At 36.9% G+C, this 71,058-nt stretch overlaps 6 protein-coding genes, 1 long non-coding RNA gene and 1 other non-coding gene across 11 annotated transcripts; 5 read left to right on the plus strand and 3 right to left on the minus strand.

Annotated features, from left to right (window-relative positions):
• The first annotated feature begins 48 nt into the window (after window positions 1-48).
• Window positions 49-3,654, plus strand: LOC126632382 (cytochrome b561, DM13 and DOMON domain-containing protein At5g54830-like). Its single transcript, XM_050302766.1, has one exon. The coding sequence runs from the start codon at window positions 451-453 to the stop codon at window positions 3,178-3,180; it is 2,730 nt and encodes a 909-aa protein (XP_050158723.1). The 5' UTR covers window positions 49-450; the 3' UTR covers window positions 3,181-3,654.
• A 699-nt stretch (window positions 3,655-4,353) lies between these two features.
• TRNAF-GAA (transfer RNA phenylalanine (anticodon GAA)) lies at window positions 4,354-4,426 on the plus strand. Its single transcript has one exon. It is a non-coding gene; the product is annotated as a tRNA-Phe (tRNA).
• Window positions 4,427-5,890: 1,464 nt separating this feature from the next.
• On the plus strand, window positions 5,891-21,865 carry LOC126631850 (CHD3-type chromatin-remodeling factor PICKLE-like). 4 transcript variants are annotated; one of them, XM_050302032.1, is made up of 32 exons: window positions 5,891-5,918; window positions 6,069-6,123; window positions 7,917-8,066; window positions 8,844-8,981; window positions 9,086-9,240; window positions 9,518-9,679; window positions 9,938-10,182; window positions 10,281-10,376; window positions 10,466-10,602; window positions 10,682-10,894; window positions 10,973-11,080; window positions 11,438-11,488; window positions 11,580-11,679; window positions 12,217-12,359; window positions 12,439-12,542; window positions 12,805-12,943; window positions 13,045-13,214; window positions 13,315-13,381; window positions 13,459-13,581; window positions 14,861-14,970; window positions 15,064-15,145; window positions 16,316-16,513; window positions 17,229-17,385; window positions 17,486-17,591; window positions 17,861-17,971; window positions 18,627-18,688; window positions 18,782-18,858; window positions 19,658-19,788; window positions 20,359-20,734; window positions 20,970-21,096; window positions 21,204-21,277; window positions 21,375-21,865. In XM_050302032.1, exons 3-32 carry the CDS (start codon window positions 7,920-7,922, stop codon window positions 21,747-21,749), a joined length of 4,284 nt encoding a protein of 1,427 aa, XP_050157989.1. In that variant the 5' UTR covers window positions 5,891-5,918; window positions 6,069-6,123; window positions 7,917-7,919; the 3' UTR covers window positions 21,750-21,865. The 4 variants fall into 4 exon arrangements, with proteins under 4 accessions (XP_050157989.1, XP_050157988.1, XP_050157990.1 ...); XM_050302031.1 differs by lacking the exon at window positions 5,891-5,918 and having other exon boundaries at window positions 5,973-6,123; XM_050302033.1 differs by lacking the exons at window positions 5,891-5,918; window positions 6,069-6,123 and having other exon boundaries at window positions 7,897-8,066; window positions 21,487-21,634.
• Window positions 21,866-29,207: 7,342 nt separating this feature from the next.
• Window positions 29,208-32,485, plus strand: LOC126631856 (brassinosteroid-related acyltransferase 1-like). The gene is given in 4 exon segments (XM_050302044.1): window positions 29,208-29,769; window positions 30,258-30,767; window positions 31,726-32,199; window positions 32,201-32,485. Coding segments are annotated over 4 exon segments (1,485 nt in total). The 5' UTR covers window positions 29,208-29,292; the 3' UTR covers window positions 32,225-32,485.
• Window positions 32,486-33,245: 760 nt separating this feature from the next.
• LOC126631855 (two-component response regulator ARR12-like) lies at window positions 33,246-37,167 on the minus strand. The gene is made up of 7 exons (XM_050302042.1): window positions 36,672-37,167; window positions 36,001-36,153; window positions 35,466-35,864; window positions 35,153-35,229; window positions 34,389-35,072; window positions 33,866-34,288; window positions 33,246-33,511 (listed from the first exon to the last, which is right to left on the minus strand). The coding sequence occupies exons 1-7, from the start codon at window positions 36,799-36,801 to the stop codon at window positions 33,500-33,502; spliced, it is 1,878 nt and encodes a 625-aa protein (XP_050157999.1). The 5' UTR covers window positions 36,802-37,167; the 3' UTR covers window positions 33,246-33,499.
• Window positions 37,168-45,813: 8,646 nt separating this feature from the next.
• LOC126631859 (class V chitinase CHIT5a-like) lies at window positions 45,814-47,356 on the minus strand. Its single transcript, XM_050302048.1, has 2 exons — window positions 46,136-47,356; window positions 45,814-46,038 (listed from the first exon to the last, which is right to left on the minus strand). Exons 1-2 carry the CDS (start codon window positions 47,247-47,249, stop codon window positions 46,016-46,018), a joined length of 1,137 nt encoding a protein of 378 aa, XP_050158005.1. The 5' UTR covers window positions 47,250-47,356; the 3' UTR covers window positions 45,814-46,015.
• A 5,157-nt stretch (window positions 47,357-52,513) lies between these two features.
• LOC126631864 (zinc finger protein 1-like) lies at window positions 52,514-53,679 on the plus strand. Its single transcript, XM_050302054.1, has one exon. The coding sequence runs from the start codon at window positions 52,641-52,643 to the stop codon at window positions 53,484-53,486; it is 846 nt and encodes a 281-aa protein (XP_050158011.1). The 5' UTR covers window positions 52,514-52,640; the 3' UTR covers window positions 53,487-53,679.
• A 2,022-nt stretch (window positions 53,680-55,701) lies between these two features.
• Window positions 55,702-56,348, minus strand: LOC126631873 (uncharacterized). The gene is made up of 2 exons (XR_007626482.1): window positions 56,201-56,348; window positions 55,702-56,046 (listed from the first exon to the last, which is right to left on the minus strand). It is a non-coding gene; the product is annotated as an uncharacterized LOC126631873 (long non-coding RNA).
• Between the last annotated feature and the right edge of the window lie 14,710 nt (window positions 56,349-71,058).

Raw genomic sequence — 71,058 nt, forward strand, 5'->3', positions numbered from 1 at the left:
GAATCCAAAAACAAAAATAATAAGAAACTAAAAAATTGCTCCTTGAAAATTGAAATCGAACTTAAAAAATCCCAATAAAAAAAGATTGAAATCAAAATTGTTCTTCCCCAAAATCCAAAAATTCCAATCGAACCCCGGACTGAGAGAACGTGGCGAACCGCTTTTTCAAAAAGTTGGAAGCGCGTCGATCTCGGTCACCTCTTCCTTCTCCGTCACCCCATCTTCCTCTCTCCTCTCTCTCTCCCTCTCTCTCTCTCCTCCCAAAGCACACAGCAGAGCTTATCGACGGCGAGCATCACCTCCGTGCACCACCAGGTGATTTTATCATTTCCTCTCCCCTCTCTCTAATTTCAATTTTGAGAATACGCATTACATAATACAACCAGTGATTCGGATCCAAAACCCACGAACCCATCAAAGATCCGATCAGATCCGGATCTCGCACCCCTCATGCCTCGCAAACCCAATTTCCTAAGGTTTCTCTCCGTCCTCCTCCTCCTCCTCATACTCTGCCATGCCGATCCGGTCAGTTCCGATTGCCCCAAAACCAGCCCCCTTGTCAACTCCGAATCCGAATTCAAAATGCTCCAGCACCAGCTCCGCGGATCGATTCGGATAATCGATGATTGCTCCTTCAAGGTCTCCGATTTCGACATGCTCCCTGGCTCCGACGTCCACTGGTGGGCCGCCGCCGGCCCCGATTTTACTAATTTGACCGCCGGCTTCGTCGTCTCCGATCAGAAGCTCAACGAGACGTACAAAAGCGACAGCTTTATCGTGCGCTTGAAGGACAATGTCACCTGGGATCAGATCCAAGTCCTCGCCGTGTGGGACCTCCCCACCGCCTCCGACTTCGGGCACGTAATTCTCGGGGATTTCAAAAACGGGTCGTCTGGTTCGGCTCCTTCCCCGTCGCCGTCGAGTGGAACCGATTCAGGGAACGGAACGGGTCGGGTTCGGGTTCATACCGAGCCGACTATGCTGGAAAATTGCAAGGTTTTGTCGAAGAATTATAGGGTTCGATGGACGTTGAGTGCTGAGGAGAATCTGATCGATGTCGGATTGGAGGCCGCCACCGGGACCATGAATTACATGGCTTTCGGGTGGGCCAACCCGAATTCGACTTCCGAGCTCATGCTCGGAGCTGATGTCGCCGTCGCGGGGTTCAAAGAGGATGGCATGGCGTTTGTGAACGATTTTTACATCACAAAGTACAGTGAGTGCACCTTGTACAAGGACGGCGAGGTGAAGGGGGTTTGCCCCGATACCAGATACGAAGGGTCCGGCCCGAATGGTGGCGAGGTGAACAATACCAAATTGGTTTACGGGCAGAGGAGGGATGCCGTGTCGTTTATTAGGTACCAGAGGCCGTTGGTTTCCAATGACAAGAAGTACGATTTGGCGGTGAATTATACGGAGAAGATGAAGGTCATTTGGGCATTAGGGCCGATTAGGCCACCAGATCTTCTTCAGCCGTATTATCTTCCCCAGAACCATGGTGGACCGAAGAGTGTGGTTTTCGGTCATTTGGTGCTCAATGTTTCTGAAAATGTGAATGACTGTTTGGGTCCTTTAGATGCAGATGAAAAGGAGGATCAGCATCTGATTATCGCCGATGCCAAGGCCCCGCTCGTAGTTACTTCTGACCCAGCATTACATTATCCAGACCCGCCAAACCCTTCGAAGGTTTTGTACATTAACAAGAAAGAGGCTCCGATGTTGAGAGTGGAAAGAGGGGTGCCCGTCAAGTTTTCAATACAAGCAGGGCATGATGTCGCGATGTACATCACTTCCGACCCGCTTGGTGGGAATGCTACACTAAGGAATTCTACCGAGACTATTTATGCAGGAGGGCCTGAAGCTCAAGGAGTTCAAGCCAAACCTATGGAATTGGTTTGGGCACCAGATAGGAATACCCCGGACCAAGTATACTATCAATCTCTTTACGAGCGGAAAATGGGTTGGAAAGTGCAGGTGGTTGACGGAGGTCTGCCTGATATGTATAATAACAGTGTCGTTTTGGATGATCAGCAAGTTACCTTGTTTTGGACATTGTCAGAACACTCAATATCTATTGCAGTTCGTGGTGAGAAGAAGAGCGGTTTTTTGGCAATAGGGTTTGGCAGAGGAATGGTGAACAGCTATTCCTATGTGGGTTGGATTGATAATATTGGTAAAGGGCGGGTAAACACTTACTGGATTGATGGAAGGGATGCTTCGAGTATACATCCAACAACTGAGAATTTGACTTATGTGAGGTGCAAGTCAGAAAATGGCATCATTACATTCGAGTTCAGTCGTCCTTTGAAACCGTCGTGTGGTAAGAGTGATAAACCGGAGTGTAAAAACATAATTGATCCCACTACTCCGCTTAAAGTTGTTTGGGCAATGGGTACTGCATGGACAGATGAGAATCTAAGTGAACAAAACATGCATTTTGTTACGAGCAGTAGGCCTATTAGGGTGCTGCTTATGCGTGGTTCTGCAGAGGCAGAGCAGGATTTACAGCCGGTATTAGCTGTACATGGATTTATGATGTTTCTCGCTTGGGGTATCTTGCTTCCTGGTGGAATACTGTCGGCTAGATACTTAAAACATGTTAAGGGTGATGGTTGGTTCAAGCTTCATGTTTACTTGCAGTACTCAGGTTTGGCAATCATCCTACTTGCTGTTCTCTTTGCTGTTGCTGAGCTTAGGGGTTTCTTTGTCAGCTCATTACATGTTAAGTTTGGGATGGCTGCGTTGTTTTTGGTCTGTATACAACCTGTGAATGCATACGTAAGGCCCAAAAGACCGGCTCATGGAGAGGAGGTTTCCTCTAAAAGGATTCTCTGGGAGTACTTTCATGTGATCGGTGGGAGATGCGCCTTTGTTTTAGGAATTGCCGCACTTTTCAGTGGAATGAAGCATTTAGGAGATAGATATGACGCTGAAAATGTTCACGGGCTTACTTGGGCTTTGATAATTTGGTTCTTGATGGGTGCATTGATCGTTTTGTATCTGGAATACCGTGAAAAACAACAAAGGAGGGATAGGAGTTTTGGAAGAAGCAATTGGGTGCTGGGGAACCTTGAGGAAGATGACTCTGTTGATCTGTTGAGCCCGAACGGAATACACTCAGAGAAAGAATCGCAAACGTCAGGAAGAATGGAAGTTCAATTAGAGCCTCTGAACAGATAGATAGGTAGATAGTGTTGTTCTTTGATAAGAATTACTCCTTTTCACCAATTTTGAGAGTGTTCTCACATCATATGGGGAATCGAAGGCCTGTTTTCGTGCTGATCACCTTATTCGGCTGCAAGCATTCATCCCGAAGAAGGATATTCACCCCATGGCATGCGGTTTGTATACTTGATACATCTTTTACTTAGTAGAAGGTTATATATCATACCTATCATTTTATTATGTTGCCTTCTTATCAAACAAGAGCAGAGTCGGGTTGCGGCGGACATTAGCTTAGAACTTCTAGTGTAGATTTGTGATAGTATATTTCATGCTTTTGAAAGAACAAAGAAGAGTTGCTTTAGGAAAAATGGAAGCGATATATATTTTTTTTTCTTGTAAAGTATGGTTCGACTAACGTTTTTCACTTTTAAGTCTATAATTCCAACATACATCAGATGTTTTTCATCTTATGTTGTTTCCTTTGTCTTACGTTTGAGTTTGTTTCTTTTGCCGGACATGATTCTGCTACATTTGAAATTTTTCTGTTGTGCATTTTTAGTGTATGATTCGATCTGCTTAACTTGATTCTACTTTGGTTGAAAAGGGGTGGAATTTTTTGGACCGAAACCGAAATACCGTAACCTAACTGATTCCACCCCTTGTTGAAATGTGTCTTTTAATAGATTTTCGAGACGAGTAATGCTAGACAGGCTAACTTTTTAAATCAAATTTGTAAATCATTTGATGTTTGGACGAGTGACTTAGCTTTGCCTTGAGAGTTGTTAAGGTGCAGACCGAGCGAATCTAATCCAAATTTTGCATTGGGTCGGAGTCGACCCTGGTCCAAAGGGTGATTCCGTCCTTACGAGTTACGTTACATAGAATCGAACAATGGAATTATCGAAACCCCTCTCCTCTATCACCACTTAGACTAACTTAAGTGCTTAAATTTACCCACGATTTTCACTTTTTTTTTTTTTTGGTCAAAGGATAAATTTTGTTAAATTAGATGTAAGATTAGTTACGATGGAGTTCGAACCCTGCTTCGTTATGCAAGGGCTCAACTTCTTTTCACCATTGTAGTAAAGGGCACTTGCAAATATTTTGACTATTTATGTTTTTGCTTTCTCATTGTCGTCTCCTCTGTAAATATAAATATAAAATTTTGTAACCCAATCAATATCACTTGCGGGGATAGCTCAGTTGGGAGAGCGTCAGACTGAAGATCTGAAGGTCAGGTGTTCGATCCACCTTCACCGCATGCTTCGTTTTTTATTTATTCCACTTTATATTCACGTGGGCTTGGGCTTTTGCTTGCTTATTTTAGCCAGACATCTTCGTATGGGCTTCTACGTTGGGACCTGGGCTTTTCACCTTTTTAGATTTTAATTTCTTAATTATTTTTCTTAGTTAATTTCGAATTTTAATTTTTTCTATTTATGTTAAATAAAAAAATGTTTAATATTATAAAATTCCAAAACGGATTTATGGGAATATGCCGTAATCCCGATTGTCATTTGTTGCTCAACCACCAGGATCTTTTCAAGATCATTTTGACCAAGATTTTAGGAATTTGTGAATCGTGTCTGTTCATCGTATATTGTGTAGTCAGTTTTTATCAAATATTATTTTTAAATAAAAATTCGAAATTTTTTTATGATTACACGATATACAATGAACATACACAATTTACGAATTTCCGAAATTCACACAAAAAAAAAATCCGATGAGAATACCGACTTGTTGCTCAACATGTAACGCCTCTGCATCGGATGGGCAATTTGTAGATAAGCATAAACCATTTTAGGATATTTGTGATATGGTCCCTGAAGTTTTAAGTATTTTGCATATGTCCAAAATGCTTCATCTTTTGTTGCTAAGATATAGTACTTTATTTTTTCTGTCATTTTTGTAATTGTTTTATTTGGGCTGTGAGTGAAATTTCCATGACGAAGTTCTTTCTTGGGTATGAAGTCTAATGTTCTATTACACACACATCTACATAGATTTCTTAAATTTTGTTGACAACGATGCATTGCATTTCACAATTTAAAAGTAATGATTTAACTTCCCAGTTGAATAAGCAAACTTGAAAACGATATAGTTTATGTATAATGCTACTTAGATATTTTGGAATCATTGGTAATGATTTTTTCATCTCATTTGGTCATCCTTGACGTGAGGTTTTTTTTTTATCAAGATGGATCAATAGTGTTTTGTCAATGTCACTAGCATCACGTTTGACACAAAGTGCGTTTTGTCGTATATACTCTAAACTGTTTCACACATGATTTAGATAAATTCATGTGTCATGTAGATATAGTAAAAGTGATATAAACTGCATAACACTTCGTTTAAATATAATAGACAAGAATCATCTTATGATTTGTTTATCATTACTATTATGTAATATTCAACACTTAACAAAATATTTTTTACACAATTTATGGACTAAAAATTTTAGGTTTTAACTCAAGAGTTAGAGATGGTCTTAAAGGTGTTGAAAACACATGCACTATGACTACAAAGAAATTAAATTATACGCCCCCGAGTTTCAACCAAATTATTTTATAGTCCCCAAACTCAAATAAATTTCAAAACCTCGAACTTATTATGTAACGTGAAAAGACCTTAAGATCCTTCACCAACCTTAAAATTTACATGCAAGCCAAGATTAGAGCTATATAAAAAGCCTCCCCAAAGTAAACAAAGTTCCAATTTCCATGCTGAAAATCCTCTACAGTGTCTGAGGGGTAAGAAAATCATTTGACATCTTTCTCTCTCTCTCTCTCCCCTTCTCTCTCTCTCCTCACTTCCTTTATTTTTTATTTTCCATTTATTTTCTTAATTATTCTGTTTCGTTTTTCTCTAACCCGCTCCAAACCCGGCCGTTTTGGGTTCAGGGGGCTTTCAGGCACGCTTTGGAAATAATTTGTCCCCCAGATCCACCGAGCTCCGGTAACTCCTTCTCTTCCATTAACGCATTTTAATTACGCTAATATGTTATTAATTAAACGCTCACATATGACTTCACTTAGTCAATGCAAGGAGATGGTTTGTGAATTTTGCTGAATTTTGATGTCCAAGAAACCCTTCTAATGGTTTTGTGAATTTTGAGCTTTTTGGGGCTCTTTTGCTGTTTTTGGAAACAGGGTTTTGTGTTTTTTTGACTGTGTATTCCTCAATCGAACACATAGCAGTTAACTAAGTTTTAAGTTTTAACCAAGAAATGGTGGGAAATTTCTGGTTTTTCTGTTCAAGAAACCTTTCTGATGGGTTGTGAATTTCAGTCTTTTAGGGTTGTTTTGCTGTTTTTGTAGATGGGTTTTGTGTTTTTTCTTTGTATGTTTAGCTTAAACATATAACTTCACCGAGTGACCAAGAATTGGTGGGAAAATTGTAATTTGCTTGCATAAGAAACCCTTGAGATGGGATGTCAATTTCAGTCTGTGAGGGTTGTTTTGCTGTTTTAACCAATGGGTTTTGCGTTTTGTGTTTTTACATGTCGAAAACACATTACTCCACCGAGTGACAGAAAATTGGTGGGAAAATTTTAATTATTCCTTGCACTAGGAACCCTTCAAATGGGTTTTGAATTTTGGTCTTTTATGGTTCCTTTTCTGTTTATACGATTGGGTTTTAAATTTTTCTGTCCAAGAAACCCTTCATGTTGCTTGTGAATTTGGTCTTGGACGGTTGTTTTGCTGTTTTGACAAACGGGGGGTGATTTTTCATTATTATTGCTTTCTTGATGAGAATTCTCATGTGCGCATTTTCAGTGCGGGGTTGGTTACTTGAAGTTTCAGCTGTTAAGTTTTATTTCTTGCATGAGTTTGTTTTGAATTGTGTGATTATTGATAATGCAAGATGTTTTTTTTATATTTTTTATGTTGCTTCGTATAAGAAAAGTGACAGTCTTTATAAATGAGGAATTCTTACGAGTTTGTTCCTAGCATATATGGATTGCTTGAACATTCTAATCAAGATTATGATGCTTTATGCATGTGGATGTTGCTTGTGTGCGTGTGTAATTGTGTAGTTGTTTGTATTATTGTACTTGTATGTATCTTCGTACAATCCATCTACGTATGCACGTATACAGTTATACTTTTTCTTTCATCAGTTATGGCTTCACATTAAATAATGGGATTATTGTTCCAAAGAACCGCTTTTGTACGTAGATAGGCGGGTTTGGGTAATTTCTTTATTGTAGGATTACAAGGATTTTTCTTCGCTTACCATTTAGGTCTTGTATTTAATTGGTTTTCTGTATAACGTTTCAGCTGTTCTGTTCATGGAATTGTTATATTGCCATTTTGGTTAAAAGATAATAGCATCTTGCTAAATTTAGTTGATCATTTTAGCAATACTAGGTAATTATTTCCGCTAATTCAGCTTGTGCTTGCATAATCATATTTGCAGTGCATATGATGTACAGTGTCATTTTAAAAGTTTCAGGCATATGAATCTCGCAAAAAAAAGAAAAAAAGAAAAAAGAAAAATAGAAGAGAAAATGAAACAAGTAGAGATTTCAAGAGTTGAAAATGTTGTTAGGTAGATGGGTTTGACTGTGTTCTAAAGAAAATTTTCTAATTAATTTTAAACAGAAGACTACTGTGGTTAATGTATAGATATCACAGTTAGACCATTTCAGGTAGAATTGCTTAATTAGCGGATAAGAGCTTCTTCCCAAGTTTCTCATGGATGATCCAGTTGCTGATTCAGTTTACCGCCCCCTTCCTTCCTTGCAGAGTATGAGTAGCCTGGTGGAGAGGCTTCGCGTTAGGTCAGACCGAAGACCGGTGTACAACATTGATGAGTCCGATGATGAGGCTGATTTTGTGTCTGGAAAACGTGGGACAGCTCCGGAAAAGTTTGAAAAGATTATTAGGAGTGACGCGGTTTGTTTCAACTAATTTTTATTATTATTTCTCTTGTTTTCGTGGGTTTCTCGCTCTCTTCTTTTTATCAGTCATCACCATGCATGATACTGAATAGCGAATTGTAACAAATAATTGGAGTAATTATGCATCAAGAACCACATGGATATTTCAGCATAAATTTTCTGAAAATACCATCTACCAATGAATTAACGAAGGACTTTCTGTGAAAATAAAAGAACTGAAGTTTTTGGTAGTAGTAATTTGTCCAGTGGTTACTGGATTTTTAATGCTCTAGAAAACAGATAATCAATATTTGGATAAGGTCTTAAAGTTTTTGCACTCCACTAATAGCATTCTTGATACTCGGCAAGAAAAAAGATGCAGAAGAAACTTTTCATCCTAAATGAACTCTGTATTGGTTCTTTGCTGTTCTTGAAAGAAAAATTCTCTCCATTACTGCACAACTTGGACTGGGAAGATCAAAATTCTTATAGTATGCGTCAAATATAGTTTGTTCAAAACATTGCAGTCCTTGCTTGATGAATTTTGAACTTAACATCATAGGACAATGCTGGAAGTAATACTTCCTTGGGAGATTTGAAATGAAATTTTACTTTCTGATACGTTATTATAGTTTTCTGTCTCAAATTCAGGGAATTATTGTTATGTGTTTTTCCTTTTGGCGATTGTTAGCACTCCTTCAAAACTGCCGTGTTCCCATGCTTCCTTCCTGTTTAAAATTTTTATAAAAAATCCTTGGCTTACATTTTTCTATTTTTCTTTTGGGACAAATAGAAAGAGAATTCATGTCAAGCCTGTGGCGGAAGTGGGAATCTTCTGGACTGTGAAACATGTAGTTATGCTTACCATTCTAAGTGTTTACTTCCACCATTGAGATCACCTCCCCCTGGCAACTGGAGATGCCCTGAATGTGTAGGATTTCTTTTCTAAATTCAGTTTTGTAAATAAACTAGTTACAGGATTGTAGGATTTGGTGATAGGCTGGGAATTTTTTTTTTTCTTTTTCTTTTTTGCAGGTAAGCCCGTTAAATGATATTGATAAGATTTTGGACTGTGAAATGCGCCCTACTGTAGCTGGTGATAGTGATGCCTCAACGCTGGGCTCAAAGCAAATTTTTGTAAAACAATATCTTGTAAAGTGGAAGGGACTATCTTATCTGCATTGCACATGGTAATGGTTTCTGCTTATTATGTTTATCTGTACCGGCTAACTCTGTTTGTTCGAACTCCTTTAAGCATAACCGGTTACAGTAAAGTTTGACTCTGGAAACCTGCCCTAATACTTTCTAGCTGTACTTATTTAGCACATTGTATCACCTTTTTAGCAGTAAACTCGATTTACTTAACTTTTCTCCGATCTTTTGTCAATTTAAGAGTTTCAGTTTACCCTACTACATTGGTACATCTTCATCATCCCTGTTCATCCTACTACATATATTTTTGTTCAGGGTTCCAGAGAAGGAGTTTGTGAAAGCTTTTAAGGCCCATCCACGTTTGAAGACAAAAGTAAATAATTTCCATCGTCAAATGGAATCAAGTAATAACTCTGAGGATGATTTTGTTGCCATTCGACCTGAATGGACTACTGTTGATCGAATTCTGGCTTGCAGGTTTACCCATTTTAAACCTCTTTTGTAATTATTTAATATCATATAATTTGTGTTTTGGTTTTGTTTTCTTGAAGTATGGTTTGTAATTTTTAGTCTATTTGAAATTTGAATTTATATAAGAAGGTTTTAAGAGAGAACCTCAAGCGTACTTGTTAAATATAAGATGAATCACTGTTTAAACAGAAGACTGCAGGCTTCATTTAATATATGTCATTAAGTTTCTACTGAGTCTGAGGTAATACTTGTTGGATGCTTCAGGGAAGACGATGAGAAAGAATATTTAGTAAAGTGGAAAGAACTTCCCTATGATGAGTGCTATTGGGAATCCGAATCGGACATAGCTGCATTTCAGCCGGAAATAGGGAGATTCAACAGAATTCAGTCTAGGTCTCATAAAGTTTTGTCTAGTAAGCAGAAGAGCAGTCTTAGAGATGCCATGGACTCAAAATATAAGCAGAAAGAGTTTCAACAGTATGAAGGCAGTCCCGACTTTCTTTCTGGAGGTACATTAATCTGTCTGCTATGCTTTTTCTGCATTCTTGCTTGTATGTCTCTTCCTGGGTTATTTAGTTTGATCATGTACTTTTTTGTTCAATTAAAGGCACTCTGCATCCGTATCAGCTTGAAGGGTTGAACTTCTTACGTTTCTCCTGGTCCAAACAAACTCATGTTATACTTGCAGATGAGATGGGACTTGGTCAGTCTTTGTCTATCCTTGAAATTTTATTTCCTTTTCTTCTAGATAGCTGGACTTTACCAACAGTTTGAATTTTTATGTGGTTGTAGGTAAAACTATACAGAGTATTGCTTTTTTAGCATCTCTTTTTGAAGAGAAAGTCTCTCCACATCTAGTTGTGGCTCCACTTTCAACATTAAGAAATTGGGAACGGGAATTTGCAACATGGGCACCTCAAATGAATGTGGTATGCAAATTAAATATCTGTCTTGTTTATAATCATTTGTAAGTAAGTGTGGTTCTGATTAGAAATTCACTTGGTTCAGGTTATGTATGTTGGCTCTTCCCAAGCGCGTGCTGTCATACGGGAATATGAATTTTACTTCCCCAAAAATCACAAGAAGATAAAGAAAAAGAAATCTGGTCAAATTGTTAGCGAAAGCAAGCAAGATAGGATCAAATTTGATGTTCTCTTGACATCGTATGAGATGATCAACTTAGACTCAACGTCACTAAAACCAATAAAGTGGGAGTGCATGGTAACATTCAGTGGCTCACTGTACACATTATTGGTCCTCAACGTCTGATATCTGCCTAATGCTGACCTCCATATGCAGATTGTTGATGAAGGTCATCGTCTAAAAAATAAGGATTCAAAATTATTCTCATCATTACAGCAGTATTGGACTAATCATCGTGTGCTTCTGACCGGCACTCCCCTCCAGGTTTGTTATGAGATTGTTTTGTGTTACATATATGTTTTGCTTAGTTTTCCCTGTTTTAAAACTTTCTAAAGATGATTCTCTTTATTTTTCATTTTCTTTTCTTGAAAAATTGGCCCATTTTAGTTATGTTTTACAGTTCCTTCTCTGTGAAATCTGATTCATTTTTTTGTCGTTTTATATTGTTCTTGTTCCTTATGGATCCCCAGGTATCACCAATAATAAGTCAAATTTTCCTTTTTGTCAGTTTTATGGTGTTCTTGTTCCTTATGGGTCTTTGGGTATCACAAATAATGGTCAGGTTGTCTTTTTTGTCTGTTATCAACTTATAATTTTGCTGACATGTGATCAAAATTTCAGAACAATCTGGACGAGCTCTTTATGCTTATGCATTTCCTTGATGCTGGGAAGGTTAGTATACTATCAACTTTAAGGTATTGAAGTTTAGCTAGTTGAAAACAAAATTGTCTTATTATTTGACTGGAGGGTAAAATACTTGCAGTTCGGAAGTCTGGAAGAGTTTCAGGAAGAGTTTAAGGATATAAATCAAGAGGAACAAGTTTCACGGCTTCATAGAATGTTGGCTCCCCATCTCCTAAGAAGTATAAATCTTAAATCCTTTCAAGTTTGGGTTTACTAATACCATTTAAATATCTCTTAAAGACGTATTACATTATGCTTGCTATTTGATTCTTGTTTTTGTTTGTTTATTTGTTTTACCCAGAGGTTTAATTCATTAAGAGCATGTCTAATGTGTTGGGCAAGTGCTGGAGGCTAGAGGCAAAATCTAGCCCCTCAAAACGATGATATTGCCTACCAATATTTTTTGGTTCTAGTGGTGAAGGCCTAGAGGCTAGGATTTTAAATGTTAAATGTGTCCCATGCTACCCAAGGCTTGGGCTGGGGCTAGTTTGGCCTCACAAGGTGCCTAGGCTTCTACTTGACTAGGCGAATTTTGTTGGGCTAAAAGTTGTTTTTTCAATTTTGAGGCAAAATTATCAATTTGCCTAGTCCATAAGGCTCCCTTTAGATATGCTTTAAGGATAATTTGGATTTTACAATGAGATGTTTTTTTAGTTTGTATTGGCCATTATAATTGAAAAGTTAGGTAAAATGTGTGCAAATGGTAATTGGTGCAGGAGTGAAAAAGGATGTGATGAAGGAACTACCTCCTAAAAAGGAACTGATATTACGCGTTGATTTAAGCAGCAAACAGAAAGAGTATTACAAAGCAATTCTGACCCGTAACTATCAGATACTAACTCGTCGAGGTGGTGCACAGGTAAGACTGCGTTCCCAGTGAACTTAATTATTATTTTTTCATTCTACTCCAGTCTGACAATATTTTGGTTTTATACCAGATATCTCTTATCAATGTGGTTATGGAATTGCGCAAGCTTTGTTGTCATCCGTTTATGTTAGAGGGAGTTGAACCAGACATAGAAGATCCAAATGAAGCTTTCAAGTAATACTATTTCTTTCTTATTTGTCGATATGATCCTTTAGTGCTGTCTATTTGATGTACTGGTTTCTTGTATAGAGTTGGTGGCTCATTTGGGTGCTTAAGTTCATAAGGCCATGATAGATTATTTTAGCCTTGCGCTTGTGTTGAAGAGAGTCTGCATTTTCTTGAACTATACTATTTAAAGTAAGCTATAGACCTTCTGAGGTGTTGTTCTTTGAGTTCCTGAGATAGCTGATTCCACTTTTCTTTTACTATTTGACAGACAGCTATTGGAAACTTCTGGGAAATTGCAATTGTTAGACAAAATGATGGTGAAACTTAAGGAGCAAGGGCATAGAGTTCTCATATATTCACAGTTTCAGCACATGCTTGATTTGCTAGAAGACTATTGTACTTTCAAAGTATTAATTCGTCGCTATTTTGTTGTTTGTTGACATTCTTTGATGTTGGAGTTTGCAGAATGAAACATTTGATATTGTAAAATTGTCAATTTTTTGATCAGAAATGGCAGTACGAACGGATAGATGGAAAAGTTGGTGGAGCTGAGAGACAAATAAGAATAGATCGATTTAATGCCAAAAATTCTTCTAGATTTTGTTTTCTGCTATCTACTCGAGCTGGGGGCTTAGGAATAAACCTTGCAACTGCAGATACAGTGATCATATATGATAGGTAATTTTACCGCTTACATTGATTCATAGTTACCTTTATGCAATAATTAAATAGGTAGTGTCATGGAACTTTCTTCAACAAATTTGCTTTTGGTCTGCAGTGATTGGAATCCTCATGCTGATCTACAAGCTATGGCAAGAGCTCATCGACTTGGGCAAACTAACAAGGTTGAAATTACTTCTTCATTGATATCTGGTTGTTTGGTTACTGTGTCTTAAACTGCATAGTGGTTTCGGGGTTGCAGGTAATGATTTATAGGCTAGTAACCCGAGGAAGCATTGAAGAACGGATGATGGAAATGACAAAGAAGAAAATGGTATTGGAGCATTTGGTTGTTGGAAGGTTAAAGAAACAAGATATCAACCAGGTATGCAAATGTCTTTGGACGTGTGGGTCGTTTTTAGTCTAGTGGCAAACTAAATTTAGTTTTCATGATTAGTTTATACTTTTTTTTTTGCATGTGAAAGAAAACAAAATGTGTAGTTGGTTGATTACGAATATTTTGGAAGGTAAAATGATTGGTTTTCAGTTGGAAAGGAAGAGCCGGATTCCAATTTGAAGTTATAGGTCAATAGTTTTTTTTTTTGAGAAGAAACAAAACATTTTATAGAAGAAATGAGAAATACACTGGAGTGGATAAGAAATCCACCATTAACAAGAAACAAGAAAAAAACTCTCACTAGGATTTGGCTACAGCAACAATAGCTAGACCTAACTCACTTTACTGCTGCTAACAAGTCCCACAGTAATTGAGAAATAGAGTAATTATTAAAAATATTTGAGACTGAAGCCCAAAGGGCTGCCCAATATTTTACTCTTCCCCAAAGTACTTCTACCCCCTATAGGTCAATAGTTTTGAGATGTATTATATATGTGAAATTAGGATTTTTTAAGCTAAAAAAGCTCAAGTATATCTGTAGGGAACAACTTTGAATCTAGAAAACTCTTCTCTTGGGGTTGAATGAGGAACAGTTTGAATTATAAGTTGCAAACAGAGTGAAATGGGTTTCGTAACCATGGATGATTGCATCTCTATGCATGCTATTTGTAATTTTGTATCCTGGATAATTCTAGTGGAAGAGATGGCTTTGTGGTTTAGAATGTAGGTAGCTAATACACATTGCATATGATTGAAATCCAGGGACCAAATTGAAAGTCTGAAAGAAAAAAAAAATACATTGGAAAGTTATGAATTTCAATTTGGCTCCTGTGTTTTCAATTTGCATATTATTTAGTTGTTAACCATTTGGGTCCTTATGTCTAATTTGGGCATTTATGTCAGCACACAACACACAGAGGACATCAAAGCAGACCAAGATTGTTATTGGGATAGAACAAGGACCAAATTGGTGTCAAAAACAAAAATATGAGCAAACACAGGGACCATAGTGTTATTTAACAAAAAAAATAGGCAGCCATTCTTATTTGAAAGGAAAAGTGAAGCATTTATCTGTTACATTTTGTCAATTGAATGAACTTTTTCATATTTGTCACTTTTTCCTATTGAGCTGTGCTTTTAAAATTTCTTCTTTGCAGTTACTTTAATAGAAGTTGAATGTAAGTTCAGATAACTGCAGTTAGAGGTGTATAGACATTATGTACCTTGAAAATGTAATCAAGTTTCAAATGATTTTAATTTATGTTAGGAAGAGTTAGATGACATCATAAGGTATGGATCGAAGGAGTTATTTGTTGACGAAAATGATGAAGCAGGAAAATCCCGTCAAATCCATTATGATGACGCTGCAATAGATAGGTAAATGTATAGGCCACTTTGTTTCAGTGAAATGATTTGGCATTTCAATAAATGTTCTCAAAATTATTGTTTGCTCTGTTTCTTTGTTGGTAGACTACTGGATCGTGATCAAGCTGGGGATGATGAGGCTTTGTTGGATGATGAAGATGAAGATGGATTTTTAAAGGCCTTCAAGGTGATATTCTACAACATAGATAGTAAAGGTCCTTACGGTTATATTTCAAATGCATCATGCTGGTGGTGGTTTGCACAAGGCTTATTTGCCTCAGCACTATAGTTGATATTGTTGTTTGGTAGTTACAACTTACAAGGTTATAAATTTTCATTGGTGCCCTGGGCTTTTGTTCTGTTGGCAACATGTGGGTTGTAGCACACAGGCATTGGACACTGTTAGAAATGCAGCATTGTTTTAAGCATGGTAGTCTATTGGGTACCAATTGTTTTTACTTTGATGTAGTGCCTCACTTGTTCTAGATGAGCTTTGACTAGTCCACGGTAGCACAGTAACATTTAATTTAGGGAGTTGGTCATGTTTTGTAGCACACACTAACTGATGGATTCTATATGGTTGTAAATTAAAGTTGTTACATTTAGGTCGATTTTAACAAGGCAAAATGTATGTATAATGTTTGTGGTTCTAATTTTAACCATCTCTAGGGATGTTTCTAGATGCCTTTACACAATCATTCGTGTATAGATAGTGGTTATAGATTATTAAAATCACTTGGTGGTTGATTGGGAAAGTCAGTTGTTGTCACAATTGGAACCAACGGGGATGAAGGGTCTCTTATTTTGTAACACTCCCCCTCTTTTAAACAGTCTTTGTTCTTTATCTTATTTCTTTGTTGCATCACATGAATTGCTATCTTTGTAGTCCTTTACTTACATTAACTTGAAAATCTTCTTAATTAAATGCTTACCTAAATATGAAGACACGTGAAATGTAAGAGATTAAATTCGATTTTGTTTTGGATAATTTATGACCTCAAAAATTCTTTATTCATATATTTCAGTAAGTAACTAAGGGAAATTATGAGTTTACTTTATATATCCCTTTTTCCTCTTTCTCCTTATTGAATAATTTCTTCTTTAGAAAGGGGGTTCAAGCACCAGCAGGTGATATTTTCATCTGTATGTTATTGAAGTCAAAGTTTCTGTCTGCAGAACCTGTAGCTGAGTTTGGGATTTTATTTCCATTATGTCTTATCATGCAGGGTCACAATTTCTAATACCAGGCATTCTTGCTCCACATGATCTACAACTGTCTTATCTCATGCCTCTCTATTGACTTATGATTCATGGTGATCCTTTTTTAAGGAAATTAAACTAGTATCATGTGTTATAGGTTGCGAATTTTGAATATATTGATGAAGCAGAGGCTGTAGCAGAGGAGGAACCACAAAAGGTTACTATGGAAAGTCGACCTCTTGCGAGCAGTTATGAAAGAACAAATTACTGGGAAGAGTTATTAAAAGACAAATATGAAGTGCATAAAGTTGAAGAATTTAATGCTTTGGGAAAAGGAAAGCGAAGTCGTAAGCAGGTATTGCACTAAAGTTGCACTAACATAGTTTTATATTTACCCTTTGATCACTGAATTTATGCCTTACCGTCCCCCAGGGCATCAAAGCTTTATTATTCGATTAGGAGTTTGGTAGCTCGTTTATTATACCGTACAAATTGTTTTAAAGAACTTCCATTTTACCTTCAAAACAATTTAAAAAGGGCAATTGGCTTAAATTGAGAAAAAAAACTAAACCTTGATTAGCAAAATCAGACGCGCATATAGGTCCATCGTATCACCCTTAATAGGCAGATCACTATTTTGAGATTGGTAAGTTCGGCACTAGGATGTCAAAGAATCATTAGAATAGCCATTCCCAATTAAAGAAGTGAGCGAATGATAAAGTAAACCCATCAACACCCTTACCATGTTATTCAAGAGTGAAAAATATTCGTTCAGAGTATTTATTCCCCCCACCCTCTCTCTCCTCTCCCCCCCGTGCCCACCTGTTTAGCCCAGAAAGATGCGGATGAAGGTGATGGCTTTCAGATCTAAGGTATGGTTGAATGTGCATGCGTCTTGAGGCCATGTTCTTTGAAGATCTCAACTAATATGTGGATGATTTATCTCATGTATTAACTTTTTAGGAAAAACAATCCAAAATTCTTAATTTGGTTTTGAGATGAAACCATGTTATTAGAGATCTATGGTAACAGATGCCATTAGACATCTTAAGCTTTTGGAATATTTTCAGATGGTATCTGTTGATGATGACGATCTTGCTGGTTTGGAAGATGTGAGTTCTGACGGTGAAGATGATAACTATGAAGCTGAAGTGATGGATGGTGAAACATCATCATCCGGAACTGTTTCTGGGGGGAAGAGGCTGCCTAACAGAAAGAGGAGTCGTGGTATGTTTTTCATGTACTGTCTAAATAAGTTGATGACAAATTAACAACTAGTTGCTCTCTTGCTTATCATACTAACACTTTGAAATGAATTATTTTTCAGTGGAAAGTATGGAGCCCCCTCCCTTGATGGAAGGAGAAGGAAGATCCTTCAAAGTTTTGGGTTTCAATCAAAGTCAGAGAGCCATGTTTGTACAAGTCTTGATGAGGTAGTTTCTTAAAATTTGTAGTTTTCTTGTCTAGCACTTATTATTATGTTGAACCACTAAAACTCCACCGATTCTGTGCTACAGCATGTGTATGTACACAGATGCGCATGCCTGGTGGAAGTGGGTGTTTCTACATTTCAAATTGTAATTTGTGTAACTTTATTCTGACAAGGATGTCTGGAATGTATCTGCATGTTTGGGTTTAGGGGTTTATGTCCTTGTGAGTGTGCTTCTACATTTTAAATTGCCTTGTGTATGTGTTTGAGCAGGGGGTTCTTTTTGGTGATAAGATTCTCTGGAATGTGCAGGTTCGGAGTGGGGGATTATGACTGGAAAGAGTTTACAGCACGCATGAAGAAGACATTTGAAGAAGTAGATAGGTAATGCCTCCATATTTGCATCCATTTTGAGTTAATTTCTTATGGTAGGTCACTGGAATTTAATATTGGTATTGTCTTTGTCTTCTTTCCTCACTTGTCCACATGCTTTTCAGGATTGTTGGATTTTTTACATGCTGTTTTCAGATGTCCATTGATTAATTGAATATTATATTTTGTAGATATCCAGGGGTGACAATGTGATGCACCTGTATTTTTTAATTGTTAATTTGGGTATTTAGCAGTATTTAATAAATGGTGAATCACATTAATGAAATATAGTGTGAATTAGGGATAAGTACTAGACAGTTTGGATGTAATCCATATTTGTGTAACTAGAATGATATTCAAATTTCCTTCCTCTCAGTAGCATTAAAAGTTTCCAAATATGCCTTTAAAAACTCAAAAACACCATATAAGTTGATAAAATGGGCTGTCATCTTGATCATTAGTTATAAGGTAATGGTGTAAATGGACGCTCGGTCTTTCAAGGTTATCAATATATATATATATATATACACACACCTGAGGTCTCATATTCATCACAACTTAGCATAAGCACATTCCAAATGACTTTATGCTTGCTTGAATAGTTGTGTCTATTGTGCTGTGTATAAATGTGAAGAATTTATTTTGTATTCTGTATTTTTTTTTACAGATATGCTAAACTATTCTTGGAGCACATAGCTGAAGGAGATAATGACTCTCCAACCTTTGCAGGTGATAAATTGTTGTGACTCATGTTGTTTTCATCTTCCCTCTATGTTCGATGTCCTCATCTTAATGTGTTACTGTTGCTTATCTTGGTTGTAGATGGTGTACCTAAAGACGGGCTCAGAATAGGAGATGTACTTATTAGGGTTGCAACTTTGATGCTGGTGAAGAAAAGGGTAAGCTTGTACTCACAAGTTCAATTGATGATTATGATCATACTATTCAGATTTATCTTTTTCTTATTTCCTTAATTGGAAAATAAGTATGTTACGGAAAAATATTAGTTGGTATTTGGACATATTCTAACCAAATGAGTAATGTGGGTTGTCAGTTGAGTTTTTACTGTTGTATTATTTTGTCGAGAGTGTTGAAGGTGATCAATTGTTTTGATCTCCTCAAATAAACGGTGGTCTAGATTTATTTAGTTTGTATTCTATGTTTGATATACTTGTTAGAATTCTTAAGTATGACTATAATATGCAGTCTGGCATGTTATATTGCCATGGGATAAGACAATATGCCCTGCTCATGACAGGCAACATAACTTGACAAACTGTTGATAGGCAAGCATCACTTGGTTACGTATTACTTGCAAAACAAAAACAACCACCAAGCCTTATCCCACTAAGTGGGGTCAGCTGTAGGAATCCTAGCACGCCACTCTCGGTTTTGCGCCAGGTCTTGCGTTAGCTCCAAGTCTTCCTAGGTCTTCCTCTACCCTTTCTTCCTTGACCCTCTGTCTCATAGTCATATCTTCTAACTGGAGCATTTGTGAGTCTTTAGTTCACGTGTCCAAACCACCTGAAGTATTACTTGGAAGTTGCAAATCGAATTTTCTAATGAAAAGTAATATCACATAAACACGTTGAAGAGTGGGGAAAGCCACACAGAGAGGATATAAAAGGTGGATTTGGAATCAAAAGTAACATACTTTCATCTGATTTGTTTTTTTTTTCTTTTTTGTTGCAATGATAGGTGGAAGCAGCATTAAGAAATCCAGGGGCTTCACTTTTTTCACAGGATACCTTGTTGTTCCACCCTGGATTGAAGGGTGGAAAGTATTGGAAGGAGGAACATGATTTGACATTGCTGCGTGCCGTAATTAAGTATGAATTTACTGCTTGATATTTACAAGTATTTTTGCATCTGCTGTTAATAATTTTACTTTTCTTGTCTGTCTGATGTGGAACATTACATGTCATATGCTCATATATATGTATATACATGGCTTCGTCTGCGTCTGTTGGCAGTGCAGTTGTTGATAATCATGTAAGTTTGCTTGCACTAATTTGGGTTGATACTTCTTAGGATAGCCAGAAGGGCAATATATCAACTTGACCAGGAATAATATTCTGTAGAAATTGTCCAAATAAGGTTTGCTGTTCTTTTGGGTGTCTCCTGATTCTGCATCTATCTTTAGAAGTTGAAGAGCATGTACTCATTTATTCCGAAACCGAGCCAAACTGAACATTTGTGGATTAGCATAAAAACTTCTGTACCATGTTTCTATATGCGTTTAAACCAATTTGCTTTTGTTTGTATGCAACGTATAGGCTTATGCCATTTCTGATTTTATTCACGAGACATTTCTACATTTTCTTTGCATATATTTGTACATGCTGAGTGGTCCTTTTATGTTAATTCTTCACTTACTGTTTGCTTATTTGGATCTTTAGGCATGGATATGGAAGATGGCAAGCTATTGTTGATGACAAGGACCTGAGGCTTCAAGAAGTTATCTGTCAAGAGTTGAATCTCCCCTTTATAAATTTACCCCTCCCTGGACAAGTTAATACACAAGCACAGAATGGTGAGAAAGCAACAAATGGAGAAGGACCTAGCAACCATGCTAGTGAAAATGGTAGCGGAAGTGACATAGGAGCTAATGTTTCCCAGGGAACCAGTGATGCCGTGAACCAACCTCAGTTGTTTCATAACTCTTCTGTGTTATTTCAATATAGAGATATGCAGAGAAGGCAGGTAGAATTTATTAAGAAGAGGGTGCTTCTTTTGGAGAAAGGGAACGTTTCAGAGTTGATTGCAGAGGAATATGTAAGTTATGATTTTTGATATCTCGTGGTACCAGCATATTGCACCAACTGTTTGTTGTGTGTTGTAGCTTAAAGAAGAACTTTTAAGTGCCTTGTAATCTTATTATCCCTGTTCGTGTAGCGATTGGGCTTTAGATGTATAGTAGTCATTCACGAAAGTAGGCATGATTCTAAGCGGACAAGTTTGTAGCATAGTTGGTCAAAATTTTTTATGTTGGATTTGATTGTTTTCCCAGGGTGAAGCAACTGTGGTTGGAAGTGAAGAACCTGAGAGTGCACCGAATGCTACAATATTGTCAAGCCCTCATTCCGTGGAGACTAATGGTCACATGGTTGATCAGTTGCCTAGAATGGTAGACATCAGTAAGTTTATTTCTGGTTCTTGAAGTTCTGCTTGGCACAGCAATAACGGTAATTTTTGAACTTCTGTTGCCTTCTGTTGATTGGCTTGGCGATGATTAAAATTGCAGCTCCCGAAGAAGTTGCTGCTGCAGCTTGTGACAACGATCCAGATCGATTGAAATTGCCTCGCCTTTATAATGAGGTACATTGTATTTGTTATTTGTGTACAATCTTGGTTTCAGTATGAGGATTTGATAATCAATTTGTTTTCGTTTTTTTTCTCTTGTCTATGTTGGTAGATGTGCAACGTCGTGGAGCGAAATGCCCATATTTCACTTGAGACTTCTTTAGGAACCATTTGTGAAGCGATAAACATGACTCTCTCTTCTGTGCCCCATCATCCTCCACCAGAATCTCTCATGTTGAATCCAGGTAAGCAATCGGAAGCTGAGTCAAGCAGCGGTGTTTTTCTGAAACCACCATCTCCTCAAGGTGACGGAAAGCATGCCGTCGTGGCAGACACTGAGATGACAAATTTGGCTGCAGGACCTGAACCTACAATCATGGAGCTAGACCCTGAACCCGTGGACGGGATAATCTGTGATGATCGGGGAAAGCAAGAACAGAACAATGTCGATTCTAAGGGAAAGGGGGTCATTGTATTGGATGATTAATTGGAGTGATGTTACTAGGCTACTAGTTCTAATTTATAAACCACAGGAAATAACTTGAAAAACGGCTGGACCTTCTTTTCTTTCATATATAATAGAGAACATTTTTGTTGTCAAAACTTCAGATGTTTTTTTTGGACAAAGGTAATTTTCATTGCCAAGAGAGCACGAGCACAACCAAAGGGGCTCAATTACATAGCAAACACAAAACAAAACGTGAACCCCTAACACTAAACAAGAGCCCAACCCAAGAGAAGAGCCCAAACACAGAAAAACAAAAACCCTAGAAGACTAGCTTCCACCCCCGTCGCCGAAGAACCTGCCGCTGACCACCATCCAACATCCCATGCCAGAGATCTCACCAAACACTGCCCCAAAGAAGAAAGCTCCAGCTTCCTCCACCAAGCACATCCGGGCCGACCCAATCTCGAGTCTTGAACTTTTTCGGGTCCGGGCAGGCCCAACTAACTTGTTTTTGTTTGTTTTTAAGTTTTTAATATTGGTCTGTTTCAAGTCTCCCTTGAAATCTTCCGGTTCACTAGATGTTCCTTTCGGATGGGGAAATGATTCACTTCATTTCTCTCTTTGCACTTTCTCTCTTTGCCACATGATCGAATAAATCACGAGTCATTGACATGTTAGTCATGTAGAAGAACCTAGCGGGGCTAAGGATGCGGCTACGGGGCATTTTAGCGGGGACGGTTACAGGATGGCACATGTCTTTGTGCATGGAAACCTTTTGATCCGACCAAGTTGCTTTAGAGATTGTGCATTTCTGAAGCAACTTGGTCGGTTATTGGTTTGATGGAGTGCAAGGATGGAGCTGTATAGGGCATATTTTGTGTGTGTGTGTGTACTTTTGCATTCCAATTCCCAAGTTCTAATTAAACTACAAATGAAAAAATAGATTGCATTTCAATTCCAACGTCAGTTCTAATTAAACTATAAAAAAAATGGTCTAATGGAAAAAAGACAAGGTGTATCCGCTAGTTTACATACTTGTGACATTAGCACTAACTCTTCCAGTTACTACTGCCACCGTTGAAAAAGCATTGTCGGCCATGAAATTTCTGAATCAATTGAGAAATCTAATGGAAGATCAATGGATGAATGATAACATGATTATTTTTATAGAGAGAGATATTTGATGGTATTGGTAATGATGTTGTCATGCATCGCTTTCAGAACATGAAAACATGTCGAGCAATATTATAAGATGTTGTATGAAAAACTTTATGGATTAAAATATAAGTGTTTTGTGTAGTAAATTCTTGAATTTTTAATTGTACCTTGTTATTTGAGGATGCTCCCATTCTTATAAATTTCTGGCTTCGTCCCTGATGGAGTGGACCAACTGATTTGTAAGAGTGGATGACGATGGGTACCTCATCATAGCTCAAAAGTTCAACTCTCGAGTCGTTGTCGAAACAGAAAACCCAAGCCTCTCTATCATCACCAACACCAATAACTACAATATTCCCTTTTTTTTTTTTTTTTTTATAATTTTTTATGAACCATCCTAAATGATGTTATCCTCCCAACTAATGCTACAAATTTAATACGAATTAGTGTGAAAAATGCGCTGAATTTTGTGCTTGTGCCAGCAAATAGGATAATATATATATATATATATATTACCCTGTTTTTGTCAACTTAAGGAGTACATTTTAAATCCAACAGGAAAAAAAAGAATATAGATTTTATGCATAATTCCATAAATTATTCTTCAAGTAGACACAACTCAACCTCCACCCAATTTCATTATTTTTTGGACTAATATTAGATAATTAACGAGTACTTGACTTTTAACCACCACGGAGTGGCTCACGGGTTGGGGGGCTCGTATTGCACACGGCCAGCCTTGGGTTCGACTTATGGCGCTATGTAAATCACACGATGGTGATCAGGAATAGCGTAAAATGCCTCTATGAATCTTCCCGGCCTCTTGAAGGGTGGACTACTGTGGCTCTGCCACCAATTGGTCGCTTTTATAAAATAAAAAATAGAAAAACGAGTATTTGACTTTCATGAATCATGAAAGCGTAGGATGATTATATAGCTAGGTCATCAGAAACCCCATTTGTACCATACTCACTAAACCAGGTTGGCCAAGTTTAAGTGTAATTAATTAAGCATGTTCGTGCCTTCAAATTAGTAGATAGTAACATGAGAATATATTTAATCGTTGTTTAAAAGTTGACTAACCATTTTCTTAATTTCTTTTGAGTAGCTTGAAAGGTTCGCCATTGATATTTATATGAACCAAAGAGTCATCGTTATATCCTAATAATGAATCAATAATTAATTATGTAACAGAATATTTAGACGGCACAGAACAAAAGTTTTGGTTCTTCTAAACTTGGAAGACGTAAACAAAAGAATGATATGAGAATATAATTCATTGCAGAAAACCAACTGGATATCCGTGCATGAAGCCATGAACATGTTTTCTGCAAATTTATTAGCGTTTTCTTTGGCTCGTAGATTGTCATTATTTGTTTCTAAATTGTAGGGCTTCTCTTCTCAGAGTAGAGAAATCTCTTGAAAAAAAAATGGCGTGTGCCGCCGCTGAGTGCGGCTAGTAATAGGATTAACATGTGTCAACTCTTAAATGTATGACAGAAAAGAAAGGAAGAAGAACGAAGAGAGAGGTTGATGAAGAAGAAAGTAATCTATGTGTATTGATCGCTATCCTCACTATTAATACAAGGATAATTACCTTTCTTACGCTATGGCCAATATAATAAATCCTATCCAAACTAATGATGACATGACAATCTTATCATAATCCAATCCTATCATTACTAGACAAGTTTATCACATATGACATGGCAATATAGGTCAACATTCCCTCTCAATCTCAACTAGGGTAACCGAGTTTGAGATTGCAACAATGTCGAACAAGGGTAGGACTATGGAGTCCTTTAGTTAACACATCAACAGTCTGTTCATCAATGGGCAAGTAATTAACATGAAGATCCCCTAATTTATGAACCCTCTCTCAGGCAAAGTAATAATTTGTATCAAGGTGTAATCCTCGAATGATAAACTAGATTGACACTTAATGCAATGGCTGACACGTTATCACAATAAATGGTGGGAGGAGTAAACAACACAACACCCAAATCCTTCAAAAGCAACCTAATCCAAGCAACATTAGCAGCAGTATATGCTAAAGCTTTATAATCTACCTCAGTCGAGATTCTAGAAATTGAAACCTGTTTCTTGGTTGTCATAATATAAAAATTGTTTCCTAGATACACCACATAACATGTGACTGACTTCCTAGTATTCAAATCAGCAGCCCAATTAGAGTCAAAGAAAGCAATCAGATGAACTGGTGTATCTTGGATATGAGGAATAAGTCACTCCACAAATTGCAGTGCCTTGAAGATATCTCAAAATCCTCTTAACACAAGCAAAATGCACATCAATTGTATTTTTCATAAATTGACACACAGAGTTAACAACAAATGCTATATCTGGTCTTATGAATGTCAAATATTGAAGAGATCCAACCAAACTCCTGTACAGAGTAGGACCTGTCAATGGTGTGCCTTCATTAACCAAAGTTGATTATGAGGCTTGCATGGAGTAGATGCAGGTTTACAAGACTCTATTCCAACTTTATGTATTAAATCCTTCGCATATTTTGACAAATTAACAAAAATATCCCCATTGTCTTATGCTGAATTTGCAAACCCAGAAAGTAAGTAAGTTTGTCCATGTCTTTTAAATCAAACACTGCAGCTAAATCATGAGGAAAAAAAGGAATAGATTTCAAATATGCATAATTCCATAAATTATTCTTCAAGTAGAGACATAATTCAACCTCTACCGTGATTTAATTATTTTTTTGGACTACTGTAATAATTAAATAATTAACGAATACTTGACTTTCACGAATCAAGAAAGCGTAGGATCATTATATAGGTCATCAGAAACCCATTTGTACAAATATTCAATTACTAAACCAGGTTGGCCAAGTTTAAGTATAATTAAGTAATTAAGCATATGTTCATGCCTTAACCATTTTCTGAATTTCTTTTAAGTAGCTTGAAGGGTTCGCCATTCATTTTCTTCAATTGTTTTGAGCATATTTATATGAAGTTATAAACCAAAGAGCCATTGTAATCTATATCTATCTTTCTATATATATAAATAAAGGGAGCACACCAAAATGGTGAAGCTTTCGATATCCTAAAATACTAATTTCTTCAATTGTTTCGATATTCTAAAAATGACTAATAAATAAAAAATAAATGTAAAAAAGGTAAATTGCCACAAGCAAAAGCTTGTGACAAGAAGTTAGTATCCTATTAATCAATAATTAATATGTAACAGATTATTTAGACAGCAAAACAAAAGTTTTGGTTCTTCTAAACTTGGAAGACTTACACAAAAGAATGATATGAGAATATAATTGCAGAAAACCAATTGGATAACCGTTCACGAAGCCATGAACATGACTTCTGCATATTTATTAATTTATTAGGGTTTCTTTAGGCGGATTAACATGTGTAAACAATTATTAATTCAAAATAAATACGTTTTTATGTTATTTTCTGAAAAATTATTAGATCCGGGAATGAAAAGACAGGCACATGCAGCAGCTGAATTTGTACAAGAATTATTGTAGCTGATGGTAACACATATTTATATATTAATTAATACGGTGTCGTGAAGTCGTGATGTCGAACTTTGCGTGTCTCTTACCTGCAGAGATGATCGAAAACAGTATTGCCGTCAATAATTTGAGTGAAACTCATCAGGTATATATAAACAGGATTATTCATCATTGCATGTTACTGTTAGCATAGACATGCATGTACATGTAGGTAATTCAGTGGAATTAATTTATAAAAAAAGATAAAGATGTAGGAGCATGCACTAGCTAGAGTTTACTAGCAGTGGTAGATCAAAAGAAAGAATACATTTTTGCTTTAGGGCTTTATAATTAGATTAATAGCTCTATTTATATTCTGCGGTAGCATGTAGGTATAGGTTATATATACCAAAGAAAAAAGAATGATTGACAAGAAACGGGATGTTAAAATAACAATTCCAAATGAATCATGTGATGTTACGTGAGAAATTTAAAATACATGACATGTATTATTAGTCTGGGATGTCACGGTAACGTATCAGATGTGTAAGTAAGTCTTTTTTGAAAGATTGATTGAGAATACATACTTGGCTTTGCAATGTTGCTAAGCAATATAACGAATCATAACAAAGGAGTAAATAAGAGGCTATAAATATAAAGTGAAGAAAAGTTGAAGCGAAAGAAAGAGCCCCGAAAATAAGGCAAGGTGCTGGGAAAGGTTGATACATGGAAGAGACAAAGGGTGGGCTTTAAAACCACGCTTGCTTTGCTATCAAGAGCCACTTGCCAACCCTCCTCCCTCCCTCCCTCCCTCTCTCTCTCTCTCTCTCTCTCTCTCTCTCTCTCTCTCTCTCTCTCTCTCTCTCTCTCTCTCAAACAACCACATCAAATTGATGACAACCTGTTATTATATTTCTCACTCCAAATTCCAATCGATAGGTCCACCTTTACAAGAGATTTTTTAGTGTGCTAAGAATACGATCCAGTACAATAAGTGTTGTATTCACTTGATGTACTGAATCATGTTTCCAACATACTGAAAATTTTCTCCACCTTTACGACTAAACAAAACAAAAACTCAAAGTTTCTATGCAGCTTTTTAGTTCTTTCCCTTATATATTCGAGGTGGTCGTTTTTTCTCTACAATTTCTTATGGTTATATATATGCGCATTATACAAGGAATAGATTCTAACGCATTCCTTTTCTTTTCGTGTAAATCTTTAAATCGAATGAAACAAAAGAAAATTTAAAAATAAAAATAAACATTGATCGTGCCATTTCCCAACTAACTAAAAGGACAGAGTTTACGAATTGTCAGGTTATGGAAGATGATGTCTGAAATAACGTCCTAACTAACTTGGAACGATCGATCAAATAAATATGGGATGATTTATGAGAAGGGACAATACTAAACTCACGTTTCTAAAGTTTTCATTTGAAAAGTTTAGGAATTGAATTGACACGCATCAACTTGATAACAAGTTAGTTAAACCAGAATTATTGTAATCAGGGGAATACGTCAAGCAGGAGGAGCATCTAATTAAGAGTATGCTACATTAGCAATATGAGCACATTATTTTTGTTTTCTTTAGACTATGCATCTATTCATCTCATGAGTTATTATTGGAGAAATTCTAATGAGACGGTCAATTGAAGACTTGTGGTCATCCAAGGAAAACTGTAGATGTGGATGACAAACTATAATCATGATATTGGATTCATCCATGGAAAACACCAAACCATGAGTGGTGAAAACACTGACAAAGGAGTGGATAATTCACTTACAACAAATCATTAGCAAAAAGTCATTTTGTTTGTATTTCACACCATTTTCTTTTAATATGTGGGGAGAGCTCATTTACAAAGTACACCACCAATTCACATCATCTCCATGGAGAGTAAGAAGCTATGTCAAGGCTAGAGAGAAGAGAGAAAAATAGTGAGAGTTATATTTGTACTCTTATTATTTTAGATAATGAAAGAAATTATAGTCACTGTCCCGAGAACGTATACACACTTACCAAACCTCATAAATATTATGTCATATTTACTTTACATATCACTACACATATATAGTCTATATTTCACAACATACACCTATTTCTTCAATTATTCTCAATTTTTCCATTTTCACCTCATTAATTAGAAAATGATCGAAATGGTCCTACCTATTAGACGTATGAGGTCCAACCTATGGAAAGATGATGGACCAAGTACATAGACAGGTAGTCCCCCGGGGGTTATTGTCTGTCTCTCTCCCTCCAAGGTGCGAGACAGATCGATCATACATGGTCAATTAATTTTCACCTATTAATTCAGTCTTTACTTTCATAGATGATAAAGTACACAGTACCATGCAAAAACTTTACTATTCAAATGACGCGACCATGTGCTTCCAGTCCAGACTTAATTTGAGGAATGAGGATCCTTTCTGGATTCTTTTTGTGAGAATTCCAAGGATTATTCAATTATATTCGTTCATCATACATCGTGTGGTTAGAAATTATTGTAAATTTTGTTATTTAAAATTGAATATAAACAGCACCTGACAAAAACTGACCACATAATGTACGATGAACGAATATAATTGGAGGATCTGGAGATCCTCATCTGGAGAGGATCCTCATTCTAATTTGAGAGCTTCTCAACTTCTAACGTTTGACAAATTAGTTAGAGTAGCTAGTATCTTTGTTCGTCTGCATTTAAGTTTAAGGTTTTTCTTTCGTCCTTAGATGAATTTAGTTTAGAATATTATTTTTTTTAATAATAAAAAAAATTATGAGTGCAACCTCTGCATTTTTTTTTTGGTTCAAAGTAACCTCTACATTTTGATGTCTATATATTTACCATCTCCTTGCCTCTTCTCTCTCTCACATTTGTGAAGGCCAGCTAAGATTGAAAACCCTTGCTAGCTAGAAACAAAATTTCGTACAATATCCATGGGCACAGAACATGACATTGGTGATTACTTAACCCTAGTTTCAATCACCAAAACCGTGTCTGTACTCCCAAAAGTTTTGCACCCACCAAAACTTCTCACCCTCTCAAACTTGGACAGGCAGAGTCCAATCCATATGTACTTGGTTTTCTTTTACAATTCTACCTCTGTTGCTCATCACAAAATCAACAATTTGTCGCTTGATGGTGCTGATGATTCGGTTTTCAGAAGCTTGAAGTGTGGATTGGAAGAGACGCTATCGGTGTGGTACCCAGCTGCGGGAAGGTTGAGCTGTGATCACGGAAACAAGCTCAACTTATGGTGCAACAACAAAGGTGCTGTTCTAGTCGAGGCGGAGACGCCGGTTGAGATGTCGGAGCTTGGAGACCTATCACAGTGCAATGAATTTTTTGAGAAATTGGTTCACAAGCCTGTGTTTGATGAAGACTTCTCAGAGATGCCCTTGGTTGTTGCTCAGGTAATTTATATACTGATCATCGAATTTATATTATTTCGATATATTTCCTAATTAAAAGATACAAATCATGTATATATAATATGTTTAAATTAAAACACCAATTCCATCTACCTTTTTATCTATTATACTTCTATATATTCGATTGTTTTTGGATTAATTTATATAATCTTCATTAGGGTTTGTTGGAGTTACATATATATATACATATATACACACACACACACACACACATATATATATATATATATATATAATTTCCATATGTAAGTTAACTTCCGTATCTGAAATTCGTATGCGCTTGATTTAAAACTGAACCTAGTTTTGTTGGGAGTTTCAAAAATGTCAGCTTGCACGCCTCATGTGTAAAAATATAGAGATGACATTTTTAGAGTGACAACTACTCTTGTCCACGAAATTTGAACTGAAGACCGCCTCTGGCGAATTGAACTAAGTGGGCTTGAAATTTCTGTAATGGTTTGGTACTGTAGGTGACCAAGTTTGGTTGTGGAGGCTACTCAATAGGTATTGGTATTAGCCACTCGTTGTTCGACGGACCGGCGGCGTATGAATTTATGAGTGCATGGGCTTCTAATTCTACCATAACTATGAAACAACACAAAGTTTTGGAGATTCCTAAGTTACCAGTGCACGACAGAGAAACACTATTGATGGACAAGTTTGATGAAACTCCAAAAGGGATTAGTACAGATTTACTGCCAAACCGAAACGACGATGGTTCTGCCGTGGTGACAAGGGCTGCAGCCGTGGATCATTTATACCAATTGATCATGCAAGCAGCAGCATCTAATGACCGCATGATCAATTTCCTCAAAAATGGGTCTAATATTTGGAATCAAATTATTGATAGTAATTATGTTCATAAGACCTTTCATCTGAGTGGTGCACTGATTGAGAGTTTGAAGAAAGAAGTTTGTGGTGATGAAATGAGCAGCTTTTCATGTTCATCCTTTGAAGTTGCGGCTGCTCACCTCTGGAAGGTAAATTTCTCAATTAATTGGCGCTCTTGGAGAAAGATAGCAAAATCAAACAAAAGGAAAAACACTAGCTTCCTTAAACTTTCATAAATTAGGCTATTTTTTCTTTTTTCTTTTTTCTTTTTTGAGTAATTTTAAGGGTAATATTAGGGGGACATCTATTTAAAGCATATTTTGTATATCATATGATGTGGTTGTTGATAATTAGATAATTATTATTACTTAAGTGTTGATTAACGTACTGAATTCTTATTAGTTGCACATCTCAGGATTTTAAAATGTGGTTTAAAAAGTTAGTCTATCTAGCATTACTAATAGTAATTATATTTCTCCACAATTCTCAAATCGGAGATGAATTTTCATAAAATTTTGGTATTGGTTAAATTTTTCTTAATGATAAAATGGCTATAAAAACAATTTTTTAGAATATTAAACTGTGATAAACATCTTGAACTTGGATGTCTACGCATATAACATACATTTAGACACATGTATAGCTTACTTTAAAACAAACCAGAAACAAAATTGTTCAAGTTTCTATGAAGATTGGAAGCTATTGAATTGACTAGGGTCCACTTATATAGACCAACTTGGAACCTTTTCTTTTCAAAGTTTAGAATAAAAAAATGTGGGTGAGACCCAAAGAAATTTTTTACTATGCCGGAATAGGTTCAGTACACTAAGTGTTATAATATAATTGGTTACATTTTTTTTTTTCAAAATTTTCACCTATTATATTATTATACTTGGTGCACTGGTCGTGTATAGACACACTGAAAAACCTCTCGTGAGACCGGTTGCAGTAATGTATTGTGTCTGTCTACTCACATTCAAGTTTGAATAACTCGTGTAAAATAGATGTGTGTAAGAACAGTTGACAGTAATATATTGTGCTTGTCTTCCCACATGATCAAGTTCGAATGACTAGTGTTATGGTTGATTGATGTCATGAGCACTGCAGACAAAGACCAAAGCTTTTGGAGTGAGGAAGGAAGCAATGGTGTGCCTGCAATTTTCCGTCGACGTAAGGAACAAGGTGGACCCCGCACTTCCCCAAGGCTTCAGTGGCAATGCATTCGTGCTGGCCTCCGTTGCCCTAACGGCGGCACAGGTGGAGGAATCCACCCACAAAGCCATTATCGAGAAGATAAGAGAAGCCAAGAAGTCTGTCACCAACTCCTACGTGAAGGCATACATGGAGGCAGTTGGTGGGCCACAGACTACTCTGCCTCCTCTCGACGAGCTCACTTTGGTGTCTGACTGGACCAGAATGCCCTTCCACAAAATAGGGTTTTTGAATGAATCAGCAGCATATGCGTCCCCGTTGGCATCTTTGATCCCGCAGGTTGCGTATTTCATGCAAAACCCTAGTGATTGTAAGGGCATTGACATGAGAGTCGGATTGCATCCGCAAAGCGTCAGCACTTTCTCTCGCTTGTTTCATCGTTAACGAGCAGTGAATACGGGCAAATCCGCAACCTCTGTGGCTAAGCTCGGATAGCAAAGGAAGCGAGAGAAATGCTGTTGAGATTAGATTATGTCAAGAATTCGAGTTCGATTGTCCAATCAAATGTACCTAACACAAGACAACTTGCTGAAATTATTGTATTTGTTTGGCGTTTACTTTCTCTTTTTGTTGGTAGTGGGGTGTGAGCTTTTGTCTGAATGTGTTCTGTGGAAAGATAAAATGTTATATTATATAATATGATTATGATTTGCCATATGAGTTGTTCCAAGATAGTGATTTATTCCACGATTTTTTGAAATGGTCGTTTGGTGTGGCACATTACAGCACTAATTAACTAATTAAAATAAGAAAATAAAATTATGGCGAGATGTACTTTTCTTTGGTTACATTGAACAAGTTTGCTGTAATTATGGTAATTTGGTCCAATAATGCAACGCCACGTGAGAGAAATTTTATAAATAACATTGTATTATGGAATCGAAACATTAGGATATCGGTAAATTTGTTTCATATAAATTGCTCTCCAAACTATGCGCTTCTATAAAATTACAAGTGTCATTATCTCAAATCTTTCTTCATATAAAAATAAAAGGTTTTTTAACCAAAGTGATCTTGAGATTGACATAACTTCTCGCCTTGATCTTTGAGATTTAAAATCTATAAAAGTGGTCTATGAGATTATCCACCATCAATGATTTTGGTCATTCAATAAAAATATCCGTTCAATTGAGGTTTTTTATTTTTTATTTTTTGTCAAATTAACCCCTCCCCTTAAATTGATGAATTCTTCAATTTAACGAAGATTTTTCACAAAAAGACCAAAATGGTTGACGGTAAACCAACTCAGAAACTATTTCAATCGATTTTAAATTTCAAAGACCAAAGTGACGAGTTATGACTATCTCATGAACTATTTTAGCTAAAAACCCTAAAATAAAATAAAAAATGGTAAAATAATTAGAAAGTGTGCCAATTATGCAGAATTAATTAAACTAAAGGGAAGCAAAAGCATGTTTAGTCAAAGAGACATGGTTAACTAGTGCACCATAATACATTGTCGGGGCTTGAACGACACTGCCTCTTCATCATACAGATTAAACAAAGCCCTTATTACTCAGGCAACTAACTAGAGAGATTGGACACTAATTCTTGCTACTCAAATACAAAACTTGAGATCAATGTAGACAAATACGAACACAAATACGTAGAACCGCTATCTCAACGAGTATTCTACACGGGGATTGAACCTTCCTCCCGGTGATTTCGCCTATCTCCTTTCCTGCATCACCAAGTTCATGTTGAGTTTTCAAACAAGTAAAAGGAAAATACGATAATCGTAATGCAACAAATTCTTCAGTTCAATGTAGCGAATAAGCAATGATTTCTAAGTTTTCCGTAATCAATGAACTAGTATTTGTCCATACGATAGAAAGTTAATCCCATGTAGATGAGCAAGAAGCCTTCCTAATAGCTGTAGCCTATACATATATGCGGCAGGTAAACAATGAGATATAATTTCATTCTGTCTCGTCCACCAGCAGGCCCATGAATTCTTCAGATCGGGCCGGCAGGCGGGGCGGACGGGGTGTTAGTGGATCTGACAGTAAAAGAGGCCGGTAGAAAAGCTCCTTACCTGTTTGATCATTGAGCTCACTAACTCATCCAACGAACCAGCATTGTGGGGGACATAACCCCCCTGTGGCTTTCGTTGGTCCATAAGGTACCCCTGCTGCTTCAACTTCAATGGTGCATCCATAGTTGATATTTCAACACCATCATAGTTCATGAGTAAAGGGTCAAGAAAATTTGGTTGTCCGATCAAATTGAACTCGCTGTTTCTTTGGAAGGCTGAACTTCTGGTGTCCAAATTCTGGTGGGAAGGAGCCACATTATCATTGACAGGCATCAAATTGTTCATTGAGCTACACATGACATCTGACTGGAACGGGGAATCCTGCTTTGGCTCATCCCACCCCAGAAACAGGTCATTGTTAATTGTTGGATCCGAATTATTGCTCATTGTAGATGCCGGGATCTGTGATCCTATTCTTGAATCCTGCAATTGACAGGGGATTGAATTAATAGAAGAAACAATAATCTGAGAGCTCCAAATTTGCGAGGACATTAACAGGCATATCATCCTTCAGGTTACTTACAAGGAGAGTAGGTTGTTTAAAAGAGTCGACCGCTGAGAAAGAATTTGACCGGAACGCAGATGGCTGAGCAGCGGTTGGCCAGTTGTCATTCAACCGTCCGTGATCCAGAAATGGAGGTGCCAGTACTGGTTTTAAGGACGGCATTGATACGGAAGACTGCATTACATGATTTCTTCCAACTTCGGAATCCCGAGTATGTCTTAACATTGTGTTGTCTGTAAGACCAAAAGGATCATTTGACCTATTCGTCACTTTTGTATCTGTAAAACCACTGGAATCGGGATAAATTGGTGCGCCATAGGTAGAACCCCTATTATGTTGTTGATCAAGTTCCAAGTGTGGCGGAAGCATATTTCCATTACGGTTTCCAGGAAACATGACTGGCTGATCATTAATGGTGTTGCTTGGATTCTGTACATGACCCAATTGAAACATTCCGGATGAAGGAAGGCAATGCAGACCCACTCCAGCAGGAGTGTTCAATCTACCAATCATCCCACTAGGCGGGAAGGATCTGTATCCATTGTTATGAAACTGCGCAGGTCCAGTCAATGTATGGTAATTTCCAACTCCATTCATAGAAGCCGTTCGCAAATATGAAGAATCCGAAGTGCCTAAGGCTGCCACCATATTAGCTTGTTGGTTTGCCACACAGCTGATTCTTTTCAGGTAGAGCCTATATTTCTGCAACGAAAAATAATAATAAGCTTCGTAGAATAGAAGATAAAGATTGTAGGGAACTAAGGATATATCAGAATTTATACCTGGAGATGGCTTGCAACATTTTCTCTTGTAAGCTTTTCAACATTCATCAAATCTAGAATCTTTTTCGGTACAGCCTCTGCATACAAAACAAAAATTTAAATGAAACAATTAGTATCTAACGGTTTTGTGTGAGAAACAAAAGTTAGGAAAAAGAAAAAATATGACAGATTCCAGATACATTTTTTTTTTAGGTCGAATCAAGTATTCACTATTAGGAGTCTCAAAGCTAGGCTATAAGTTCTGAATTCATATTAAGGTTTCAAAGGTACGGGGATATTTTCAAATAGCCTTGAACAAGGATGAAGAACATACTGTCAATGCCCAACTGATTCACAGCGGCCACAAACTTGCGATGCAGATCCACAGACCAAACAACACGAGGTTTTTTCTGGGTTGAAGGATCGTCATTTTCATATTCATCCTCATCATGATCCTCATCCTCGCCATCATTCTGATCCTTACGTTTCTTATTGAGCTTTGCATTCTGATCTGAATTTCCTGTGCCTACTGACCCCACTCCTCCTTCGCCACATCCAGCAGACTTGTCTTGATTGCCAGAGTTCTGGTCCTTTGAATCAACCTTCTTTCTCCTTATCACGTGTTGCCAGATGTTCTTCAGCTGCTCAATTCGAACGGGTTTTAGGAGGTAATCGCAGGCTCCATGGGTGATTCCCTTCATCACAAGCTTGTGATCCCCATTTACAGACAACACTAAGAACATGTTTACATTCATAATTAGTAGTGAATCCTAACTTAAAAACAAAAGCTGCAGATCTAAGATACTTCAAAATTTCAGAATCTAAACGCAACAAATATATGAGATTTGCGCAGTGCAAGTTGGCTTTACTTATAACAGGGAGATCCATCTCAAGCCCGACAAGCTCAAGCAGCTTGAATCCATCCATGTCTGGCATATGCACGTCACTGATAACCAGATCAAACTTATCCTTGTTCTCTCTCAACAACTCCAATGCAGTGATTGCCTGACTCGTCGTCGTAACTGCAAAATCCATCAAATGATACTATAAACACACCAATTTTCTACAGGAAGAAAGTCAAACCTTCAGATGCTAAGGTAGACCAACCAAAATATACCAATCTATCATAATCCAACCAAACCTAACAAAAACTATGACTGTATCTATAGACAATGAAACAGAGAATTCAAATTCAACCTAATTGATTTGGGAATCCATTTGCTCTTCAATATCTAAGCGATATTCTCATTTCTAACTTCAAGCAACAATACATTATTTTTTTCCTCCTAATTTTAGAAAAGAGAATCAACATTTTAGACGCAAATTATTATAACAAGAAATCACAGAATTAGAGAGAAAAATATAAAATTGACTGACAAAATCTAGTCAGCAGATATATATCTAAGAACACAATTGAAATTTAGTAACAAAAATCACAAAATCTAAATAAAAACACCATTTTATCCCAGTAAAGAAAATAGCTTGATAACAAAGCAAAAATAAATCAGAAGATTCTTGATGGAAAACCCAATCGACAAACCATGATATTGGCATCGACGGAGCAAAGCCTCTAAGAGCTTGAGGCAAATGGGATCATCGTCCACGGCAAGCACACGCATCCCAATGGGAAACTGATCTCTGGGTTCGTCGAGTACCCGCTCAACGGTCATGTTTTCAAGCAGAGAACTTCACAAAAACCCCAAGCAACAAAATTTGGAGGAGAGAGAAAAGTTTGAATCTTGGAGCCTTTTACTACTGGTTTTGACAAACCCAGCAAAACCCAGAACTTAAAAAACCACAAAGATGCAGAGAAAATGATTTGATGAGATGAGTGATTAAAGAGAGAGAGAGAGAGAGAGAGAGAGAGAGAGAGTGAGAGAAACGGAATCTGAAGTTATCTGTATGGACTGAGAAATTAGAGTCCTCTCCTCTGTTGGCTTTCCTGAAATGGACCCTGTTTTTCCTGGTTTTTGGGTTCAGCAGAATCTCAGTATTTGATATCAGAATTTAATTTTGATTTGAGTTTTTTTTTTCTTTTCCTTCTATTGATATTATTGTGTTTTGACTTTTTTTTTAGAAGGAATTAGAGTTTTTGTCTACGAGAAAATAATAACAAATTAGAAATTTTCCAAAAATGGAACATAAGAATTCGCATTTAAGCACATATGGAAAAAAGAGAGAACCTTATCCTACCAAGTTGGTTCTTTTTATTTGCAATTGAAAGATTTAACTGCAGATTCTGAAATGATTTAAGAGAGCTTTAACGAAAAACTCCCGGGACTGTTTACTTTAACGAAAAATCATAATTTTACACTAAAAAGTCAATTCAGGTACTATTCACTTTACCCTTTATTTTGTCCTTATCGTTAAAACTCAAAGTTTTCAAACATTTTTCATTAGTTTTCCTATGATTTAATCGCTTCACATTGGGTAAAATCTTTTTTTAATTTTATTCTTGATAAAAATCTTATTTAAATTTTTTCCTTTTTGATATTTTATTTTGTCAAAATTTCCTAGTTAGGTCATTTTAATGGATAAATTAGAATTAGATGCATCATTTTAGATTTTTCTAAATTAAACATATGTTACTTTTCAACTTTTGATTAAAGTGTTTTTACTTTTAATTAAACTTTATATTCGAGGTATATTCTTAATTTAAGTATTTTATAAATTCTTTTAAATCCATTTCTATGTAAAAAAAATGCACTCAATAATATTCATTAATTTATTGCTATTTTTATGGAATCTCATCCCTTCCTCAATTTAAGGATTCAATTATATCTACTGGGGTTCAAGATTAATTGGATGAAATATAGTTTTTCCAATTTCCAACTCAACATTTTATATAGATTATAAAAAAACAAGAGTCGTTTATAATTAAAATTGAGATGTAGACTAGACTGCCTAATTTCATGCAACTGAAAATAAATTTGAATTTTTTAACAACTACTTATAGTAGAAACGTGAACTAAGAGTTTTCACATTTTTATTTTTATTTAAAATGAGTCCTTATTCCAATAATTAATTATTAAGAGTTGACAAAATATTTTTTAGTGCAATGTTTTAATGTGAAAAGTTATCTTTTTTTTGGGTTACACAACTTACACATAACGTATCATAAGTTTTGTACGTACCAAAATAAGGATAATACAATGTACTAATAACTTGGTACGTACTAAATAAAGAATTGCATAACGTACCAAAAGTAATATTTATAACGTATCAAAATACTAATGCGTACCCAAATTAAATTTATATAATGTACTAAATGATTGGTACGTTATATTTAATATATTTGTTTGGTATGTTATGTTTAATATATGTGCATGTTATATTTCATAATTATATGTTAATAGGATGTTTATGTGTTTTTAGAATTTAAAACAACAAATTATTTGAATAAGAAAAATTTATTTTGAACGAATTATGATAAGATAAGATAGGATGTTTGTGGTGATTTTAGAATATTTGTGATATTATTTTCTGAACTAGTTGGTTAATTCAATACAATAAAAATCATAATTTTTAATAAAAAATTAGTAGAAGAATGTTTGATCAAAAGTTTAAAAGTTATAGATGTTTGATTAAAAACATTCAAATTTAAGGCATTTATATCAAAATGCCCCCATTTTAATATATGTGTTATTAGATTTCGTTAAAAAATTTACATGAAGAGATATTTGAACATGGCGTCGCACATCATTTGACTAAGTATACCTTCACTATTGATGTGCGTTTAGAGTGGTTTGAGTAGTCGTTTGATATTATTCACAGTAGTCTTTTAATCTTTTAGACCATGGTTGAAATTTGAGCTAATAGCCGTACATTATGTATTTATCATATTTCAGTACATAAATTATACTTTCTCTGCACCATTGAGATTATTTTAAAAAAAAATTATTTTGACATTTTTTTTGTCGAGATGGGGATTTACGAACCCGAGTAATCTTTATCCAACACATTCTTAGCACATAGATCATATGATACTGTTAACTGTTAACATTCTATATTTGGTTGCAATATCTTCTTGTCAAATCATTCTATATAGTCTCATATTAGCATAAATGGAGAAGAAAAATAGATGATACAAGAACGTTAACTTGGTTATGAATATTGTTAAACACACAGTATTACTAATTCATTCATATTTATAACACTTGTATTTATTGTAATACATTTATAAAATATAGCATCGTGAATTTAGTAGTCATGTGACATCACCATAACACCTACAAATGTTCGAAACCGCATATTGAGTAATTTTCTTAAATAAGTCAACTTTCTCTGCTGTTATATATTAGTTATTACTTATTTCAAAACATATTTAAATTATTTTCTCTCTCTTCTTTGTTCCTAAGGGTGAGTATATTATTATTATTATTATTATTAGCAAAGAGTTGGTAACCCTAATACTAACTTCTTGGATAAATAGAATTCAATACTTTGTTTTTTTTTTTTTAATATAGGTCTATTTTAAATTAATTTAAGTTCAAAAAACATTGATTCAAACTTCAATACAGGTGCATAGCTCTAATCAACTTAGTTATTTTGAAACTTGCACTAGAATTCAATACTTTATGAATGGGAAGTGGGACATAAGAAGTAAGGAGCTACTGTGGTTACTTTTAATCGATGAGAAATGCTAAGGGAAAGATTTTTTATGGACTACATCACTTCATAGTTTAATTTTCATGTCAATATTATAAAACATTATGTAAAAAAATATGTGGTGGTAGAAAGTTAATCAAGAGTTCCACTTTTAAAAGAGTTTTCTGAGCATTTCTTAAAACCTAATTAAAAAACTTAAGACACAGTACCACCAAATCGATCACACCTAAGTGATAGAGACAAATCCAAAACCTTGTGAAAGGTGGGGTGGAGTTGAGAAAGAGACCCATAGAGCATGATGATTGTTAATGGAAGCTGAGCCAATCCTAATACATGCAAGAAAAAGTTGGCAAATCACCTTAATGCTGAATGGAATGCGCACTAAATATACACTTTCAATTGTTTGTTTTAGTGGAGAAAAACGTAGCATATTGTGTCTGGAAAGTTATATCTTTTGCTACATGTACCATCTTTTGGAACATACAGATATATATATATATATATATATATATATATATATATATATATATATATATATATATATATAGTTTATACCTAAGAACGAATTCAAAATTAGTGATGAATGAGAATGAGAGCGAGAGCAAGAGCAAGCACGACCAATAGTCATAATTAACGAAGAATTTAGTAACGATCAGTAATAATCACCATGTATTATTGGAACAGATTGTTGTTAAGTAATGTATGATATTTGCTTCAACTTGATTGTAAAAGTTGTGTGAAGTTATATGATTATTAAACTAGTGCAATATTATCTTAACATCAAAGATTAAAGTTAAGTTATTCTTACCGCATCTTGGAGGATCGTGCAAGCATTATCGGGCTCAAAACAAGCCACCAATGAGCTTATTTATTTATAATAATATGATTATCAAAAGCACCATCATTGACTAAGCCAACTGCATTAATCTAATGGAGCATGATAAGAAAAGCTTATCACTCTCCCTTGTTCTATACGAATATAATATATATTTTTTTAGCCAAAATGAACTTTGATATTAGCATAATTATTTACTTTGGTCATTGAGATTGAAAATCAATAGAAGTAGTCATGAGTTTGTACACTATCAATTATTTTAATCATTCCGTAAAACATTTATGTTAAAATGATTGGTGGTGGACAAACTTATAGACCACTTCTATTAATTTTTATTGTCAGAAATAATAATAAAGAGTTATGATAATCATAAAAATCATTTTAATTAACAAGTTAATACAATATAATTTGCCTGGTTATGACAATACATTATTTAGAAGATTCATGCTGGTGCAAAATCTTAAGATTCCTTGCTTTTTGAGTCACATGACATGACTTTCCATCTGGCATGATTGTCTATTTTAAGATGATAGGCTAGCTAGTGAGGTAGGGTTTTGAGGAGGGGGGGTTAGGACATTGTGCAAGTTGGCCTAAATATAAGGCTTATGGACGGTGAAGCTTAGCTAATCTCGTCTCCCATAAGGCATAAGGGATATATGCTCACTATTTAAAAAACATGTTGAGTGACTTTCCTACAATCTTCCTTTATCAGAATCTATTACCTCATCAAAATCTTGTTCTACTTCATCATCACATATGGCTCACTGGCTTGGCTGACTATTATGGGGAGAGAGATGATGTGTTTTTTAAAATTTAGTATGAGTAGAGGTAGCCAGACATGTCGTAAACTTAAACGTGTTAATTTGAGCAATTATTTTATCGTTTCTTATATGTTGTAGGTGATTTTATGTATTCAAGTTTTACTGTACAAACTTATACACAGTGACTAATTGTAATTGTTACTTTGAAATTAATATAGAAATTTATGAAAAAGTAATAATCATGATTGACAAGCTAACAAAAAAGACTATTCACTAAAATATATTTCTCTCTATTTGGTTTCGAGTGTTTCCTTTATAAAAACAAAGAATATATGAAATTATTAGTTTGTAATACTAATAACAATTTTCTAAATAAATTCGTTTAATGGGTTAGCCCAACTTTAATTTTGAGTTGGGCCCGAATTGTAAATGTGTCACAAACACATGGAATATATCAAACACATGCAGCAAAGAAAAGGTCTATAAAATCTCTCTGGATTTAATGGGAAATTGAAAATTTTGAATAATGGGAAACTTCAAGATTCGGATTAGCATTCTTCATCAAGTCCAGAATCTTCTCTAGTTCAGCCTCTGCATGCATCGAAACAAATTTAATTAATTATAAGGAATTAGTAGTAATTTAACCTTGATTTAAGGCTAGTGATTATAACTTTCATCTTTTATTTTACTGCGTGCATTTTCTTACAATGCGAAAGCATAAATAATTATAAAATAATCAGTTCGGACTTCACATACATAGAAAATCGCTAAAATCCTAATTCGTTGTAGAACAAAACCTTTTAAGAGATTGAAGAACATACTTTCATGGCCGCCCAACTTATTAATAGCAGCAACAAACACTCGTTGCTGTTGCACAGTACAAACCCTAGTCCAAATGAATTTGTGAACTGGATTTCTGGTGCCGACTACAAACCCTAGTCCAGCAGCTCCTTCAGTACCACTTCCAACATGATCAGACATGCTTTGTTGTTGGAGAGATTCTTGTGTTCCGACGTTCGTATTTGGCCACCAGCCTCAAGGGGGTGAAACCGGCGGGAGTGGACTGTGGGTGGAACCAAATTAATTACGGAGGAGTATGGTGTCAGGTGTCGATGCTTTGTGTGTGTGGTTGGACGACCAGGCGGTCCGCTGTGCCGGACTCAATAATTTTTCCTCCTGCTGCTGAGATCCAAAATTTGTGTTCATTGCATAAATCCTTCTCCTGATCCCATGATGCCAGATGTTTTTCAGCTCCTTAATGTGGACGGGTTTCCCCATATAATCACAACCTGCATGGGTTTTTGACTTCGATCACATCCCAGTACTGGCATCTGCAGACAACACTGGACATGTAACAACAGTTAGTGCGCAGACGCATATGTTCAAATTTTGTATTTAATGGCGACAACTATTATTGACAACAACAACAACAAAACCTTTTCCCATGGCTATATGAATCCTATAACGCATTACGCTCATTTTTGTATCACATCTTCTATTAGATTTAAGTACTCTTAAGTCTTCTTTTCCAAAGTCCTTCTAGGTCTTCCTCTACCCCTTCGGCCCTGAACCTCTGTCCCGTAATCGTATCTTCTAACCGAAGCGTTAGTAGGCATTCGTTTCACATGTCCAAACCACCGTAACCGATTTTCTCTCATCTTTCCTTCAATTTCGGTTACTCCTACTTTACCTCGGATATCCTTATTCCTAATATTTTCTCGTGTGCCCACATCCAATGAAGCATTCTTATCTCCGCTACACCCATTTTATGTATGTGTTGATGTTTAACGGTACATAATATTTATCAACTTGATATTGATTTTTTTTTAACTTGATATTGATTATTGAACATCAACACTTTTTTTTCCAATGAGCGATAGTTAATTCATTAATGAACAAGAACAAATACAAGAGTTGTCACAATGGATACATTTCTTCAATAACCAATTCATTGATTTGAAGATAATTTGTACACAATATAAAGAGTAATCTCCTAAATTGCTACCACAAGTAGCACAGACACCAGCACAAGCACCAATAGTACAAATCTGTCACAAAACGGCACACGTAACAAATCTAAATCGAGGCAAACTTAATCTCATCCCCAAAAGCGAAACCACATCAAGCCATTGTTGATAAGCAAGGCCTGTTTACTTGTTGAGCAAGACATCATCCGCTAGTTGCAGTACAATCAAACAACTCTACAATGAAGCTATAATACTCCAAGAATGGAATCCACCAATTGCTCATCTCCACACTTAGGATTACGAAACCTTAGCAAACAATACCGAGACTTTACTGCATCCAGAGAGATTTACGACCACCGCTAGCAAAGCAAGCGAAGCCGCCACGGATTTAGGGGTGGTTTGGGAGTGAGGTGCTTAAAAAAAAAACACCCATGAAAAAAAGCTGTGAGGGTTTTAGGTGTTTGGTAAACTAAAAAAAAGGGCTTATTTTGGAAGCTGCTGTGAAAATAAGCTGAAATCAAAGGAAAAAGCTGAAGCAACTATTTGCAGCTTTGGAAAACTGGCTTTTTTTCAAAGCACACGAAACTACAGTGCTCCTTTAATGAAAAGACCCACTATCAGACTGTTTTTTTTTTTTTTTCCAAAAGCACTTTTACAAAAAAGTTTACCAAACACTCTGCTGATTTATTTCACAGCCGCTTATTCTCATAGCAACTTTTTTTCAAAGTACAGCAATACCAAACCAGCCCTTAGCCAGGTCGGCGGTGCCAGCATTAATCGATCGAGCACAAAGAACCCACCCTGAAAATCAAGCCATACAAGGTGGATTTGACCCACCAACAACCAAGAAACCAACTCTAAGTTGCAGATCAAGCCCTAGCTCAAGAGAAACTATCATGAGAGAAAGGAAGATCTTGATTTTTCGGCGGAGGGTCGAACAAAGCTATGGAAAATTGATTGCCAACAAAATGGTGGGGAGACAGGTACATAGAGCACCGATGGAAGAGATAAAAAGGAACGGGAGAGGACCATCAGAGGTGCGGTAGAGGGAAAACAGAGGGGGAATGAGGTGGGGGTGGGGGCTAGGGTCTAGGGGAATTGCAAGGGGATGGCTACGAGGGGCAGAGATAGGCTAGAAAGAGGGAAAAGAAAGACGGCCACCGATCCTAAGCAGAAGCAAGGGGCCTACAGACACTTTGATTGTTGACTTGCGGCTGAATGCTTCGATCAACTAGGTCTAGTGGTGGACACTTGAAACCGAAAATCAAAACCAAAACACAGACATAATGGTTTGATTTTTGCAATTTTGAAACAATTTCGGTTTAAAATCAAAAGCTAAAAAGTGGTTTGGTTTCAGTTCAAAATATTTAGAACCGAACCGAAACTGAAATGAACCACATAATGTGGAAAAATATTTGTAGGCTTTTTAAAATTTATAATAACTAATGTAATTTATATTGTTTATGTTTTTGTATTCTGTAGAGTTGGCCAATTCAAATTCAAGTATCGTCTCTCTTACTCTTAATCTACAACCACAACATGCTGCAAGGCAATCTCAAGCTTCTAGTTCACAAAGTTCAAGGCTTCTCATCTATTGGTTTCACTTTATAAGGTCCAAGGTCTTCCCAAGTATCACATTCTCAAGCTCGAATGCCTTCTCAAGCTCGTTTATAAGCTCAAAGGCCTCCTAAACATTTGAATAGTAAGTGTCTAAAAGGAAAGGGTTGTACGATTCAAAATTTCAAAGTAGTGAGTTTAAACACCAAAACTTTTTTGTTTACTTGTATAAACAATTTATTTTTTCGGGTTGTACTAATGTCATAAGGCATTTTGACGTTGAACATTGTTTGAACTATGATTTTAGTATGGTAAACGTAACCTTTTCAATTGGGTTGTAGTAAAGTAATGCCATAGGCGTTTTGATGTTGAACTTTGTTTCAAGTTGCCACTTAGTACTATGGTCTAGTATTATTCTTCTTCACTTGTATGTGAGAGGTCTTAGGTTCGATTCTCGCCAAAGACGAATTTGAACCACATTATTGCTAACCCATTGTAAGGCCCACCTCCTTCCTCTTAGTGTAAATAATATCGTTTGATAAAAAATAAAAAAACTTTGCTTCAAGTTGAATTTTAGTATGGTGATTATCATGGATTTTTTTTTATTTGAGTTGTATTAATGACATAAAGCATTTAGTTTGCAAATGACTCGGTATGGAATTTTGAGTTTGTTTGAATGTTGAATACTTGTATTAATGTCAATTTTTTTAATGAGCCTAAAAGTGTGGCGCATGCGAAACCAAATCGAACCAAAACCAAATGGTTTGGTTCTATATCGGTTTTTACTTCTTACCCAAAAACCACACCGAACCAAAATAAATTTTGAATTCGATTTCAATTTCAATTTCAATTTTACTTTAAAACTGCACCGAACCAAACCATGTCCACCTCTAATTAGGTCTGCCAAATAGGTATTGTATCCACATATGCACTAAGTTGTTTACCTTTTGGACATGAGATCTTAAACCATGTGTATTATTAAGCAAATATTTCTACTTTGCAATAAATAAATTACAATGAAATTATACAAATAAATGTATTTTATTACTTGTGGAGTTGATAACATTGTCTCGATGCGTAATGAGATGGATACTAATAGAGAATATACCACGAAGCTCGGGATTTGGCGCATTCATATTCCCTTAAAAATAAATCCTCAGTATTTCCAAGCATTAGAAGCTGCCAAACAAGAAACACAACATTAAACTCAAACCTACATAAAATGTGGAATTAAAAAAAATATTGAATTCAAATTGAGTTTGGGTTGGAGCCTCACCTTGTTTTGATATGGCCCATTCATTGTCCTGGCCCAGAGCCCAAAAGAAGTATCCGCCCAAGCCCAACGACTTGGCGAACCGGACCTTCATGTTCACGGACCGGACACCATCATACCCGACCCAAGAGCTACCCGAATAAGAATAGTAAGACGCTGATTCGGTATCATACACAACAGTTGCGTTGGTTCTGTTGTTAAAATGAAGTATTTGGTGATAAACCAAAACACCATCCCCAGGGCCCATACCCAAAGCCGGTGCCCCGATTCCGTTCACTTTCGAGTCCTTGAGCGTCCAAGTCCGCCCATACAAAGGCAGACCCATGACGAGCTTTTTGGACGGGACACCGGCTTCGATCCATGACCCGATTCCATAACGAGTACTAATATTACTCTTGGAATCATCCAACGCAGCATTCATCCCGGTGAAATTTTCCCATGACCCATGATAATCAAAGCACATTGGGCTGGCCCAATCCAAATATTTACTAATTGCCCCGGCCGGATACGATCTCGGACCGCCGTAAAAAGTAAATTTCGATGCGTAATATACGGCGGAGGTTAAAAGTAAACGGGGTTTACCGCAAACTCTAGCCTCATTATCCAGAGCCTTTCTCCATTCCTTGTACAACAAGGCAAGATTTGACATTTCCAGGGCATCTTTAGGAAACTCCCAATCCAAGTCAACCCCTTGGAAGCCATATTTCCGTGCCACCTGAATTGTTGAGTTGATGAAAACTTCCCGGGTCGCCTGGGTGGAAACCATGAGTGCAAACACGGTTGCATTGTTACCGCCGCCTCCCATGGACAGGAGTGTTGTGACAGGCGGGTTTTTGCTCCGGAGCGCTTTGATGAATTCGGGTATTCTCGCTTGGTCGAATTCGGTGACGTTGAGTTTGTAAGTGGTGGATTCGGGTTGGAGGAAAGCATAGTAGATGTGGGTGAAGTATTGGGTGTCTATAGAGGATGGTGAGAACGAATTAGATGATGGAAAATAGGCTGCTCTGATTCCTTTCCCAGATGGATAAATATGATCCGAATTCGAACCCGAGCCGTAAGAAAGCATTGTGTGGAAGATTACAAGGATGAAAAAAGGCATCAACTTTGGGGTACCCATTGCACTGCTTCTGAGGTACAAGATTCGGAAATGGCCGGCTTAATTTGGGTTATTAGGGTTTTTTTTTTATAGAGGATGGAGGAAGTCAGAAGTGCGAATGCTAAGGAAATATTATCGACCAAGTTTACAACATTTGGTTTTGTGTTTGGAAGTTTGTTGTTGAAGTTTCCTGCTGGATATATGTCAAACCAAATTAGCAGCTAGGGTTTGAACTTTGAAGGAGGAGGAAAATATCAAACATATACAGCCAAATTAATTTACAGAAAACTTGGCAAGAAAAGGATGTATCTATTTGGAAAGGAATTGTAAATTAAAAAGAAAAAAAAACTGGGTCATTTTAAATAGAAGTTTATGCAGCCGAACTGCTCGTGTCTGTATCTATAGCTAGAGTCTTAAAGTTTCATTCAACTTCATGAGAGGAGAAAGTCTTGTATACGGGTTGCTGTAAGCCTTCTCATAAAAGGGTGAGACTTACGTATGTATATAAAATGCTCGCGGGCGGAAGTCTACTCCACCCCTTATGAGAAGGCTACCGCACTTCACTTCTCGTGAGAGAGTTACCGTATACTAAAATGTCTCTGTAATAAGTGAAACCTAAAGATAAATAAAAAAGTTGGACTTTACTTTCAATCCAATTTAGATAATTCTTCGAAGGGTCATGTTCTTTGTTCTTAATTATGGGGTAGCCACTAATTTTCATCATTTAAAGCATACACTCGTGAGCTCACATGCACCGATAAAATTGTTGAGGTCCTCATAAGCCACATATGAAATTGATCGGATCCGGATCCCCTCCTGACCTTTAAAAACTGAGCTTGTTGGACAGGCAATCATGACCGTTGAAATTGGATCCAACGGCTACAAACAGGGGGTTCTCTAAAAGTTATAAAAATTGTAGCCGTTAGATTAAATTTCAACGACCATGATTGCCTGCTCATCATGCTCAGTTTTTTAAGGTCAAGAGGGGATCCGGATCCAAATTGATCAAGTCAAGTTTTATATATTGTATAATTATATACGTCCATTGGACCATTGGAGATACATGGTGATTGGTGAAGAAAGCAACCCACTAAAACTTTGGAAGCACATAATTACTTTTTAATGCTTTTAATCTAGGTTGTTTATTTTAGGGTTCAATGGATTTTGGTCCAATCACTAAGTTGAATGCTTCAGCTTCAAAGTAGGTAAACCTCATATACATATATATATATATATATATATATATATATATATATATGGATTAATATTATTCATTTACACTTAAACTGTTCTGTCAAATGTTACAAAATACAATTACTGGGTGTGTGAGTGTCAAAACCAGAGGAGCAATCCTTTTGTTCTTTGTACTAATTAGTAGTTCCAACTTGGCACTCATATCCCGCATGTGTAGGGCAACTGGGTATGGATTTTTGGGCCAACCTGAAAGAGTTAGTGGTCTATACCTTAGGATTAGTTTGGGATGAAATTAGGGCTGCATAGTGACTAGATAAACCCGCTAACAATTTCTATGGTACTTCTAGAGCGCACTTGGGCTTGAGAGGCTTCTCTTTAAATCATTGATTCTGATTGTTTTAAAGCAAGATTGTCAATTTCGAATGTGACATCTTACGTGACTTGAACTAGGTCTTCATGATTAAAATTGGACTAACAATGTTCATTTAGCATATTATTTATGAATTGACAACTTCTTCTTTGTGGATCAACTCGTAGGTTGACACACCATCCAAACAAAAATTAGTAAACTTAATCAATACAGAGTGACCCCTAATTTTGATTTTGTCTTTTGAAAGTTTCAAGTTCAATCAATAGTAGTACTAGAAGTAACTTTTTGAGAAGTTTTCAAGTTGCATCCCATGCTTTTGAATCTCATGAGCCATTGAGTTATTTTGCATTTTTCTCTTGTTTCCTTGATGGGTAGTACTATTTTAAGCGGGTGACTGTAGTATGTAAATGAAGAAAAATTTACATCTAACAAGTTGATATGACATTCATATCTACAACACTAATTGCGTGACTTATATTATCAACGAAAAGTCACATCACCACAATATGTAAGTTTTTCTCCGATAAAGTTGCCCCCACTTTGAAATGTTTGAAATAGACTTCAAATGTTTGAAAAACATTTAGCTGGAGGAGGTGATGGATTTATGGAACTTTCATGGGTTTCTTCTTTTGGAGTAGTTCGTATGTCGAACTAGTTTGGAGACTGGACAGACAGGGAGATCTCAAAAAGAGATTTGGTCCCATATTTGATTTGACTATGAATGTTTAAACATGGAATCATATGAGTTGATTAAACCAATTAGAAGGTAAAATACCAAACTCCACTCAAGTCAGTGTGAGTCACTCAATTTTATTCTCACCAAACTTTTATGTGGGGTTATGATTGGGGGAAAGGAGAAAGTTTCCTAAAATGACTTTATGCCCGTGCAATAATTCTATTAAAATAATATGTAAATAAATAAATCCAAAGATTAGAGAAATTGTTATAGTTAGTAGTTACTTAGAACACAAACCACACGGTGTATCAGCGACGGCACATTAGAATCAAGGTAGTCTCAGGACCATCTGGAGTTCGGAAAGTCTTCTAAGGACCCTTCGAATGTTTGTTCAAATTCCTTTTGTGCCCAACAAGTGTTTAAGTAATGCCCGTTGTGAGAGGTCTTAGATTCGAATCTCGTAGATGACGAATTCGATACCAAATTAGGTTGCCCATTGTGTGGCTTAGCCGAACTCTCCCTCCCCTTAGTATAAAAATATCAATGTACTAAAAAAAAAAAAAGTAATGCCCGCTAGGTATATCTTGGTAGTTGTGTTGAGAGCACTCGACAAATTTTCTCGGTAACACTCATCCATTTTTGCTTGGGCATATATCGATATATGTTGACATGTGCACAACATGGTTTGAATGACAACAACAAGCATACCAATTGTTCGACCAAATGCCTCATTGAATAAACTGAAATTTGTTTGCGTGATTCGCATTCTATTGCTATTTAACACCGAGACTCCCTAATATTTGAATTCTAAAATCCTCCACTAAGTGTATTATTTTATTTGGGGAAATTTTATTTGGACCCAATAAACTTATTTCTACACCCATTAATTTTTTGTTAAATTTTATATTTCAATTATGCCCTAAAGAAAAGATGGGTGTAGAAAGATATTATCAACTGCCAAATGGTTGGGTCGAAATGGCCTTGAAAGCCACAATTGGCTGCGGGGTGGGTTGCCGGAAATCGAAAAAGGGATTGCCAAATGGTGGAGAAGAACAACAAAAATACAGTGGAGGGCGGTTGTGCTCTTCGACGACATCAGGAGAATGCGTCGCCAGGTTGGGTTCATCAAAGAAATATATGGGCTGTGATGTTGAAATCGACCACTCTCTCTCTCAAATTTTGGTTTCTCATCAATTCTCTCTTCACCCAATTTCAAATGACTACGAGCTTTGTCATCCTTGAAAGCACATATAGCTTTTTAACTTGTCCACATATGGAACTTCATCTTAATTTCAGGATTTGCAAGACTACACCGGTCTTTTGAGCTACAATTTGCTGGGTTTTTTTAATTAGTTCATTAAGGTTTAAGGAGATAATATAGTCAGACCAAAATCCAGCCCCATGGAATTGGACACGAATAATTGAACAACGACGAGATAAAGAGCAGGTCGATGGCGACAGTTTCTGGAATGACAACCAGAATCAAGTCCGGTTGTGTAATTCTTTCAATTTTGTAAATTTTGTATTTGAGGGTAAACTGATAAGTTTGTAGGATAAAATTTCTAAGTTGGGTGTGAAAAGATGATTAATGAATTTAAATAAAATTTCCCTTTTATTTGTTACAATAAAAGTGATCGAGTTTCAGGTGTACCTAGAAGTTGCTCAAAAGATTATACTTATCTTTAGGGGTTAACTTTGCAGATTTAATCGTGATTAAATATTAATAATGCAGCATGAAACGGCACTATCATGGCACATTAGCATGAGGAACTCCACATCAGCTTGCCCCCTATTTTATTTGTCGGCCATTTCGCCATTCCACCTTTGACATATCATCTTTTAGTTTTTATTTCTTTTGAAAAGAATAGAAAATAAGAATATTAGATAGCTTTTGTGCCAGTGAACCAAATTAGCTTTTACCTGCGAGATGAATTTATGTTTAAGTGGATGCGTTGCGTGCTAATAATCTATTACTGTAGTAACATGGACTCTAGGGTTTAAGGATAATGAGGGTTTTAACTTTTTAGGGTTTTTTAAATTAGGGTTAAGACAGTTGACAACAGCTAAGCTCAAAACAATTAAAATTAAACCAAAAATTAAACATGCACTTATTCGCAATGATAGTTAATTGTTAAATTATAAACCAGTAATTCTCGAAATGCATGCCCTTTTTAGTTTGTTAATAATTTACTTCACCTAACATATATTCAATTTATATGAAATCGGAGAAAAACTTGTATAGAGTTTATGAACCATCATGTCATAATTCGTATATTCATAGAGCCTTTTTCGCAAAAGTATTATGTTTATGGGTATTTTGGTCTTACTCACTCTACGTGATCTTATTCAGTGTTAGATGTGTTTTAACCAAACTACTCTAATAAATATACCCTTACCATAGATAAGTTTCTCTCATCGACCGCATTTCAAAAAGATGATAGGAAAGTACCCTCGTAGGGAAAATAAGTCAATGAAATTACATGTAGAAGTCAATAATGTTCTGTCCACAACACACATGAAAATGAGATGATTATTGAACATCCAATAAGAGTGAGGTCCCCCACAGAATGTTGCAAGGGTGACAGTGCCATGTACTGAGATGTATTTCATGCCCTAGCTAGGGTGACATTGCCGGGAACATCAATCGCTTCAATTCGGTCCTTTTTTCAAAAAATAAAAAATCAAAACTCGTAAAATACTTATAACTCAAGTAATTAAGAGCATCTATAGTACATTTGTAAATAAGGCATGCATTTGTTTATGCATGCAATGAGTAAAACACAATCCTCATAAAAAACAAGAAATCAAAGAAAAATGATATTTTCGTGTCAAAACTAAATTACCTTTTATTTTGTTGTCAATTTATGGATAGATAGAAGAACGGTGTAAAACTTCCATTGATCCAATCAAAGTATGTGACAAATCACATTAAATAAATCTACCAATATAAAGTTAAATAAACTTTAAAGATCTTAATTTTTTTTTTTTAAAAGCTAACTAACAACAGTGGATTCTTCCATTATCCATATATACCACAAAAAACATTTACTTTCCCTCAGTCCAATAAACCCACTTTTTATCCTTTTGAGTTTTTGCTTACAACTTTCTATCAACTCAAATTTTCATAATCCCACTTGAAAAAAATCAGAAAACATCCTTCAAGATTTCTGCAATGGAACCAGCTAAGAATTATGAAACAAATATCTTCTTAGTAGCAGAAGCTCCTCCATGTCCAAACACTCCACTTCAAGATCCAAAAGAAACCAAACAGAAACTAAGAGTTGAAGAAGATGAAGAGGAGATGAAAGATCAAGAAAAAGAGAAGAAACCCAGCATCCGAATAATCGATCTAGAGGCTTCGGATAGCAATTCGAATCGTGGGTTCAGCTTCGATAATCCAGAGCTCAATCTACTCGAATGCCTCGAAACGGGCTCATCAGAAGGCACCACCACCACCACCACCACCCTTGTTTCTGATGCGGCAGAGCCTAGGGTTTTCTCATGCAACTACTGCCACAGAAAATTTTACAGCTCGCAGGCGCTCGGAGGGCACCAGAATGCCCACAAACGAGAAAGAACCCTAGCAAAGAGAGGGCAGAGGATGTTGGGGTCCCACATAATGGCCTCAGCTGCAGGTTTTGGGTACCCTTATTACTCAAGTTTGGCTTCTCTGCCTCTCCATGGTGGTGCTTTTAGGGCACTGGACATTCAGGCTCACTCCACGATTCACAAACCTAGTTCCATGATGTCTTCGTCTGCGATCAGGTTTGGTGGTTCGTATGGACATCGGAGTTTTGGGTCAAGGTCGCTTTTTGATCAGCAACCGGCGGTCGGAAAGCTTGCGGCTGCGGCAACTAGAGGTGTTGGTGGTGCTGGGAGATTTGACATGGCAAAGAGCAACATGGTTTCACAAAGCAGTGAAGAAATTGGAAAATGTTGGTTGGGAAACGACAGTCGTTTCAAGAATAGTAGCGATCAGGAGAAAATGAAGAAGCTTGACTTGTCACTCAAGCTCTAACTAGTTAGTAGTATCGAGACGGCAAAATTCTTCTTCATTTCATTGTATCATATACGATCCTCTTGTCTTTTTTCTTTTTCTTTTTTTGACTTTTTTATGTCAGTATTGAGATGTATTTTAAAATTCTCGTTTCACATTTCGAATATGGTTTGTGTAAATTTGATTTTTGAGAATAGCATGAGCATTTGATCTCTTTTGGCTTGCTTTTAACTTGTCCCAAATCCTTTAGAATTTTTCATTTTTCCAACTTTTGTACTCCACATTTTAGTTCAACAAGAACTTTTGTTTTTCTTTTGGGTAGTGTGCACGACTCTTACTTTCTTTTTTTGGCTAGGAATTTTTTTTATTAAGATAAAAGAAAATTCCTCAAAACACTTGGAACTCATACAATCAAATATAAACGCTTGGCATGCCTCATTAGAAAGCACCCTATCCCAAATACAAATGTTGTCAACACTGGGATGTAATAGCATCTGTAAGGAAGTTGGCTTCTCTATAAGTATATGTTGCCACTACATAGAATCAAAAGAGGTCGGCAGCCATTTGATGTCCTAAAAAATAATTATGAACCTCCAACATTTTTTGCATTAGTCAAGAATCCCATCTATAAAAGTGGACGACGAAAGGAATTTATATTTTGGAAAAATATAAAATTGTAAGTGAAGCCATGGTGTAACATATATTCACAAGTTTTTCGTAATTTAAGAATCTGCAGTTCCAATCAAATGGTGAGATTTGAAAATCAACAATCACAAACTGACCTCCTCTGGTTTTTTTTTTTTTTTTTTTTGGTAAAGACCTCCTCTGGTTTAGTCCAACAATGTCAAACATAAAGTTATGTTTGCAAGTAGAAGATCATGTGAGGGTTGTGAAATTTGTTCCAAATAATTTAGGATTATTGTGTCTACGTCGATCCAAACAAAACAAACAATTTAATTAAGAGCAACATGCTGTATGTACTGGGACATATTGATTGGATAATCTTGTAACATGTTGTATACGCTTTCTCTCTACTTTTCTTTTCACATGGCATGATCAATCAGGCGAAAAAGTGAGTGTGCACGCCATGTTGTATGTGCGTTATTCTCGCAAATGTTGAATATGGCTTAAAATTTGAAACAATTTTTGACACAATTTAATTATGAGCAACTTAAAAGTCTTTTGATAACCATTTCGATTTTATTTTTTATCTTTTGAATAAACGATATTATGAGTGAGAGAGAAGGCTAAAATCGAAAACTAGAACTTAAAACTTAAAACTAAAATCTGAAGTGGTTCTTAAATAAACCCTTAGACAAAGATCCACTAACAAAAAAGAGATTAAGATTTTTTGGATCATGGAATCCATGTAAAGCTGTCAACTTGCCATTACAAGAAACGCAAAGAAACCAGGTCATACTTATGAACATTAGATTGATGATGTTTTTTTGTCCTTCTAAGAAAATATAAAATGATTTTGTCTTTTCTTTTAATTTTATATTTATTCACTTTTTTTTGGATAATTATATTTATTGAGCTAATGGTAGTATCTTTGTCCTTTTTGAAAAGCGTGTACTGAGTCCCTGTCCTTAATTGATCTAAAAAATCTAGAAAAGATTTAGTTACAAACTTATATTATTAATTTATGTGCCACATTTTACATAACTTGCTAAGATCCTATCACAAACAAATTTTTTTATTAAATTGAGGTTGGCGTAAGTAACTAAGCCTGCAGCGCGGATAGATTCTCAGCGTATTACGAACACGGATCATACACTAAGTGCTATTGTACAATTGGTTGGATATTTAAAAGAAAAAACTTTTAACCATTTGTATAATCATATTTTTCTCCAATTAAAGAACTTTTTCATAGAGTTGCCCCATAACATGTCATATTCATAAATCTTTCACATGTGCATGCACATTTCTTAATAGATTTGATTATTCATGTAGAAATTAATTAATATTTTCACTCCAGTGATTTTTTAAATTAATCTTAATAAATTATAAAGAGAAGAAATCGAACTTGAATATACCAAAAAAAAAGATTTTAAAATGGATTATTCACGAATAAGCTCATCCAAACTCCATTTCATCGTCAAAACCTAAGAGGAAAACTGTAGACTCAACTATTATTGCCTTATTATTACACAATGGGTATAATTTGATTATTTAAGTGTTTCTCACTAACATTATCAATTGTTATCGAAAGTAAACTACGTAAAATTTAGGGGACTTTAACGAAAAGCTCCCGGTATTATTCACTTTAACGAAAAATCACATTTTTACAGTAAAAAATTAATTCTGGTACTATTCACTTTTACGGCAGAACCTGCTATCTTATCAATGGTAGATTTCCTTAAGCAAGAAGAAAAGAATGACCGAAAATCTAATTTGAGTTATCAGATATTTACCGCTCTATTTTCCACGAACGACTGAACTTTACCCAGCCATTTGATCAGTTCTATTCTATCTTTGTTCATCATGTACTGATGCAAGAAAACAGAAAGCTCATCATTCATTCACTCCCCTTGCTTCTAAATACTCTCTCAGCCTCTGTTGAAGCCTTCCATTCAAACTCCTGCCCATAAAAACAAGAAAACAAGGTCACCTCGCCACCAAACCCAAGACAGCAAACCAAAAATAATAGGCTAAGGGTAAATCGATAGGTTGATATCGTAAATAAGGACTGATGAGATAGAAAAAATGAATTGTAAATAGGGAGCTTCATATACATGATCGAAAAATAATAGGGAAAGTGCTTCAGAAGCGTAGTGTCTGCTGTGGACGAGAGAGGCTGAGATTGCCTTCCGCGGCGGAAGATTTGGGCAGCGCTGAACGCCTTTGATTATGGATTTGGATACGGAAGAAGAAAAAATTGGAAGCACGCTTCTAGCAGTTCGAATCAGTCGAGCCATTGGGGGTTGGGAATCGGATATTTGAAATTAGGGTTTAAGGATTTTGGGGTTTTAAGTTAACAGTGGAGCATAATTGGGAGGAAGAAGAAGAAGATGGATTAGTGAATTGGGCTTTGAACGTTCAAATGTGCATAAACGTTTAATGGGCCTTAAATTAGGCCCATTCAAATTAGGAAGAAGGAAGTTTCAACCCCATAAGTTGGCTTGGCCTGGATTGGTGGATACAAACAGCAAAGATTGCATTTTGGGCCTTCAAGTATTGACTAATTCAAAAATAAGATTCGGGTTCTCAAGCTACTGGAGTGGAGATTCAAACTTGGATATAAAAGAAGATGGAAATGCTGGTCTGATTAATTACCCTAACCCACGTATACAATATTATTATTATTAATATTTAAAATAAACTATGGTGACAGAAAGTCGAATTTGTGACCTATTTCAAAGTTGTGAAGGGGAAATATCACCAGACTAATAACTCGTTGGTTCGTCTGATCTGCTTCAAAGTTGAAATGCAAGATATGAATGAACTTAGAGGTTTGTACCTTCTTAATTACTTGTCCCTCTTGTAGGTGTCTTTTTTTGTAGATCCCATATTATGCTCAAATTCATGCCACAACTTGGTTTGTAAACCACCCAACATGCCCCCCAATTAAAAGCTTGAAAAAGAGTGAAAGCAATGGCAACAAAACTGGATAGCTCCACTATTCCAAGCTCTAGAGTGGATTTAATGGTTAATTGTGCTGAAATGTAAATCCTTCAAAAAAAAAAAAAGGTCTGATTAGACAAAGTATACTATACATTAATGTATAATGCTTTTTACGTACAAGTAGAGGTAGCAAATCCGTTTATTAGATTGTTAATGTGTATTAATTAAGATCCATTTAGTTTGATTTCATCTTTCACCATCATCATCATTATCAACTTCACCTTTATATGATGATGATATCTGTTGATGCATAAAATCAGTGAGGACTTTGGTACAACAGAAAGTGTCAAGTTTGTGACATTCGCTAGATTGTTTCGGTCACTAGTGTGGATAAGTATGTAAATGGATAGAGACAGGGAAGCAAACATAAGATGTACGTGGTTCACCCATATTGGCTACGTCCACGGAGTAGAGGAGTTCTCATTAATTGTGAAGGGTTTACATAAGTACATAGGCTCAACTCTTATCTTGTGAGTACTAGTGAATGATTTAGTACAAATGACATTCGAAAATATTGTGAGAGAATGATCTATATTTATAGAAGAGAGTTTCTAGTTTCATTCTGACATTGGCACGTGTCGTGTTGTGATTGGCTTCTGATGTTAACACATGCCACGCTATGATTGGCTTCTGATGTCGACACGTGTCGTGCTGTGATTAGCCTCTTGGTTGAAGGAAAACTCTTCTGGGTCATTGACGGTATAACGTTGACCAGTGCTCAGTAGTTTCGGAATTGGTCAAGTATGGTACAAATAGTGCACTCCTAAGTTCCCGAGTGAGGGAAGCTCCTCGGTTAGGGACTTGCAAGATCCAAGCCATTGAGTAATCACGAAACTTATAAGTACCGAAGTGTGGTATCATTTTCACTTGCTTTATCTGTCTCATATGTAGATGTGGCATCTTCTCTAGAAGTACTTTTCCTCCATCTAGGGGTGGTATCTTTAACCGATGAAGATGCACAAGGTAATGTATCAATTTCACTTGAAGCTTACTTGTAGTTTCGGGCTTGGTCAAGTGCGATACAAACCCTATAGTAGGAGTCCCCAAAGTCGCCGAGCTAGGAGATTTACCGAAGGAGGTAACTGAAAAAGTAAGCAATCAAACTTCCAAGCAAGCAACCTGGATCAGAGGTTCGACTTCGGCTTCCGGTTGATTGTTCTCATTCTCCTTGTGTCATAAACAACAACAAGGATAAGGAGAAGCAAATGAAGAATAGATGATATGAGATACTTTTTCTTTTGAAGAAGTAACTTTCCACAAGTTTATTCTTAAACTGGGCTGGAGTGTTTTCTGGTTTCCTCCAGAGTATAAGGCCAACTCAAAAATTTGAGGGTCAAAACAAGTTCATCAAATCTAAAGAACGTTCGACCCTGATGATATGAGATACTTTTGCTGTTGACAAAGTAGTAGATGTATCGGCACGTGTTCTGATACGCTTGTCTCCACATGTTTCCTTGTATCCTTCTCACTTGCCCTATTTGTTCCTCAGGCAGATGTGGTATCTTCTCCGGAAGCTTGATTCCAGGCGGGTACTCGAGAGCAATGCCAGGTAAGTAATCAGGTAAGGGGTTCCAGGCAGTCAGTTCCTGACTGGAAGCTTGATTCCAAGTGTTGACTGATTGCTCTCTTTCTCCTTGTCTTGCAAGTAAGAACAAGGCCAAAGGAAAAGACAGGGAAAAAGCATGATATGAGATACTCTTGCTTTTAACCCTGATGATATGAGATACTCTTGCTCTAGTGTGGCTTGTTTGCAGAAGTATTATCGGGGGGGGGGGGGAAAGAAGCTGAGTATTTCGAGAGACTCTGCTGAGAGTGCCCTCTCGGATGTGAATAAAAGTTTAGCATTATTTTTTATTTGCAGGTCTGCCTAGCTGTGGAGGATGAAGGTCGACATATATAGGAATTATCCCAACAACGAGTGGTAAAGTTATTCCTTTACCTTTCTCAGTCATAACAATGTAGTGAAAGCTGCAAGATTCACGTGTTTTAACTTTGTCAGAGCACTTTGAAAAAATGGTATGTGGTATCTGGAAAGTTGATGTTGCATGTGAAGATTGCAAATAAGCTTTATCCAAGGAAATCTGGCTCTCGAAGTTCAGATAACGGGGCCTTTTCGATTTTCAAGCAAGCAATCCTGTCGGGGACCTGGCTTTCGAGATTCGAAGAACGGTGCCTCTTCGATTTTTGAGAAAGCAATCCTGTTGGGAGTCTGGCTTTCGAGATTCGAAAAGCGGTGCCTCTTCAGTTTGTGAGAAAGCAATCCAGTTGGGAGTTTGGCTCTTGAGATTCGGATAGCGGTGCCTCTTCGATTTTTGAGAAAACAATCCTGTTATGAGTTTGGCTCTTGAGATTCGAAGGACGATGGCTCTTCGATTTTTTAGCAAGTAATCCAGTTGGGAGTGTTTTCTCAAATGTGAGTAAAGGTTGGGCATTTTTGCCAGTCTGCCTTGTCACGGAGCACGGAGGTTGACACACATAGGGACTTTCCAATTATCAACCAGTGGTGCTGTTCATTTACCCTTATGGGTAATAGTAGGGTAGTTGGACCTTCAAAATTTATGTGTCTAAACTTTGTCAAAGATCTTTGGCAAAGTTATTTGTGGTACCCGAGGAGCTGATGTTGCGTGTGGAGGGTGGTGCCTCTTCAAAATCCGAAGAGTGGTGCCTGTTCAATTTTTGAACCAACGACCTTGTTGCCCTTTCTTTTATAAGGCCACCAATTGTGTGCAAGAAGTACATTCAGAGAGTTATTGCTTGTATGAATTTTCCCTTTATTTTTGTACTTCAGAGCTTTATTGCACCTCATTTCTCCTTCATCATTTTTTAGAATGTCTGGCCCATCCGACTGTCGTTTTGACTTAAACTTTGGTGAAGAGGCAGTCCTGCCTTCTCAAGACAACATATGGCGCCCATCCTTCTTATCCCTTACTGGTCATCTTACCGTTGGGGATTTTGTGATGAAGAATGATATGACCGCTGCGGTGGTGGCCAGAAACCTTCTCACTCCCAAAGATAACATACTACTTTCTAAACGGTCTGATGAGTTCGCTGTTAAAGATTCTCTGGCTTTCAGTGTTCAATGTGCAGGTTCTGTGTCTAATATGACCCAACGCCTATTTGCTTGAACCCGCCAAGTTGAATCATTGGCGGCTGAAGTGATAAGTCTCAAACAGGAGATCAGATGGCTCATGCATGAGAATAAACAGTTGCACATGCTCGCACATAACTATGCTACAAACATGAAGAGGAAGCTCGACCAGCTGCATGAATCTGATGGTCAGATTTTACTTGTCATAAGAGGTTTGTGGGTTTGTTCCAAAGGCATTTATTGCCTTCGTCTTTTGGGGCTGTACCGTGTAATGAAGCTTCAAATGATCAACCTTCGGTGCCTCCTCCTTCTGGGGTTCTGCCTGGTACTAAGACTCTGAATAATCACCCTCTAGTGCCTCATCTTTCTGGGGCTCTACAGACTACTGAGACTTTTTCTGAGCAATCTTTGTGAAGGCTCCCTCTTGTTTGTTTATTTTGATTCATGTATATGTACATATATGTAACTTAGCGGAAATATCAATAAATAAGTTTTGATTCATTTTAACGTATTGTGTTAAATACACCAATGCCTTATTCACTCAGTTCTTTGAGTTTTTTCTTTTGTTGAAGCTTGTATGTTGAAGTTTTGTGAGTGAAGCATGTATGTTGAGGTAATGTTCCCTTAATTTCCCGAGTGAGGAAAACTTTTCAGTTGGAGACTTGAAAAATCCAAGTCATTGAGTGGTCGTGAGACTTCCAAGTATCAAGGTGCAGTAGCATATGGTAGGAGTCCCCCAAATCTCTGGTCGAGGGAGTTGACGAAGGAGGTGTCTTGCTAGTAGCCAAGTTTCCAAAGTAACAAAACTTCACCATTTTCCTTTCTAAGTGGTAGCCCAAAACTCCTCATTCATATATATTTGTTATGAAAGTTGTTAGGTCCAAAGAAGATGAGGCCTAGGCAATTTTATTTTATTTTTTTAATTTTCGATTTTTTTTCTTTTTTTTTTTCAATTTTTCGATTTTTCGAATTTCCGAAAAATATAGCTTTTGTGTTGAAGCTTTGTAGGTGAAGCTTTTGTGGGTGAAGTTTTCGTGGTGGAGGAAGTTTTGGGGGTGGGGGAAGCTTTTGTGGTGGGGGAAGCTTTTGTGGGTGAAGCTTTTGTTGGTGAAGCTTTTGTTGGTGAAGCTTTTATGGGTGAAGCTTTTGTAGATGAAGCTTTTGTGGGTGAAGCTTTTGTTGGTGAAGCTTTTATGGGTGAAGCTTTGTAGGTGAAGCTATTGTGGGTGAAGCTTTTGTAGGTGAAGTTTTGGAGTTGAAGCTTTTGTTGGGTACTATGAATTGATTTTGCTTCACACTATCTTGATCAAGATAGTGTGAAGCTTTTAAGAATTTGTAGTTGTCCTCCATTGATGAAGTTTTGTTGAATTTCTTTTTTTTTTTTTGTTTTTTTTTTTTTGGAAACTAGAAATTTGAAAATGTGGGAGAGACAACATATACAAATTTTGCTTCCACACTGTTGAGCAAGAGATTGTGATGCAAACCACACCTTGTAGTAGTCGAATGTTTGGATGAACTATATAATTGAATTTGCTTCAAACAGTCTTGAATTTGCTTCGAAGGTTTGAGAATTGTAGTTGCCCTCCATTGATGAAGCTTTTGTTGGCACCATAAATTGGTTTTGCTTCACACTGTCTTGATCAAGAGTGTGTGAAGCTTTTGAGAATTGTGGTTGCCCTCCATTGACAAAGCTCTTGTTGGCACCATAAATTGGTTTTGCTTTACACTATCTTGATCAAGAATGTGTGAAGCTTTTGAGAATTGTGATTGAACTCCTTTGATGAAGCTTTTGTTGGCACCATAAATTGGTTTTGCTTCACACTGTCTTGATCAAGAGTGTGTGAAGCTTTCTACGAGTTGTAGTGTTTGCATTGTTACAGAGGGTAAATGTCTGAAGCAGATGCAAGAGAGCTGAATAGCTTGATCTTCGTATGCCATGCACTGAAGTTGTTGTTGGCTTGCAATAAGACTTTGTTAGTGACTATAACTCTTGTTGGGCATAAGTGCTCCCCTAGTTGAGTTGTCAAGCTTGAAGGTTTTTTATTATTTGTGAATGCTAGGAATTCACATGTACAAGTTGTACCACTCGTCTTCTGGTAGGTGGAATGAATGGTGAATTGCTTTCATCACTTGGTTAGTGGTACGAATATGAGTTCCTTCATCACCTTTCATCACATTTCATCACCTGGTTGGTGGCACGAGGATGAGTTCCTTCTTCACCTGGTTGGTGGCATGAATGGCAAGTTGCCAAATGATATTAGAGTACGAGTTGTATATTTCATCACCTAGTTGGTAGCATGAAGATGAGTTCCTTTTTCACCTGGTTGGTGGTATGAGTGACAAGTTGGCAAATGATATTAGAGTATGGGTTATACATTTCATCACCTGGTTGGTGGCATGAAGGAGAGTACGGGTTGTACATTTCATCACCTGGTTGGTGGCATGAAAGAGAGTACGGGTTGTACATTTCATTACTTGGTTGGTGGCATGAAGATGAGTTCCTTCTTCACCTGGTTGGTGGCATGAGTGGCAAGTTGCCAAATGATATTAGAGTACGGGTTGTACATTTCATCATCTGGTTGGTGGCATGAATGGAAAGTTGCCAAATGATATTAGAGTACAGGTTGTACATTTCATCACCTGGCTGGTGGCATGAAGGAGAGTACGAGTTGTACATTTCATCACCTGGTTGGTGGCATGAAGATGAGTTCCTTCTTCACCTGGTTAGTGGCATGAGTGGCAAGTTGCAAATGATATTAGAGTACGGGTTGTACATTTTATCACCTGGTTGATGGCATGAAGGAGAGTGCAGGTTGTACATTTCATCATATGGTTGGTGGCATGAATGGCAAGTTGCTAAATGATATTAGAGTACGGGTTGTACATTTCATTACCTGGTTGGTGGCATGAAGGAGAGTACGGGTTGTACATTTCATCACCTGGTTGGTGGCATGAAGATGAGTTCCTTCTTCACCTGGTTGGTGGCATGAAGTTGCCAAATGATATTAGAGTATGCGTTGTACATTTCATCACCTGGTTGGTGGCATGAAGGAGAGTACGAGTTGTACATTTCATCACCTGGTTGGTGGCATGAAGGAGAGTACATGTTGTACATTTCATCACCTGGTCGATGGCGTGAAGATGAGTTTCTTCTTCAAATTTCATCACCTGGTTGGTAAGAATAAGGGCAAAGTGTCTATGCACATTGTAGCAAGTGTCGAATAACACAAAGTATGTTGAACCCTTTCAAAGCACAATTGGCTTATGTATGAATGTGTTGGAATGTATGATTGAACGAATATATTGTGAAGTTGTTCGTTTATTTATATAGTCTTGTTGACATAGACTTTGTTTCATGTTGGAAGCATTCATGTTGAAGCTTTGAACCCGAGTGTTTCATTACTAGGAATGTAAGAGGATTAGGACCGAGTTGTCTAAATCACCTCTTTATTGAATTCATACCAAGTAGTCTTCGTTACATAAGATGTCGACCAGCTGAAGCTTAACACTTGTACAATGTAAGTTTACTTGTAATAGTACTTCAAGTGATCAGCGTTCCATGGATGGCCAAGGGTTTTGCCATCGGAGCTTCTAAGCTTGTAGGAGCCAGGGCGACTGATCCCAACAACTTCAAACGGTTCATCCCAGTTTGGATTAAGTGTTCATTCACTCGGGACTCTGTCGCAAAGTAATATTTTCTTCAATACCCAGTCCCCCACTTTGAAAGAACAAGGTTTGACCCTTGAGTCATAATAGTTGGAGATGCGCTGCTTGTAGACGACATTCCTCAAGTGAGCCTGGTTTCTGTGTTCCTCGACTAGATCTAAGTTGAGGGTAAGTTGTTTGTCATTTTCGCTTTGCACGTAGTTCTAGACTTAGAACATTGCTTACTCAAGCTCAACTGGGACAACTGCCTCTGTACCAAAGGCAAGTGAGAATGGGGTTTCTCATGTTGATGTTCGATACGAAGTGCGGTATGACCAAAGAACTTGGGGTACAAATTCTGGCCAACAACCTTTAGCTTTGTCCAAGCATGTTTTCAAAGTTCACTTGATTATTTTGTTGATGGCTTCAACTTGTCCATTAGACTGGGGATGAGTTGGGGAGGCAAAACATAAGTTAATGCTAAACTTAGAGCAAAACATCATGAACTTATTGTTGTCGAACTGTCGCCCGTTGTTAGTGACTATCGCATTGGGAATGCCAAATCTACAAAGGATGATGTGTTGGTCAACATGTTTACTCTTGACTAGCATATCATCAACGTAAACTTTTATGCTCTTCCCAATCTGTTCGGCGAACGTTGAATTGACCAGTCGCTCCTACATTCTTTAGGTCGAAGGGCATGACTTTATAGCAATATAGTCCCCTATCAGTAGTGAAGGATGTGTGTTATTGGTCATGAGGGTTCATGAGGATTTGGTTGTATCCTGAGTAAGCATTCATAAAGCTCGAGAGTTCATACCTTGCCGTAGAGTCTACAAGTTTGTCTATGAGAGGAAGAGGAAAGTTATCATTTGGGCATCCTTTGTTTAGGTCGGTGTAATCGACACACATTCTACACATGACCTTTTAGAGCAAGAGACTTTCCTTGGTCGGATTCTTCTTAACAAGGACGACATTTGCTACCTACGTTGGATAATTGACTTCGCGGACGAAGCCTATACCTTTGAGTTTTTCAACTTCTGCCTTCATTGCCTCGTACCGTTCAACGTCATAAGATCTTCGCTTCTGTCTCACTGGCTTGGTCTTGGGGTCAATACTTAAGCGATGACAGATGATATCGGGAGAGATGCTTGGCATGTTCTCATATGACCAGGCGAAGACCTCAGTGTTCTCTTGCAAAAAAGAGATCAATGTCAACCGAATGAGTGGTGACAAGGTGGTGTCAATCTTCACCATGCGATCCGGATAATCTTTTGAGATAGAGACCTTCTCTAACTCTTCAGCGGGTTGTGTTTGCTAGGTGAAAGAGTCATCTCGATGATCGTCGGGTTGACTGTTGCCACTGTGAAGAGCCAAGTTGGCTTCCTCCGGGTTGGTCTTTATGATTTGGTCATGTATAGAAAAGGTTTCCTTGGGCACAGGCAGATGTTGTTGCTTGACCGAAATGTTGTAACATGACCGTGCACTAAGTTGATCTCCTCTGATGTAACCATTACCATATGGGGTTAGAAATTTCATCAACAACATATGTGTGGATACCATAGCCTTGAGATCATTGATGCATGTGCGTCCAAAGATGACATTGTATGCCGTTGGTCAATCAACTATCAGGAAGTTAGTGGTAATGGTAGCTGTGTAAGGGCATGTACCAATGGTGAAAGGTAAGTGTATGTTTCCTATAAGTTGCACGATATCACCGGAGAAGCTTATCAGAGGAGAAATCGAGCGATCGAGCAAGTGTTCAGCTACATTAAGTGCCCTGAAAGCTTCAGCAAATATGATATTGACTGAAGCCCCTGTTTCTATTAGGATTCATCTTATTTCAAAGTTGGCAATGTGAGCCTCCACGATCAGTGGGTCGTTGTAATGGTGGATGATACCTCTTTCTTCCTCAGGGTAGAAACATATTAGATCCCAATTAGGCTTTTGATACTTGCCTCCCCTGATGTCTTCCACATGAAACATTTGGTGGCCAGGCCTTAAAGCTCATTCACTGTTTTTCATAGCCCTATTGGAAGATTCAGATATGGGTGTGCCGCCGCTTATGGAATATATCATATTAACTTAGCGTTGGTTACGGTTATCCCTTGAAGGGTGAATGAGGAATAGATCAATTTTTCCTTCACGCGCCAAAACTTCAATATGATAACGAAGGGTGATACACTTCTCACCGTCATGGCCATTATGTTCGTAGTAGCAGCAAAACGTGCATGCGTTCTTCATGGGCTTGTAACCCAATTGCCTCGACATTGGCTTCGGTATCAGGTGTGCTATGCTGGGGTAAATGGCCACGCATGTGGCGTTCAAAGGTGCATATGTCTCATACCTCGGGGTAGGGCATGTCCTGACACGTGCTTGGTCCACTGTGTTAACTGCTTGGGGCGGGCATTATTGTAGCGATACCCTTGGTTATCGCGATAGTGTCCCTTACTCATTTTACTAAAATGGGACTGGTGAGGATGAAAATCTTTCATTTTGCCTTGAGATTGATATGTCTGTTGACTTGGCGAAGTATTAAGTAAGGCATGAAGAGGCACCGTTGCCGTTTGGAAGGTCGAGGTCTTCTCATTTGGTTGGATATGGCTTCCACTCCCTACTTGTTGATAAGGGGTGGCTGTGGGGGGTTTCCCTTGATACGTCATTGCCTCGGCGGAGGTATGGTTGTAAGCCTGTGCCATCACCTCAGGGTAAGTCTTCCAAGTGTTGGCATTGATCATGTACTTGAAGAAACAATCACGTAGGCCTGCCGTGAAGGCTTTGAGGGCAGTCTTGTCGTCTGCCTCAGCACAACGGGAATAATCATGGTTGAAGCGGCTAGCATACATACGTAATGACGCGTCTGGCTTCTGGTGAATAGTGTACAAGTCATCCGCAGAGTGCAAGCGATAGGTGTGGAAAATGTGTTGAGAAATAAACAGTTTCCTCAATTCCTTAAATGAGTCTACTGTCTCAGGTGGAAGACAACAATACCAGTTTAAAGCTCCGCCAAAGAGGGTGGAGGGGAAAAGAAGACATCGCTCTTCGTCGGTGTGCATCCGGTATGCCATGGTGGACTCAAAGAGGTTAAGGTGTTCAATCGGGTCCTCCTTTCCAGTATAGAGTTGTAAGCCAAGCTTCTGCTTTGTCTTTGCTTTGAGATGGGTGTTGAGGATCCTCCTTGTAAGAGGGCCAGGCCTAGGTTGCTTCCAATAAGGTATCTCAGTTTGTCGTTCGGCTTTCAATTTGTTTACTTCCTTAAGAAGCTGTAGGACAAGAGGGTCCTGAAATGAGTCATGTACCACTGGAGCTTTCTTTCGTAAATCTCCATCTCCTCTTGGAATTAGGAAGGTTTGATCAAGAGCATGTGACTTTTCCCTGGACTCGCCGTACTGACTTCCAAGGTATGTCTGTCGGAACATCTCTGAGTCCCCTATACCTTCGTGTTTCTCTAGGACTTGTTGCCCCTTCCCCAAATTGGTAACCGGCCTGGGACATGGGAAGGGACCGAGTCTTTCAGAGACCCTTGGGTCATTGATCTTCGAGCTTACATGGATAAGATTGTCTTGACATTGCTTTACGAAGTCTCGGCAGTCACGATAAACGACTTTCAATCCTTCCAACCCTTATGCAATGAGGTGTCTTCCTCCACTTCTCTTGCTTCGCGTCGAAGCAGCTGGGTTGAGAGAAGTCTCATGTTGATCAATGTTTTGAGGATTAGCTCACTCCTCATCAGGGATACACATGTCGAAAGAATGTGACCCTCCGTGTTGGGGGGCACCCAGATGATGGTTGATGTCCATAGGGGCAACAAGCTCATGTGTTTGAGTACGCTTAGTTTCGTGAAGCGTCTTAAAGAGCTTCTCATACTGCTTATGGATGACCTTATTCTTCATTGTTATCTTATTGTTTTGAGCTTCTAACTCATCGACTTTAGCTTAAAGAGCAACTCTCTTTCATTCCTTCTTTCGTTGCTTCGCACTAGGTGCAAGAGGGGTGTCATTCTGTGTGTTGTGGCTTCCTTTGCTCCCTATGTTGGAGAGGGATGCCTGGTCAAAAAAGAGTGTACGAATGGTGGAAACCAGCTTGACAAAGCTGAAGATAGTGGGAATAAGTGTCGTTCCCACAGACGGCTCTAAATGTTGATGCACAAAATCAGTGAGGACTTTGGTACAACAGAAAGTGTCAAGTTTGTGACCTTCGCTAGATTGCTTCGGTCACTAGTGTGGATAAGTATGTAAATGGATAGAGACAGGGAAGCAAACATAAGATGTATGTGGTTCACCCAGATCGGCTACGTCCACAGAGTAGATGAGTTCTCATTAATTGTGAAGGGTTTACACAAGTACATAGGTTCAAGCTCTCATTTTGTGAGTACTAGTGAATGATTTAGTACAAATGACATTCGGAAATATTGTGAAAGAATGATCTCTATTTATAGAAGAGAGTTTCTAGTTTCATTCTGACATTGGCAGGTGTTGTGTTGTGATTGGCTTCTGATGTTGACACGTGTCGCGCTATGATTAGCTTCTGATGTCAACACGTGCCGTGCTGTAATTGGCCTCCTGGTTGGAGGAAAACTCTTCTAGGTCATTGACGGTATAACGTTGACCGGTGCTCGGTAGTTTTAGAATTGGTCAAGTATGGTACAAACAATATCAAATTAAACAGGTCTTAACATATATCCATTAACAACGCAATGATTGATTTGTCACCTCTACATACAACGTGGATGTATATGCACTTGTATCTACAATGCTCATCTTGATAAATTTGTAAATGCAAAGGGATACATCTCGTGCTTGCTTACGGCAAAATATCAACTCATAATGATATTTTGGCTTGGAATGAATAGCAACTTAATTACACTACATTGATCAGGCCCATCACTGAGATTTCCCTGTGCGAAATTTATAGAAGAACCCCTCTTTACGATAATTTTTCGAAAAAAGTAGGACAATGTATTGATGCTAGAAAACAATAACTTAAATCAAAACAACATTTAGAACTCACTGATTGTAAAGTTACAAATATCATTAAATTATAAGTAAAAGAAGCTACAAACATAACTTTCGCTACTTAGTCAAAAGCAGTTCAGTCTTAACAACCAAACAAGAATAAAAGCATGAAACATTCTAACTTCAAGGTTTCACTTTAATATAATAATATATAGCATTATTATATAATAAAATTGGAAGAAAAGAAAAACATTTTTTACGGTGTTGTTATTGGCACTTCAAATATCAATATTTACACTTATAAGGAGTGTACAATCAATAAAAGCAATTCTTTTAATATATAGAATTATTACTTATAAATTTTAGATGGCAAATTTTTATGGGGTCCTTTCAAATTTGAGGCCCTGTGCAATGATACACTATTTTTGTAACATGTCATGCTAATGATATGAAAATATGTGAACGTTTCTTTTCACATAAATCTTTCTCCCTTATACGCCCATTTTATTGATACACCATTATCGTAACATGTCATGCTAATGATATAAGAATATGCGTATGTTTCTTTTCACATAAGTCTTTTTGCCGTAAGGGAGTCCTAAAAACCTGACATGACCTATGGGTTGGTGTAATAATTTAAGGACATGGATCCTCTCCGAATCCATGCATCATAATCTTAGGGATCCCCTGATTTGGGTTATTGAAATTTGATCCAATGGCTAAAGTTATTACAACTTTTAAAATTGACCCTTGTTTGTAGTTATTGGATCAAATTTCAATAGACCAAATTGGTGAATCCCTAAAATTAGGATGCATGGATCCAGAGAGAGGATCCATGTTAATAATTTAAGGCCATCCCTTGAATGATAAGACATGAAAATGCTGAAACGGTACCCCCACGATCCAACATGCATGATGAAAAATGGGTTACTCGATGATTGTTGGTATCGGTAGGGCTTCAAATTTCCAATCAAAGATTATTAGATAAAGATTTAGTTGTCGCATAGCAGATCATCAGCTTATCTGGACACATGGGTTCGTTCATGCGGTTAAGATAAAGCATGCATGCTAACGTACGTATATAGTTGTTTCTAACTTGTTTGGGTTAGACCGCATCGCAAAATACAAACCTCAGTGACAAACCTTTTAATTTCACTCATGCACACAAGTTTTCGAACTTGATTTTTCCTTTCTTCAATATCATTTGTATGAGATGAAAGGATTAGCATTGTTCTTGCACAAGGATAACACGTATAAATTGACAAATGGTTCAACTTTTTTTGTGAGTTTGATTCGTATTATGGTTGATCTAAAATCTTAGTTGTGTAACTTTAAAGAGTTGGTTTAATGGAAAGTGAACAAAAGTCTAGAATCTTAACTCGAATTTGAACTTCTACGGATGTATTCTTCGGTAAGGTATCACTATCAGAAATTACTATTTTTCCAACTAAAATTAGCCAGACTAAAAGTTGGGTAAATCAGTTTCGTCCAACGAAAAATAACTCTTGATCGGGTAAACGTGGTCAACCCTTTGGTTTTTTTTCAGATGCTTCATGCAAAGAAATTTGGTCGGGTAAGTCGTAGGTCGTTCGGCAAACATTTGCCACCAAGGGCAAAAAAAAGGCACGAAACCACTCAAATATTGTCCAACAAACTATAAAAAGTTCAGTCACACAAAGGCTTAATTTGGTCTTAGGATTTAGAGCGACCAAAGCTATACGAAAAAAGAGAATTAGTATGTAAATAATGTGTGACAGATACTTATATTAAAATTATAATTTTGTGATATTTCATTATATAAATGATATGGAATTAGTGATTCTAATACTAAAATGGTATCATCATATTAAGAATGTGGGTGCGTAATCTCATTAGTAATTTGGTGCATCAATCATAATTTATTTTGGAATGTGAGAATTATATTATACGTCAGCGTGATAACATAGTACAATTAATTACTAGAAAGTTACAAGCAGTTGTACAATATAAAATAAAATAAAATTATATTTTATTAAAAATGATGTTACTGTAATGTTATGTCATTCTCTAAGTTGTTCATATCCTAATAAGGGATTTGCAAGTAAATCCAAATACAACTAATTAAAAAATAAAATAAAATATACATATTTGAAGCCTTGAATTAGTAGCTTTGGTTTCTGCAAATTGGTACATTAATATCCGAATTTTGTATAACACCAAGATTTAAGAAGCTATTAAAAGATTATCAAATTTGAGTTTCTTAATTGTTTAAAAATTAGATTTAGAAAGAAGGGTGAAATCA

Source organism: Malus sylvestris, chromosome 8, assembly GCF_916048215.2.
Source record: "Malus sylvestris chromosome 8, drMalSylv7.2, whole genome shotgun sequence".
Classification (NCBI taxonomy): Eukaryota; Viridiplantae; Streptophyta; class Magnoliopsida; order Rosales; family Rosaceae; genus Malus; species Malus sylvestris.

Bases quoted from the DNA above. Each gene is read 5' to 3' on its own strand.
- LOC126632382 (XM_050302766.1), top strand. From the start codon at position 451: ATGCCTCGCAAACCCAATTTCCTAAGGTTTCTCTCCGTCCTCCTCCTC.
- LOC126631850 (XM_050302032.1), top strand. From the start codon at position 7,920: ATGAGTAGCCTGGTGGAGAGGCTTCGCGTTAGGTCAGACCGAAGACCG. The intron at 18,689-18,781 runs GTGATAAATTGT...TCTTGGTTGTAG, and splicing joins TGACTCTCCAACCTTTGCAG to ATGGTGTACCTAAAGACGGG. The intron at 19,789-20,358 runs GTATGAATTTAC...TTGGATCTTTAG, and splicing joins TTGCTGCGTGCCGTAATTAA to GCATGGATATGGAAGATGGC.
- LOC126631855 (XM_050302042.1), bottom strand. From the start codon at position 36,801: ATGACCGTTGAGCGGGTACTCGACGAACCCAGAGATCAGTTTCCCATT. The intron at 35,865-36,000 runs GTAAAGCCAACT...ACATGTTCTTAG, and splicing joins GATGGATCTCCCTGTTATAA to TGTTGTCTGTAAATGGGGAT. The intron at 34,289-34,388 runs GTAAGTAACCTG...TGTCAATTGCAG, and splicing joins TTAAACAACCTACTCTCCTT to GATTCAAGAATAGGATCACA.
- LOC126631859 (XM_050302048.1), bottom strand. From the start codon at position 47,249: ATGGGTACCCCAAAGTTGATGCCTTTTTTCATCCTTGTAATCTTCCAC. The intron at 46,039-46,135 runs GTGAGGCTCCAA...CTTGTTTGGCAG, and splicing joins ATGGGCCATATCAAAACAAG to CTTCTAATGCTTGGAAATAC.
- LOC126631864 (XM_050302054.1), top strand. From the start codon at position 52,641: ATGGAACCAGCTAAGAATTATGAAACAAATATCTTCTTAGTAGCAGAA.